This window comes from Labeo rohita, chromosome 20 (assembly GCF_022985175.1).
Source record: "Labeo rohita strain BAU-BD-2019 chromosome 20, IGBB_LRoh.1.0, whole genome shotgun sequence".
NCBI classification, from domain to species: Eukaryota; Metazoa; Chordata; class Actinopteri; order Cypriniformes; family Cyprinidae; genus Labeo; species Labeo rohita.
The window spans coordinates 8420502-8492590 of record NC_066888.1 but is presented as its reverse complement, the minus strand read 5'-3'; the positions used below and the strand labels follow the sequence as shown (position 1 = coordinate 8492590).

The following is a 72089-nucleotide window of genomic DNA, read 5'->3' as shown; positions in this document are numbered from 1 at the left end:
ACTGTCATTTTTATTACTGTAAACATTCTACAAAGTTCTACAAAATTCTACAAAGAATTTGTTTTATTGTTTTATGACAGCGGTGGCTATCACAAGTTACCACAGTTTCATTCTAGTAAAAACAGTAGCTGTAGTGGTACTTTCAGACCAACATTTGAGATGATGAAATAATGACATGTATTGCTCTATATTTGAGATGATATTGGCATATATGTTTCTTATAAGTCAGTATATAATTTTCACACACAGTATGGGTAGATGAAGATTTAAGTTGATAATATATATATAAAAAACCCATAGTAAAATCTGTATGTACATATGTACATACAATCATCATCAGTTTTTTTTTTTAAATATGCCATTGAATGTAACAACTACCTTTGTCAACAATATAGTAGACCATTTCGCTAGATGTAAACATACTGGTCCCGATACACTTCCTGTTTCTTTTTGTTTTTTACTTTACACAAACATCACAAAAAAATACAACCAACATAACATTTGACTGGATGAAAATGTTACATTAGCACCTTTAAGATGTATTTGTATATGTGAAATAAAAAATAAAAATAAAAAAACAAAAAAACAGAAAGCGCTTCTGGACCAGTGTTGTTTACATCCAGCGAAATGGTCTTTATATACATGCAACTTTTTTAAGACAACATATGTTTCATATTTTTACTTCAAATGATAAAATAATTTACTGAAATTTAATATATGCACATATATTACATTCACATATGGGAAGAGCCAGAGGTTGCAAGTTTATTTATTTAGATATTTTTTTTAAACCAACTAAAAAATAAAATATTATAAATAAAATATAACATCATCTTTTTATATTGCTACAAGATAAAATATAATTTAGAATTTTTTTTTATAAAGATAAACTTTATGTAGTTTATCTAATATATATATATATATAAGAAATATATACAATATATAAATACATATAAAAGATAAACTGCTGTTGTATTATGCATTCTGTATATGAAGTTTAGTTGCAAAAACAGATTTATTTATTTTCAGAATTTCTTTTTTTAAATTGTGCATTACAAGTAATATCAAACTACCGGTTTGATTAAGTAATAATAACTTAAATACAGGTAACTTAGAGAATTAAAGTTCATTGAAAGTATGTTTTTATTAAAAGGTTGCTTTATAGCAAAAGCAGATAACTTCAACTGTCGTTTTTTTGGCAAAAGCAAATAACTCCACATTTCATGTTTCAAAAACACTCGTTTTATTCTTGTAATCTCATCAGCTGCCAATTTAGATGCCTGACAAATGTTGTTGTTGTGATTATAGACATATATACATATAGTTGTGATCATAGACTGAACGGTTGTGAATGCACACAGTTTTCCATTACCATTGTAATGTGCTGCTTTAGCAAGGTTCCGTGAAAAAGTTTCAGCTTTTATTTTCCTTTTATGCCCTGAAGAAAATATCACAGGTTCAAGTTCGTCGAAATTATCCATACTCGATCACTTTTAGTCAGCTTTGACGAAATTCCTCTCAGGTAGCGCGTCTTTTCAAAGTGAATGGCAGCCTTGTCACCTGACCTGAAAACAGCGCGCTGATTTGCTAAAATGGAACTATTTTCTGTTCACAAACAAGAAGTAGGGATTGTCGCTTCTGCAGTAAAAGGTGAAATCACGATGCCTTTAAAGTAGACAATACCGGCTTTTTCGACAAAATGTGTTTAGGGTTCAGGTCACATTATAAGTGGAGAATAATGCACGGCACTCAATTCATTTTTTTTAATGGCGTTTATCTGTTTTTGAAAATAAACTCTTCATTTGTTTTATGAAGCACACTCTTGTAAATAAAAAGTACAATTTTAAAAAGACTGCTGATTGGAAGTAATATTTTAAAACAATAACCTAAGTTTGAGTGTAATTAATGTAATGTAATGAATGGAATGTTTTCAGACACTTAATATTAATCATACTGATATTAGGGATATTATTTGCGACCTGACTCTTACGAAAAAGAAGTTTATTCAAATGTGCTATTAGTATACTTCTTTTAAACTAAAAATAGGAAAGTCCACTTTCAGTCTACTTTTTATGTACTTCTCAGAAATGTGCTTTATGTGTTTTTTAAAAAAATACTTAAAATGACATTTAAGTATACTTGACTTATACTTAGAAAAAGCCTAAATATATTGTTCTCCGAGAATCCATGTTTTCATTGTTATATAGTAGGGGACACTATTACACATCTTATGTACATAATTCGCAAAACACAAGTGAAGAAGAAACCGAAACAACAGATGCTTCCACACGTTTGCAGTCATAAAACAACATCAAAACTGTAACGTTATGGAATAAAAAGTGTCCCATGAAGTAATAATGGGTAATAATGACTGTAAAGCTTTGGGGTGTTGACTGACTCCATTATTATCACTCTGAATCCATTTCATAGTCTTTATATAGCTTTTTGTTTAAAATGTTGTTTATTTATTTCTTTTGTTATTATTATTTATGAAATTTACCCACATTCAATTGTTCATAAAAAAAGAATTCACAAAGGTAAAATAAAATGTTTTTGTTTACAAGCAGAACCCTGTTCGTGCTTTTAATGTTTTGTATGTTCAAATAACAATATTAAAATATACAAATTAATACCTAATAGGGACATAGTTGTATACTTAAAGTATGATGTGAAGTTCACTTAAAGAAAACTTACGAGTATACTTGCAGTATAAAACTACTAAACTAGTAGTTTACTGAGACTATACTTCAAAGTGTACTAAAATGCTACAAGTATGGACATTCCATAGGCGTAATGGTTTTTATACTGTACAAACCGTATTTTCTATCGCCCTACACCTAAACCTAGCCTCACAGGAGACTGTGCACACTTTTACTTTCTCAAAAAAAGCTAATTCTGCATGATTTATAAGCCTGTTTCCTCATGGGGACCTAAAAAAATGTCCCGACAAGGTCAAAGTTTACTGGTATTACTATCCTTGTGGGGACATTTGGTCCCCATAACGTGATAAATACCAGGTACACACACACATACACAAAAAATGCAGTCATGAAAGTGTACACTTAAGTGGGGTTTTATTTCATTAATATTATATTACCTGCAAGTATATTTTTAAATATACTTTAAACATTTTAAGTACCCTACAAGTGCACAGTCAATACAATGAAGCACATTTCTTTTCACAAGCTGTACTCCTTGAAAGGTGCTATACAACTAAAGTTATTATTATTATCATCGTCGTCTCTATCTGTCAGCGTCCAGACGTGATGGTCTTCAGCCCACGCTGGGATTGAAATCACCATCCTGAGTGTAAACAGGAGTATCTGCCGTTAAACTGAAGCAGACAGCGATGTTGACCTAAGACGCAGGCTTTATTTTACAGACTCTCGGCTCTCACCTCAACTGGGTCATGTACTACTTTGATAATGTCCTCTGCTTACAATAAGATCATTCAGCTTACTGGGCTTTGACAAAAAACAGCTCTCTCTTTGGCTACTTCGAACGGTTTGATGTTTTCCTGTGTACAAGGGCACAGTTTACTACAACACAGGGACTTTCCACCCTACAACCCACTACAGACCCAGAGGGCTGAATGTAAGAATGATTCTCACACGCAGAAAGATCACTTCACAGTCCACTTTCACCTACATATAGGTGTGAAAACACACACACACATACAACATGTGAACGTAACACAGATGGCTGTTTCAGACACAGGTGGGAAATTCACACATACCACTTTTCTCCAAATGTAGTTTCAGTTCAAGTCCAATGCACTTTATGAATGATGGACAAAAGGCATGCATATTCATGGAGAGCAAATTATAAACTGGAAAATATTAAGGGTGTGGGCTGAACTTGTTAAAACAGTCCCAGCAGAAGCTCAGGAATGAGCTCTGAGGGTAGGAAACAAAAGCTTTGGGAAAAAGTGAGGTGTCAAGTTACTTTAAGGTATTTTGTTGTTGAATTATCATAACCTGTCTGTCAAAAGATGTAAGTAAGGACAAACAGACCATTGTGATGACTGAGATAATAAATGGAAACTCAAAGATGACTAGACTGATAAACTGCTAGAGAACAAATAAAAATGACAGGAGGTATAATAACTTTTATAATACTATAATAAGAAACACTTGTGAACAGTATGTGATATATACATGCATCCAGTGTTGTTATTGTTAACTAGCTGTTACAAATGATTATATTCAAAAATGAAAAAAGAAAAAAAGAAAACTTGAAAATTACCTAATTTAAAGATTAAAATTGAAATATAAACAAAAAGAACATAAGAAAATGACTAACACAATAGTATATCAGTTATATTAAAATAACACTGGATGCATCCGATCCAACATTTTATTCTCCCACGATGCAATGAACGTGAAATTAAAGGGAGTGCTGCACTGTAGTTTGACTGGTTCAGCAGAAAAGACAAAAAGAGGTGAAAAAACGGAACCGAAACTCACCTTAAAATACACAAGTGAGATGCAAACCATCCCAGCGAGAGCATAACACACATGCATATATACACTGATTCACTTTGTGTAACATTGTGTAAACAGAGATGAATGATAAACTCAAGGCACACATTCCTGACATGCATTCCCTCGACGAACACCCAGAGCGTGCACATACACACACAGACAAACCGCTCCTTCATTCATTCATTCATTCATTCTCCACCACCAGTACGCCGCTGCAGCTACAATAGACTGAGACAAACTGTTGCAAACAAAGACAACATACATACATACACACAGACACAGTTATGTGGAGATATGCAGTCTGCCTGAGTATGTGAGAATGGGCTATATTTTGGTCCTGCTGAAACTAAAGTCAAGCACACATGCATCATATGCAGACACACACACCCATATGGGTGTGAGATCAATCAAAAGATAAATCAGTCTTAAGTTGTCAACCGAATTCCACAGATATTTTCATATGGGAAACATGCAAAACCATCCCAGACAAAACCACCTTATAGACAAAAGCATACAAAAGTGACTATTTTATCCTGCAACTACTGAACAACGTCATCATGGTCTCATTCCTGGAAGATTTAAAATTCTGCAAAATTAGATACCATCAGTTTTGTGAATGACACACAAAATGTGTTTTATGATATTCCTATTGTTCATATTTTAGATATACTGAGACGTGGAAACACCATCTGGCAGCTATTTCTACAGAAACATTACACAAATACACTACCAGTCAAAAGTTTTGAACAGTAAGATTTTTCATGTTTGAAAGAAGTCTCTCCAAGCCTGCATTTATTTGATCCAAAGTAGAGCAAAAACAGTACAATTAAAAAAAATAAAAATTACTGTTTAAAATATCTAAATATATTTTAAAATGTAATTTATTCCTGTGATTTCAAAGCTGGATTTTTAGCATCATTACTCCAGTCACATGATCCTTCAGAAATCATTCTAATGTCCTAATTTGCTACTCAAAAATAAATAAATAAATTATTTTTTTAAATTATTAAATATATTATTATTATTATTATTATTATTATTATTATTATGTTGAAAACAGCTAGAGTAGAATTTTTTCAGGTTTCTTTGATGAATAGAAAGTTCAGAAAAACAGCATTTATCTGAAACAGAAATCTTTTGTAACATTATAAATGTCTTTATCATCACTTTTGATCAATAAAGCATCCTTGATAAATAAAAATTTTAATTTCTATAATACAGCTTTTGAATGGTATAGTGTATAATGTTACAAAAGCTTTTTATTTCAAATCTAAAATCTTCATCAAAGAATCAAAAGAATTTTAAATATTAATTAATAATAATAATAAATGTTTTTTTGAACAGCAAATCATCATATTTGAATGATTTCTGAAGGATCATGTGACACTGAAGACTGGAGTAATGATGCTGAAAATGTAGCTTTGATCACAGGAATAAATTACATATTAAAATATATTTAAATAGAAAGCAGTTATTTTAAATAGTAAAAATATTTCAAAATGTTACTGTTTTTACTGTACTTTGGATTAAATAAATGCAGGCTTGGTGCACAGAATAGACTTTTTTTTAAAAAAACATTAAAAACCTTACTGTTCAAAAACTTTTGACAGGTAGTGTATAATATTGGAGTGGTGTTTTTTTCAGTAAGGATGAATTAAAGAATTAAAAATTAAAGATAACAAAAACTTTTAAATGGTTATGAATATATATATATATATATATATATATATATATATATATATATATATATATATATATATATATATATATATATATATATATATTTCAGAAAAATGCTGTTCTTTTGATCTTTCTTTTCATCAAAAAAAAAAAATATATATTAAGCAGCACAACTGTTTTCAACACTGATAATAGTAATAAATTATTCCTAAGCAGCAAATTAGCATATTAGAATGATTTCTGAAACATTAAAACATATTCAAATACAAAACTATTATTTTTAATTGTAATATATTTTACTGTTTTTACTGTATTTTTGTTCAAATAAATGCATCCTTGCTGAATACGAAAGACTTCTTTCAAGAACATCTACAAATTTGCCAAAAAACTTCTGAATGGTAGTGTAAGTACAGTAATGCAGTTATAAATGTTGCTTCTTTAGCTCAAAAACTGTATTTTTCAAGTGGATTCAGTTGCCTATGCACATTTTAAAGTAAACAAAAACAAAAAAGTAATTGGTTTTATTAAATAAAATGAGGGAATTTCATTCCTTTAGCTGCCACAAGAAGTTCATCTCCTCTCCTATAATGTCTATGACAAGTCGAAAAGATACAAGATGAGATGAGACAAGAAAAAAAAAATGAGCAAGAGGTACAAGATTAAAAAAAAAAGTACTGCACTCAATCATGATGTTCTTTCAAACGGCAATAAAAACACAGATATTTGAAATATGTTCGCTATTTAGACTCAGAGTCTAAAACATCTAAACGCAACAATCAATCTGTTCTTTATTCGCAGAGACTGGCAGCTACACACAACTTATACACTTAAACACAGAAACCTTTCCAGTCTATCACCTGTCATTTCTAACCCTGCGGCCCGCCATCAAACACAGATTTATGAGCCCAGAGTTATGCAAACTAAGAGCGGGACTCTAGTCACTCAATGCAAAACTGCACAACAACAGCCCAAAGCAGGAAAAATCCAGCCGCTCTTCACTGAGAGATAGTTTGACTGTAAAAGATAAACCTGCTATGTCCCTTGTAAAAAAGAAGTCGCTTTAGCTGATTCAGCTGAGAAGATATAAAATGTCGTAAAATGTGTTAAACAGAGCTCTAAGTACAAACCTCTATGCTGAAAGCGTTATTGAATTACCTAAAATATATAACAGATGAACACACAAGGAGTATAAGAAGATGAATAAAAGATTTTCAAACTTTGCAGAAAATCTACGGAGCTTTAATGCCATGCGGGCCTCATCATGAGTTTGAATATTATATTCAATATTATATTTCCTTCCAGAAACAATAACTTTAATCAGCTGTACGGTATGTGAACCTTAAAAGCACACACACACAACAACAACACGGCAACTTCTATTTCCAGCTGTAGACAGGCTGGTTAATGCTGAGCCCGGCTGCATGGGGCCCAGAGCGGCATCAGAGCCGAGAGAGAGAAGAGATCACATCACTAATGCAGCACTTAATACAGTCTTAGAATAACACATATGTATCCACATGCCAAGCACAGCACCGAACACACAGCCTGTCTTCCAGCTGAATGGACACTCAAGCCTTTAATGCCCAAGGGTGATGCCAGGGGCCACTGCAGAGCCACACCTGTCCCTCTCTGCCCCTTATCTATTGTGTTCAGATTAACCCAGACAGACGGCAGACGGACAGTCGGAACATACTGTACATGCACATATACACAGTGCACCACTGTCTGTTTGAATTTTGACTGTTATAATGACCAACAGACAGTTGGGTTTAGTTTTTTAACAAATATTTTATGACACTTAAAGGAATGGTTCACACAAAAATAAAAATTCTGTCATTATTTACTCACCCTCATGTCTTTCCAAACTTGTAAGACTTTCGCTCATCTTCAGAAAACAAATTAAGATATTTCTAATGAAATCTGAGAGGTTTCTGACCCTGCATAAACATGATTCACATTAAAACTTACACAGAAGAAAATAAATTGTTCAGTAAAGTTGTTATTTTTGTTTTCTATGCACACAAAAGGTATTCTCGTAGCTTCATAAAATTAAGGTTGAACCACTAACGTTGCATAGACTATTTTAACAGTGTCCTTACTACCTTTCTGGGCCTTGAACGTGTCAGTTGTGTTGCAGCGTCAGAAAGCTCTCGGATTTCATCAAAAATATCTTAATTTGTGTTCTGAAGATGAACAAAGGTCTTACAGGTTTGGAACGGCATGAGGGTGAGTAATTAAAGGAGAAGTCCACTTCCAGAACAACAGTTTACAAATAATTTACTCACTCCTTTGTCATCAAAGATGTTCATGTCTTCAGTTGTAAAGAAATTATGTTTTTTGAGGAAAACATTTTTCTCCATATAATGGACTGCTATGGTGCCCAAATTTTGAATTTCCAAAATGCAGTTTAAATGCGGCTTCAAACGATCCCAAATGCAGTTGTAAATGATCCCAGCTGAAAAAGAAGGGTTTTATGTAGCGTAACGATCGGTTATTTTAATAATAAGAGTACAATTTATATACTTTTTAATGCCAAACGCTCGTCTTGTCTTACTCTGCTTGGACTGTTTTTTTCTGGTTCATGACAATTAGAGTATGTCAAAAAACTTCCATCTCATGTTCTCCCTCAACTTCAAAATCGTCCTATATCGCTGTTTTACCTTTTAAGGGTGTTTGATCTTCTTTGCATGTTCATTTTGCAAAGACTGGGTCGGTACTTCTGCAGCGTTGTAGGATGATTTTGAAATGATTTTTGAAGTTGAGGAAGAAAATACGATTGGAGTTTTTCAACAAACTGTCTTGAGCCAGAATACACAGAGTTCAGGGAGAGAAAGGCAAGATGAGCATTTGAGATTAAAAAGTATTTAAATTGTATTTTTTTTATGAAAATAACTGATTTTTACAACTGCATTTGGGATCGTTTGAAGCCACATTTAAACTGTATTATGGAACTTCAAAATTGGGGCACCATATCAGTCCATTATATGGAGAAAAAATGCTAAAATGTTTTCCTAAAAAAACTTAATTTCTTTATGACTGAAGAAAGAAAGACGTGAACATCTTGGATGACAAGTGGGTGAGTACATTATATGTGAATCTTTGTTTTAGAAGTGGACTTCTCCTTTAATGAAAGAATTGTCATTTTGGGCTGAACTATCCCTTTAAATATGGAAGTCTTAAAGGCACAGTAGCAACAACCTGAATAAATTTAAAGGGATAGTTCAACCAAAAATCATTCATTCACCTCATATCATTCTAAACCTGTATGACTATGGAACATACAAAAACATGTTCTGAAGACCTTTTTAACCTTTCTTTCCATACAATGAGCGTTGGTAAGCTCAAAGACAACACTGGATTGGACTGCACTGACTTTCACTGTATGGACAAAAAATAGCTGAACATAGAAAGTCAGGTTTGGAACATCGTGAGGGTGAAAAAATGATGAAATTATGCTAATGTTGAGATAAACTGTGCCTTTATTTTACCCAAAAATGAAAATTTCCCAAAAATGTACTCTTCCTCAGACCATCTGAGGTGTAGATTAGTTTGTTTCTTCATGTGTACAGATTTGGAGAAGTTTAGCACCACTTGCTCACTTGCAGTGAATGGGTGCTGTCAGAATGACAGTCCAAACAGCTGATAAAAACATTATAAGTATCCACAAATAATCCACATGAATCTAGTATATCAGTTAATGTCTTGTGAATTGAAAAGCTGTGTGTTTGTAATAAAAAAAATACATCATTAAGACATTTTTGAACTTAGAGCCATAGTGTCCAGACAAATAAGACAAAGTCCTCTTTCTATAATATTGCTTTTTCCAGTAAAAAAAAAAATAAATAAACAAACATCTGACTCAAGAGAGAAATATGCACAGATGAAACATTGAAACATTGTTTACAAGTGAAAACAATCCAAAACAGATATGGACTATCTGTCGGTGGAATTTGATCTGAGCAGACAACAGTCTTGAATGATGGATTTCTTACAAACATCCAGGTTTTCACTTTACAAGACATTCACTGGTGGACTGGAGACATCTGGATTACTTTATCAGTTGTTTGGACTCTCATTCTGATGGCACCCATTCACTACAGAGGATCCACTGGTGAGCAAGTGATGTGATGATAAATTTCTCCAAATTTTGATGAAGAAACTCATCTGCTGTACATGTTGAATGACCTGAGGGTGAGTGAATTTTTATTTTGTTGAATAGATGTTGATATGTAAAAGTAGCCAGTCATATGCTAACATGCTCATGGTTTTGACATTAGAATTATGCCAATTTCTAAAGTGGCCTGTTTCTGCACTCAGTTTCCATAAACGGAGGTGTTGATTGTGTAAATATGTCTACTCTAAATAGAACATATACCATATGGCAAGGGTGTGTATATGTATTTCTGTATATGTCTAAGCATAAAATAACTGACAGAAGTTACATAATGTCCAATGAGCCAGCCAACTGTGCAACACACAATAGATGGAATGCATCCAGATCAGGTCACCGCTGGGTTTCCAAGACACAATTAGCAGCACATAGCAACACTGATGAAGTCAAAATTCTATAAGAAATGAGTATGTGTTAAATGACACAGCTAGAAAGTTAGCCACTAAAAATGTTCATAATATGCACATCACAATAGTGCCTCAGTAGCAGTGAAATGCAGCGTTCTTTGAAAAACAAATGTTCTGTGTTGGTAAGAATGTCTCATTCTTCAAGGTGGAGTTGTTTATATGTTTCTATGACTATAAGCAATCTTTTCTAAGTCTGTTCTGTTTTGAATGAACAAGCCTTAAATACAATAATAGCCAGATAGTTGTTTCCAAAATAACAACTACAATATGTTCAAATGACAAGATTTTAACATTTTCTTAAGAAAATCATTGTAGGTGTTTCAGGTGTTTTTAAAATAGGTGTTGCTAATGTCTAATGGGCGATTACTTACTGAACTTAGTCCAAAGATTATTATTTCTCCAGTTATATCATCAAATATATTTTGAATGTAATCTGTTTGAATATACTTTAAACAGCTGAGTTGCTTAATATTTTTGTGGAAGCTTTAATACTTGTTATTTGATGAATAGAACGTGTGAAAGAACAGAGTTTATTAAAAAAAGTTATAAATGTCTTTTATTCTTTTTATTTTATTTTATTATTTTATGCTGTGGATACCATGGTAAACAAGATACAAAAATGTATAGGCCTATCGTTTTGTTTATCCCTGTTGCCTGCATACAGAAGGACAAAGCTGAGGATTGTTCTTCTGGGAAAGAGGTGAGAAGAGATCATTGTCCAAGACTGAGAAGTCTTTCAGTGTTTATAGGGATGTCCTCAGCCAGTATGTGTGTCTGTGCATTGAATAAAAGTGTGCTCCTCACCTCAACACTGTTTTCAAGTTCACTTCCAGGAGACAAAGACACTATTCTGCTGAGGAGAAGAAAAGAAGGGGGAGCGGAGGAAAGAGGGGCTGAAGAGAAAGACAGTGGAACTTTCCAAACCATTTCAGTTTGGAATTTTGTTAGAAGGTGCTACATAGCTCCAAATATTTGTTGTTTCAGTCAGCATGGCAACCAGTACACAGGCCAGCAGTTTGATAATGAGACTTAACATTGAAACTGCTGCCTCAGATTCTAACACGCATACACACAACGTGAGAGGCTTGATTGTGGGAGGTTTCAAGACTCCTCTTGCACTGTTTCTTTTTCTCTTGTTCTCTGCATCGCTCAGATTTCACCGATGACATGCTCCAATGACAAATGTTGATTGACAGCGTCTCTCAGGTGAAACCAGTGACCAGAAATGGTAAAGAGAACAGAACAAACATCCGTCACTCAATTATTAATCTCTCTCTCTTGGCCTCTGGCTCAGACACACACACACACACACACACACACACACACACACCCAGAAACACCCAACACTAAGCTGTATCTGAGCGTCTGTGCCTGGGAGTCTAAAGCCATTGAACCATATACATTTCAAGCTAATCATTTAAGGGTTAAAGGTAACGATATTGTTATGACTCAGCAAAAATGCAAAAGATTAACCACAATCTCAGACCAGAATATTACAAGGTAAAATTAAAGGTACAGGTCACTCATAAAATGAAAAGTCTGTCATCATTCACTCACCTTATTGTTGTTTCAAAAGCTGTGTGACTTTCTTCCTCCTGTAGAACAGAAAAATACATTTTGTAATGTCAGATGTTCATAAACGACCATAATAGATGTCTACGTGAATTATTCAATATACTCAATGCTTTTTAAAGTCATACAATATCTTTCCATGAATTGATAATTGATAATGTGATTATTATTATCTCAAAATATTGACACCTGGCCTAGTTAGTGCATGGGAGGTGCAGTGTTTATGAACTTTTTGTTCTGATCCATCAAACCTGGATGATTTGTTCAAAAATTTAACTGATACAATTCTCAAATGTATTTCACTGACTTACTGATTAAATTGCAGTGCACACTCACTGATGATATTACGTTCCTTTCTGCACATTTCAGGACACTAAAGCATCTGCCAAAGTTTTATTACATTGATTGTTGCACGTTACGGCAGTTTAGAAATGAAATGTACAGTTAGTGGTGCTAAAACATTAATGCTCCATTGCATGCAAAATAACATATTAACAAAACGTTAGATAAAAAACACATTATTTAGCTTGCTTTTACCAGTCTTTGAGCTATTCTACCATGACACATGCCATTGTGCACTACTATACCAGGTGCACTACCAAGCAAGTTTACCACATCAGAAAAGCCATACATATGATGCTTGTTATGTGACGTAAATGTCAAAATATATTAGTTTACAAACCATGCACTAAAAATGGTAAAAATTGTGAGGTCAAAACACAGTATTATACAAGGAACCATGTGAAAGTAAGTCTGTAGTAATAGATAATCTGACACTGTAATCATAATTGTGTAAAAAAAGAATAAAAGTAGTTGGTGTTTTACTGCCACTAGTGCCACTTCAGCTGGAAACTGTAGTGAACTGTATGCATAGGCACATTTTTAGAGCTTTGTAAAAATGCAGATGAAGCACATTTTTCATACAATAACTTTGCATGAAGAAAAGATACAATTTTACTATTATTCTCTCAAAATCTTGACACCTGCCCTAGTTCTAGTGCATAAGAAAATCAGTGTTTATGAACTATTTGTTCTATTTGATCCACAAAACCTGTATTATTTATTTTAAAATTAAACTGATTCTCGAATTTAATTCACTGACTTACTGATTAAATTGCAGTGCACACTGATGGTATTATGTTCCTTTTTGCATGTTTCAGGACACTTTTAAAGAATCTGCCAACGTTGTATTACACTGATTCTTGTATGACAATTAAAAAATGAATTGTCTGGTGAGTGTTGCTAAAAGGTTAATACACTACTGCGTTCTAAAATATCATGCCACCCACACTAAACCCTAAACCTAACAATAATGTTAACAAAACCAAATGTTAGGTTAAACACAGACACACACACTTTTGCTGAAGCAACCACATAATTTTAGCTTGTTTTTACCAGTCTTTGAGTTATTTACCATAACTCATACCAGCATGCACTGCACTACCAAGCAAGTTTACCACTTTAGAAAAGGCATACATATGGTGCTTGTTATGTGCCGTAAATGTCAAAATATATCAGTTTACAAACCATGCACTGTGGTCAAAACACAGTATTATACAAGGAACCATGTGAAAATAAGTCTGTATTAATAGATAATCTGCTCCATAATCCCATAATCATAATTTGTGTGAAAAGGAATAAAAGTAGTTGGTGTTTTACTGCCACTAGTGCCATTTCAGCTGGAAACTGTAGTGAATTGTATACTTAGGTAGACTTTTTGGGCTTTGTAAAAATGTAGATGGAAGCATATATTTCATATAATATCTTAGCATGAAGAACAGATACAACTGTATTGTTATTATTTTTAAAATCTGGACACCTGTCCTAGTTCTAGCATATGAGAGCAGCAGTGTTTATGGACTATTTGTTCTGTTTGAGCCACCTGAATGATTTCTTTAAAAATGAAACTGATACAATTCTCAAATTTAATTCACTGGCTTACTCATTACATTGCAGTGTTCACTGGTGGTATTAAATTCCTTTTTGCACATTTCAGGATATTTTTTAAAAATCTGCAAAGTGTTACTACACTGGTTGTTGCACATGTTATGGCAGTTTTAAAATGAAATGTCTGGTTAGTGGTGCTAAAACACCACTGCTCTGTTGCGGTCTAAAATAATGTAATGCCCACACTAAACCCTACGCTTAACAATAATGCTAACAAAAGCAAACATTAGATACATGTGCTGAAGCAACCACATAATTTTAGCTTGCTTTTACCAGTTTTTTAGTTTTTTTACCATGACTCGTGACTTTACCAGGTGCGCTACCGAGCAAGTTTACCACGCCAGAAAAGCCATTCGTATGAAGCTGGTTATGTGATGTAAATGTTAAAATATATATGTTTAGAAACCATGCACTGTGATAAAAATATTTTGAGGTCATAACACAATATTATACAAGGAACAATGTGAAAGTAAGTCTGTATTAATAGATAATCTGCCCTGTAATCATAATTTTACATAATAGTGCCATTTCATCTTGAAACTGTATTGAATTATAAGCGCAGGTGCATTTTTAGAGCTTTGTAAAAATGTAGATGGAGACACATTTTTCCAATGTTGCAATTATCAGTATATAAAGACAAGTTTTACTTAACAATATTTTCACAATGCTTTTAAGTCTTTTTTTTTTAAGCTTGAAAGCTTCATTCCTTATTACAGTACTTTCATGGAAAAGAGGAACCGGTGTATTATTCACAATTTTTCCTAAGTAGAAAGACTAAAATCATACATAAATAGTCTAAATATATCTAGCACATGCTTAATTTTACAGAACGAGGAATATGGGAAAAACAAAGCGAAAGAAAATATATAGGTTGTAGAGGTTGAGAGAACAAAAAAGGAGAAATCTGGGAGGTTCTTCTGTTGCTATGCGTGTATGTGTTTATGTATGTTAGAAACAGATACAGTGTAACAGGCATGAAATCTGATCACAGATCAATACTCAGCTCTGCTCCACAGGGACCAGATAACATCAGATAGTGGCTTGTGGGGTGGAGAGGGGGGCGCCTTAATGCACTTGGCTTGGTACATTGCAGGAGGTGCCCACAAATGCTCATCCAAGTTCTTAAAAGCACGTTTTGTGCTTTGGGGGATGGCCAAAATGCTGCAGAGGTCTACTTCTGACATTTAAAAAAAGAGTCTCAAATAAAAGCAAATGAAAACTGAGAGAGAAAACAAAAAATTTAAATAAATGTGAAAATGCCAAGTTAAAGCTTGGCTCCATATGCAACGTAGCTCAGGTCACTTCACCCATCATCTATAGCAGATGACGGACCAAACGTTGCGCACAAAGCCATTTGGGCTAATTACGTCATTAATTATTCATCAGTACTTGACCAGATCGAAGGCAAAGCAGAGCTGTACACATTAGACAGAAGAAAGGCATGATTAGCTGTAATCATTGAATGGTTAGTGTCACAGTAAGATATGATGGTGGTCTTTTGTACCAGCCCTCTAAACCAAAATCAATTACATAAATGGGCACACAGCAATAAGTGAGTCACGGGATTCGTTAAATGGCCAAAAGAGTGTGTGTGTGTGTACAGTATGTATGTGTGTGTTATGGATATGGTGGATGCTTGTGTTATCTGATCACTCAAATATGTGAAAAGAAACAGAATAATACTTGCAAAATAGTGAGTGACACTTTTAAAAAATAGGAAGACACTGTGATCTTTTGTTTTTCTGACACCAAAACTAAGTGAAACTAAACAAATTTCCCTTTCTAGTAAAACCGCAAACTGAGAATGAGTCTCACTACAGTTTTTGCCATTTGGATTCTGATGACTAAAAGATGATATTTCCCATAAGGGACCATCCGCAAGCTAACGCCATTGTGTCCTTGAGGAAGGCACTTAAAACTAGGCTGTTTCAGAGGAACTGTAACCGTTTTAACTTACCTTGTCATTTTGGATGAAACTGCCTCTCAAAGTACTATAAAGTAACATTACAATGTAGTTTCGTTTGAAAGTAGCTTATATATGTCCATAAGAATTTGCAAGAAAGTACGAGCACTTTGAATCCCTTTAATGAATTAGTTGATCTTCAAGATCACAAAACACATGACTGAATAATTTGAATAATGAGACCGACCCAATTGAAACACCTAAAACCAACTTGACTGACTTTAAGTCAGTGGTGCGATTCTTATTTTTATTATCCCAAATATTTTTGGTCAAAATAGAGTACATATTTCAACGATGTTCAAATTTAAACAAACTGATTACCAAATCGCAGTGTGAATGGAAAGTGGACTGAAACTAAAGTGGACTTGATAGCAATCTAAAGGCCCAAGATATACTAGTATGATATACTAGTATGATAACTGATATAAAGTCATTTCGAACAAAATCAGGCCAAAACAAAGTTCGAAACAGCTCACCAAAGTGAACTTTCTGGTGGAGTGCATTTTGGCTCCCAAACACATTTGAGCTACCATTGGTCCGTGAGATTTATTTATTTTTGTTTTTTTTTGGTTCATTATTTCCAAGGTAAAGTGTAAAAGCGAAGACAACTGAGTTAATCGCTTTTGGTGTGCTGATGGTTTTCACATTTTGTTTTTAATGCAGACCTAAGTCGGCTTGACTTCCCAGTTCGGTTTGTTTGATGTGAAAGCTGGTTGACGACTGTGGTTGTGGATCCTTGGTCTGCAAGAAAATGAGACTGATAATGATAGAAAAGCAGTGGTGGTGTGCGGTGGTGTTCTGAAATAAGGAGGCGAAGTCCTTGATGTTTTCTTTTTTCTTTTCTTTTCTTTTAAATCAAATGTAAGTTCATGCCCCAGTCATATTTTCTTGGTTAAGTAACATTACTTACACTATCAGAAAAAGAAAAAAGAAAAGGGAAAAAACATTATATTGTATATTTTTACATTAATGATGTAATGATTCAAAGGGCTCTATCAATCCCAGCCAAGGAAGAAAGGTCTTATCTAGCATAACAATCAGATATTTTTTTAAAAAAAAATTACAATTTATATAGGTTTTAAAGTGCCCCTATTATGCGTTTTCAAATATGATCTTTCATGTAGTGTGTCATGTAGCTGTATTTGAACATAAACTATCTGCAAAGTTGTAAAGCCGACAGTGCACCATACATAAAGTTATTGTCTATCAAAAAAAAGAGTCGACTCACATTTGCCTAAACGAGTCGTCAGGATTTCAAATCTTTGTCTGTTACGGCCACACGTCACGAAGTAACAGATTTGCATAATGTCCACCCACGTTCTACGTCGCAAACAACTTGCCCAAGGATTGTAGAAAGATTGTATTGTTGTTCAAACAAACCTTTGCCGCTGCGCTCTGAAGGGCTGCACTTAACCCAGCGGCCAGCGCAGCGCTTTCTGCGTTCAGTGTGAAAGCCGCTTAATGCATCATACAATGTTGAAGTTTACAACATAGAGGTGTGCCCAGTTCGCTTACATAAGCAAATTGCAAGCACTTTCCACGGTAGCCCGTGCTAACTTGTCGATCAGCCACTTCAACCGTTTCATCGTCAGACTCTGGCTGGAATTGTTATGGTAAAATCGATGCCATCTTTTCTATGTATTGACAAGTATCCAGGCCTGTCAATTAGTTATGGCAATGGGCGTTTCGTTTTCCGACACGCTGTACGCGGTAGACCAATCATAAAGGACTGCGCCATCTGACCAATCACAGCAGTGAGGGCTCACGGAAAGGAGGGGTTTAGAGAGACTGATTCTTCGAACTGCTTCGCACGAGTCGTTTAGGAATCATTTAAAAATGGGGTAAAATTAAATCTATTTTTGGAGAAAACTGAAGTGTTTTTTGACCTTGCATACATGTAAACCTGTTTTGGGAGTCTGTTAAAACAATATTAGCAACCTTTAAAATGGCATAATAGGGGCACTTTAACCTTAAATGCTCATCTTGTCTAGTTCTGCATTGTGCATGCATAGTCTGTGCATCTCCGGGTCAAGACAGTTAGGTTATGTCGAAAAACACCCATTTCATTTTCTCCTTTAACTTTTTTTTTTTTTTTGTAAAGGGCATTTGACCTTCTTTGGAAGTTCATTTTTAAACACTGGGTTGGTACTTCTGCAGTGATGTAGAAGTTGAGGGAGAAAATGAAATGGGAGTTTTTTGACATACCCTAACTGTCATAAATAGGAATAAACAGTTCCGCAGAGCTAGACCAAGACAAGCGTTTGCGGTTAAAAAGTATATAAATTGTGTTTTTTTTTTTCCATTCCGCTAGATAAGTCCCTTCTTCCTTGGCTGGGATCGTTTAGAGCCCTTTGAAGCTGCATTTAATCTGCATTTTGCAAGTTCAAACTCAGAGGCACGATAGAAGTCCACTATATGGAGAGAAATGCTAAAATGTTTTCTTCAAAAAAACTATTTCTTTACGACTCAAGAAAGAAAGATATGAACATCTTGGATGATAAGGGGGTAAGTGCATTACCTGTAAATTTTTGTTCTGGAAGAGAACTTCTCCTTTAAACAATATATTTTATTTGTGAACTTATGTTTAGCTATTCTTTTTAATAGTTCATTTTACACTATTCTTGAATTTTTCTGATAATCAGTCATCAAAGCTCGATATATATTGGTCACAGACACAGAGATTTACTTTAAATTTCACTGCTGATAACTCATTAAAAACTCCCACAGATGTTTTCATGCCATTTTAAGTCTTTAAAAAAAGTTGTTTACTTTTTTAAATTAATCTTCTCATTAACGCCATTATATTGATTATTCAGACTGATTCGCAGACACAGAACGTTTACATGAACCAATCACAGCTGATCATAACCAGTCATATCCAATCATATTGTAATCACATGAATTTCCCTCGTTTATTCTCAATTTCCCTCCAACAAACTCACGGCGCGCTTTAAGATTTGTGTTAAAACTGTGAAAAAAAAAAATGTGCTCAAGGGAGGCGAGAAAGATGCGGACTCCCACTGTAAGGTAAGTTTACTCGGTGTTGCCGTTGGACAAACAAGTGATTTATACCTTTTAAAATGTAATATTGGCAATGTTTTATTTTTGTACTACTAATTTTTTTCTCATCCAGTATTTTGAGGAGGCACTGCCTCCCTTGCCTCCTCAGAGGGAACTCCCCTGGAAAGCAATCTGGACTTAATACAGCTTATAATTGATACGAAAGCAAATGAACTCCAGTTTGGTTCCCAGTTCATGTGAAAACAATCAAGCTGCATTTCTTCCAGTTCACATTACTTGCATATTTTCACAAACGCTGTTCTGTGCATGTCAAGTTTTGGTAGCAAAACCAAAGGGACAAACACATGAGTAAAAACATGAAGTGAACGTCGCTTCCCATTTCTGGCGTTTTCCCCTCTTGAGTCATTACTTAGCAACAGCGGTAAACAGCTGCCGCTAATGCTCACGGTGAAACTCAAATGCAACATGATTCAGAGCCAAATACATACAATGTGAAAAGAAACCTAAGGGGGACAGCAAGAGAAAAGGTGTAGAATTGAACTTATGTAAACTGACAAAAAAGTGGTTTCTTGAGTGTGAAAACATCCTAATAAACAACGACCCTATTTTTAGTCTGCTGGTTTCTGGAAAATTCTTCCAAGTGGTTCTGAAAGTCTCTTCAAACGTCCGTCTCGGCTGCTCACCGGACCGAAGACGTGCTTGTCCTCTTCGCTCTCAAACCACAGAGAGATATAACTGAAACTCTCTCCTTAGGTCATGCACTTACCCTGTAAATGTTCGAGCAAAAACCACAGAAACTGAGAGACACACTTACAGAGACGCACAGGCGTGCGCGAGAGAGATTTTCGCTCTGAGTTGGGGGTCTGTCGAAGGTGCCTGCCACCATACGGGGTTAAATGGTGTGGAACAGGTTTGGCGCAGGGCGACACATTGTTGGGCACCTGTGCAAACAGCACAGCCCATCTAAGCTCAGTGACTCGCTGCTGCCTAATAGCTATCGATCATTCTCCTCCACCAGATGCACACACACACCTCTGTTCGAGGCTCTGACACAGGCTGGCAGTTAAAAAATCAAACAGGCCTTCTGAATTATACAGGCAGGAGGGGGGACGCCAGTCTGTCAGATGTCAGATTTAGGCCCAAATGAGCGCCTGGATTTCTGCTGGACTTTTCCAGAGCTGTGGGCCTCTAGTCCAAAGAGAAGGAGGTAATGGGACTGGGGGAAGAGGAGGAGGAGGAGGTCAGGTTGAGAGAACATTCACCTGTAAGCAGACAAACTGGACGGGGGCCAGTCGCAGAGGTCGTCAGATTCGGATTTGAGCGTTTGGCAGCCTCACAAAGCTCCACATTGTGGCCAAAAGAACCTGTTGTGTGTGTGCGCGCATTTTAAATAGAGCTGTTGAAGTTTAACATGCTGCAAACATAAGGGTGTGGTGGATTTCACGTAAATACTAGTGGACACATTCGGTTTCATGAACGAAATTAGCGAGACATATAACAGAGCAACTTACAGACATGTACACTCGGACATTACCCACTCCGGAGTAAAACTATATGGGCAAAAAAAGATGAAATCTAAAGATTAGTCCTCTAATGCAAACAGAGATTTACACTATTCTGGCAGTAACTGACAGGTATACGGGCCACCAAGTATTTTCTGTATTTTTCCTAGCAAAAATATGTAGATTAAAAAAAAAAAAAATTGAATGTTCAAAGGTTTGACATCAGTAAGCTTTTTAAAAATATTTTAAAATGGGACTAAGAACTGTTCACCAAGACTACATTTATTTGATTAAAAATACAGCAAAAACAGTAATACTCTGAAATATTATTGCAATTTTAAATAACACTTTTCCATTTTAATATATTTTAAGATTTATTTATTACAGTAATGGCAAAGCTGAATTTTCAGCATCATTACCCCAGTCTTCATTGTCAAATGATCCTTCAGAAATCATTCCGATATACTGATTTGCTGATAAAATAAAATAAAATAAAATAAAATAAAATTTGTTCATTCAGTATTTTTTTCCTAGCAAAAATACCTAGATAAAACATAAATGTACATGTTCAAAGGTTTGGCATCAGTAAGATTGATTGATTTAGAAGAAGACTGATTTATTTAAAGTCTCTCACTAAGAACTGGTCACCAAGACTACATTTATTTGATTAAAAATACATCAAAAACAGTAATACTGTGAAATATTATTGCAATTTTAAATAACACTTATAATCCTACAGAAATTATTCTAATATGCTGATTTGCTGCTCAAATAAATAAATAAATAAATAAATAAAGCCCATTCTGTATTTTTCTTTCCTAGCAAAAATACCTAGATAAAACATAAATGTGCATTTTCAAAGGTTTGGCATCAGTAAGATTTATTTGTTTATTTATTTATTTATTTATTTAGCATTTTTTTAAAGTCTCTCACTAAAAACTGATGACCAAGACTACATTTATTTGATTAAAACAACAAAAAAAAACAAAAAAAAAAAAAAGAAAAAAGAAAACAGTAACACTGTGAAATACTGTTGCAATTTTAAATAACACTTTTCTATTTTAATATATTTTAAGGTTTTATTTATTACTGTAATGGCAAAGCTGTATTTTCAGCATCATTATTCTTTAGTGTCTTTAGTGTCATATGATCCTTCAAAAATCATTCTAATATGCTGATTTTCTGCTTAAAAACAAACAAACAAACAAATCATTATTATCAATGTACACAATAGCTGAAATAGATTTTTTTTTTTGTATCAGCTTGTGGATGGTCCCTTATGGGACATACCATCTTTTGTTTTGACTGTCACTTTTGATCACTTTAATGCATCTTTGCTAAATACTTATTTTTTAAGTATTATTTTTATTTTAAACCTGTATGACTTTCTTTCACAACAGACGTTTGGTGAAAACATATATTTTGAAAAAGTTTCAACTGTCTTTGTCAAAATAATAAAAGTGAGTGTGGTCCAAAACAATGTACAAATCAGATTTTGTGTTTCAAACAGGTTTGAAACACTGCTGAATTTTTACTAGGCCTAAGCCTTTAACTCAAAATATATTGTTCAGTCCTATTGTCTTGCAGTAGTTTTGCTTCTTAACTAAATGAATCTAATTTTAGGATATTTTATTATTTTTTCCTGCAGGAAAACAACAAAAACACTGATTAAAAACAGTTTGTTGCCGTGTTTGACAGGCATGACAGTGACGGCTCTATTACCCTGAGGTCTTAATTGCCTCTCCACATTTCCTTGAGATCCTGATGTCATAAAACATTTCCCAGCATAAGTTACAGCTCAGTGAAGACGTCGCTGAACTGAAACAATCAACGAGAAACAGAACTCCACAGCGAAAACTTGAGCCTCGATTAATCAAGCTGTTTTAACGACAATTAATTGACAGCACTAATAAACTCACTCCCGCTCACCTCCTCCACGCCTCCGGGGAGACTTCAGGGAATCACAGCCTACTTTATAGCTTTATTAATTAAAAAAGCCTGCTGAGATAACTCTCAACGTGTCATCAAACAGAGATGAACGGCAGCTCGCAGACGTTTCGCGCCGGCGTTTTCTCGACCTGATGGAGAAGGGCGCATGCTGATGGATGAAAAGTCCTGCTGTCAGACAATATTGATAATGTAACACCACTGTCTGTGGCTATAAAGAGACATGAAGGTGACAAGCTGTAGCGCATCCATCCCGGCAATCCGCACTCACGCCAATGGCCAAATGATTTGACATAATATTTCAACCTTTTATGTCTCACAATGAATCAGAGATAAAAGGCTGAGCTGACGTTTAAATCTGCTTTTTACAATATCTTACAGACGTTGAGAATTATAAGTAGAAGTCCCAAGAATCCATTTCAAGATCTAAAATATGATCGGGAACACATGTCCGTGTTTAAAACACTTCATATGTCAGATCGTATTTTAACCGGTGAAGAGAAGTCTGCGGGGTCTATAAACCATGAAAAGAAATGTACTCAGCTCACTCGATTTTCATTTTAGTGCGACAGGAAAAAAAGTCACAGTAAAATAACTCACAGAGCAGTAAGGCGCAATCCACTGAGGTAATGCTGACCTTTAGATGTGGCGATTCTGTTCCAGATCTTTCTAAAATGGCACCGCCATTAACGCGCTATAATTGGTCTGTTTTAAAAGGGTCGGGCGACTTGGAGCAGGACCGCTTGTAAGTTATGCTTCAAGGGTATCATCAAACACTGATATAAAACAAACAACATATACGCAGAGAATTAAAAGGTACTTTGGCAGAATGGCTGACAACCTGAGCGCAATCAGTGGCCAAATAACAGTTCAAATGTGAATACTATTATACTAGTCTTTATGTTGTTTATGTTAATGAAACGGGTTTGGCATAACCAAGGTTTTTCCAGCATCATAATCAGTTCAGGGTCATGGCTAATGGTCAGCACAAAGGTTTGTTTTAAATGGGTGGAGGTGGCACACGTCACTTTGTGCGACTGGGAACATTTGTCGCACGTAGCATAAACAATGGAAGTGCTTTGACAAATTTAATGAGGGTGAATTGAGGTGCTAATTTCAGCCGCAGGGTATGCTTAATTCAGTTATTTGAACCCTCTTACTCAAACGAGTCAATCAGTTTGTCACTTTCTGCTACTCAGTTAACACGTATAGCTGTCTAGGTTTGTGTGTTACATGAGGTTGGTTACAGCTCTGAGTAAAGCACTGACGCTCTAAAAACAAGTAAAAGAAATGGCAGTGGGAACTAATTTTGAACAGTCAAAATGCCAGTGAAGGGACGAAATTGTAAATTAGAATATCTACTGCTGCTGAGACCCTGAACCACAAAACCAGTCATAAGTAGCACGGGTATATTTGTAGCAATAGCTAAAAATACACTGCATGGGTCAAAATTATAGATTTTTCTTTGATGTCAATTAGGGTTGTGCCGACAGACCATAATATTGTGAATCGACAATAGTCAGAGACATGGCCTATTACTGATGCCTTTGACGATAGCAAGACGATTATTATTATCCAAAAATAGACTAGGTGCCTAACTTTAGCGATGCAGTGCAGAGAGCCGCTTCTGGGGAGTTCCAGGGCACCTCCATCGTGGAGCATTTAAATTTCTAGGGGGTGCACAGATCACATTGAGTGGGAGAGGGTGTTTCTGGTGTAAAATCTGCGATCTGTGATTGCGTGCAGTTGCTGATGTTTGCGAAAGCGTGCAGTCGCTTTCTTATGCGCGCTGTTTTTTCGGTTTCACTTTCACTTTCTAAATCGATCATGTTCAGCAAGGATGGAAAAGGGGGGCACAATAACTCGTTTTGGGGGGCACGGCTTGGGGGGTAAGAGATTTATTTATCATACAGTGATGTAACTGTACTGTATTCACTCATGGTACCGAGGGTGTTTTTAAAGTGCATATACTGCTAGACTAGGCTAGTCTGTGATAATGTTCTTCGATAATGTAAATGTTCTCGATTTCTGTAGCTGTTTTTTAAATAACTAAGGAAATGTAAGCAGTAACTTACAATGTTTCTATTAAATTGTTGTGGTGTTAAACACAAATAAAGTCATATTAATGACAAGGCTTTTAGCCTTATGCTGGTGTTGGTTCACTGTCCAGCAATGAAACTAAGTAATTAAATAAATTAGCATGATAATATTGTGTATTGGCTATCTCACAGGCTGACGATAGGACGATATGAAAATTGAGCATACCGACCAACACTGATGCCAAAAATCATTAGGATATTAAGTAAAGATCATGTTCCATGAAGATATTTTGTAAGTTTCCTACCATAAATATAGCAAAACTTATTTTTTGATTAGTAATATGCATTGCTAAGAACTTAATTTAGACAAATTTTTTTGCACCCTCAGATTCCAGATTTTCACATAGCTGTATCTCAGCCAACATGGGAAATGTCAACATCAGATGCCCATTTTCCACAAGTTTGTATGTTTCTTTAGGTTCTTCATGAAATGTCTGCAAAATACATTGGTTAAAATTCCTCAATGATCATGTAAAACAACACCCTTTTTACCTTGTCAATAGAAAGCCGTTTTGGTGCATGTCTCTTTAAATAATTTTTGAATTTTTAATTTAAATAATGAGCTACGGCTCACCCCGCCTATTTTTATGCTCAACTCCTTTTTAATGGGTAAATGAAATTGTATTAATCAAAAAAGCATGTCTACTTAATTAAAATCATTAAACTAATACAATTTCACATCAATGTATTAAAAGTTTAACAAAAATGACATGTTTAGGGCCCTTTGAAATGTTTTATTGTTTCTCACCATATGTTTTTATTGTTTTCAAATTCTGTTTTAACATGTCAAATTATTTGGATGCATCCTTAAATTACCCCCTTAATTTCCTTAACTTTATTTTTTGACAAACAAAGGTGATTTGCTATTAAAATGAAAACATGGAAGAAATGTTGTGTGATTATACCCTAAAAAAAATAATGTTTGTTTCATTTTAGTAGTAGTAGGCTATGTAATTTCTACTGAACAATAGTAAAAAAATTCTAGCACAATGTCTTTAAGATAAACCAGACTTTTGATTTTGATGGGTCGTCGTGACTACCTTTACAGTTCTGTGTGTATATGATACGATGCTAGTTTTACACAAATGGAACGGTCAAGTGCTTATAAAGTGACTCTCATCTCAGAGCAGTTCTGGAGAAGTTGTGCATGTATTTATGTCCTCATTTAGTGAGACGACGCACCCTAAAGTCACCACGAGTGTCACGCGCGGTTCAGTATGTGCGTAGTAAACAAAACCGTGCATATGCGCCTTTCATTAACACGGAGACACACAGAACATGCAGGATTCATATTTAATATTCATATTGGTGTTTTGCAGCTTAATATCTACAGATACTGGTTTGTTTTAAGTGTAATGACCTATTTTTCATCCAAACTTTGACAAATTCCATGACGTTCCACGTTATTCAGTAAATTCCATTTTTATGACAGGATTCGTCCACATTTTGTGCATCGTGGAAATCATAGGGCCCTATTAATTCGCATCAAAAAAAAACATCTATGTGGTGGGTAGTGTACAATTGACTGAGAGTGGAAATATGCTAATACAGGACAGTCTGTCAGTGGGCGGGGCCTGAGCAATATGATGCAATACTGCTCAGAAAATTAATTGAGAGTGTTTAGGTTTTTAAGGGTTTAAAAAAAAAGATGGATTTGAATCATTGTAGAGTGGTTGTGTCCATACACAGCTAAGACACATTTATAATCAAACACCATGTAACAGTGAAGTGATCATCTGCTTCACTTCACACATAACCCTCAAGTCATTAAATATATATACTGTGAAATTGCGACGGTGCTTGAATTGCACCTACGTAATTAACAGCATTTATGTTTAGGCCTAGCATTTACACAGGAAACATTCAGAACAGTAAAATCATTTAGTATGTGGGCAAATGCAAACTCATACATTGGCAGACTGGCTAACTTCAAGCATTAAGGAAGTGTAAACATAAACATAGTGATGCCCTGTCACTTGTTGATAGAGACGTGCTGAGGAGAGCAGAGAGAGTTGGATTGGCACGTCCTCTCGCACTCAAAGGAGCGTTCTGTGACATGCTGAGAAACAGCTGTCGGATCTCCTTCATAACAGTGCCTTTAATTATGTCTGACCTACAGAGAACAGAAGAAACCCGCCAAGACCTCAAGACCTCACTTTCCCCAATAACACCAGCCGACAATTTTATAAATCAAGGGAACAAGCTGGAATGGCAAATGAATATTAAGATGAAACTTGGTACAATGTTTTCACAACTGCTTTCCTGTTTTTATTTTTCAGTTGTTGATAAAAGCTATGAAGAAAACATACCGTCCACAAGGACGCAGCTGGTTGAGAAAACAACCCATAAAGGAACCAGCTTTTTTTTCCCTCCGTCAACAGCTGAAACAACAGCAGTTCTTGGAGGGAAAGCCTTTGTGTTATTGGTAATCATTTTGACACCCGGCCAAGCAAAAGAAACTGAGCCATGCGTCATATAGTCCCAACCTCTCAACCTACACACCAGCGGCCCTTTCCCTCAGCACAAGACCATGAGCCCACAAAGACTCGAGAGAATTGACTAAAAAGAGTCATTGTGCAGTCAAAGATGATGTGTCTTTTTTAAAACCAGACATTTCTTAAAGGAAGAAATGCAAGATAGCAAATATGCCTAATAAATATAACCATATTTCTGCAGTTGACTAATTATATAAAGAATTTTTTTTTCTATTTCAAGTTCTCTGAATTGTTATGTTTAAAAATATGTAAGTGATGCATAATGCATAATATATGCATTCATTTGTATGTTTCTAGAGCAGAAATCTCAACTTTGGATAAAGTCAGGTTCAAAATTCTTCTTTTATTTTGTTGACATATTAAACGTTTTTACAGAGGGGAAATTGGGTATTTATTTTTGTCACTCCATACATAAGAAAATATCACCAACAGCCTGAAAAATAAAATAAAATAAAATAAAATAAAATAAAATAAAATAAAATAAAATAATAATAAAATAAAATTCTTATCTTGCAACTTTGACATAACAATAAAAAAATAAAACAAAAATAAAAATAAAACTGATCTCATAATTTACTTACCATTAAACCATCCTGTATATGACTTTCTTCTTTCAGACGAATACAGTTTGAGCTATATTAATAAATTGTCCTGGCTCTTACAAGCTTTATAATGGCAGTGCATGGCTGTTGAGATTTTTTGAAGCAAAATAAGTTCATCCATTCATCATAAAAAGTGCTCCACGTGGCTCAGGGGGTTAAAAAAGGCCTACTGAAAAATGCCTTCTGTGTAAGAAAAATATTGATATTTACAACTTTATAAACCGTAATCTCTAGCTTCTGCTAACTGTCGAATGCATGTTCACAAGAGAGTGGCGTTCCAGCGGATGTCGTAGAACGTAGGCAGTTCCAGTGCTAATGTGCTAGTCTTCTGAGAATAACGTTTTGTTTACAGCAGAGGAAAATCAGTCTCCTCTTAACATTTTTTGTTACAAATCCTTATTTTGTACTTCTTCTTCATAACCAGTGTTTTGTTTTGCACTCTCCTCTGTGCTTCCGTGTTCATCTCCATGTTTGCTTTACATCCTACGTAATCTGCTGGAACGCCACTCTCTAAGCACGAGTATGACAGTTGGCAGAAGCTAGAGATTGTGGTTTATAGTTTTAAATATGGATATTTTTCTTACACAAATGCATTGATTTACTCCAGAGGGCCTTATTCACCCCCGGGAGCCATGTGGAGTACTTTTTATGATGGATGAATGCACTTTATTGGACTTTAAAATCTCAACACCCATTCACTGCCATTATAAAGCTTGGGAGAGCCAGAGACTTTTTTTTTTGTATAACTATGGTTGTATTCATCTGAAAGAAGAAAACCATATACACCTAGAATGGCTTGAGGGTGAATAAATCAAGGGGTAATTTTCATTTTTGGATGATCTGTCCCTTTAAGTATGGAAGCTTCTTTCTGCAATGGAATGTTTAAAAAAAAGTAAGTGTGAATTGTTATCTCACTATTGAAAGTCTGAAAAAAACAACTGTAAACGTCAAATTCAGAGAAAAAAAGTCAGAAATGCAAGATTGAAACTTTGAATTCTGACTTTTTTTCCAACGCAAGTTTATCTCACAATTCTGACTTTCTTCTCAGAATTCTCAGTTTACATATTGCAGTTCTGTTTTTCAACCTCTTCCCATTCTGAGTTTATATCTTACAATTCAGACCTTTTTTTTTTATCAGAATTTCGAGTTTTTATCTTGCAACTTTCTCAGAATTGCAAGAAAAAGAAATAAAAAGACAGAACTGTGAGATAAAAACTCACAATTTATTTTTTACCCCGTGGCAGAAAAGGGCCTCCATAGCTTAAGTGATTACAACCACATTGTGCACATATGAGGGGTCCTGGATAACTAGGGCTTCCAAACAATGAGTTACAGACAAGTGTGTGTGTTATTGAGCAAAAAAAAAAAAAAAAGAGTTGGGGGTTGGTGGCGTGTCCGCGCTGTGCGACAAAAAACGCTCAGGAAGTTCACTCCTCTCACGTGGGCACTGGGTTTTTCTGGAAAGAACAAACCAACACAATGGAGTTCCACTGAATCTGTTTTCAAGGCAACGGATTTCCTGCCCTGTAGTTGTAGTAAGGATAGCCATACAGAGATTGTATATGAGCATGAGTGTATGCGCAAACAGATAATGAAATTGATACAAGGTTAGTGGTGAATGAATAAAAAGACAAACACGACATTCTGTCTTATCAGAGTTTTAGCCTGAGCAGAACAGTCTCTCTTGTTAGGAACAAGAACACAGGATGGCGTAGGTGGCAAAAAGAAGAGGAGAGAGGGGAAGAGAGTCCATATTCTGCACAAACACAATGGCACGGGTCACACCCCCACTTGTGTCGGCTTAATTCAGCTGGGCTGCACAGAAGAATATAAACAAGAAGAGAAAAACATCAGAATTACAGTACAGTGTGTGTTTCTTGAGTATGAAGGTCAATGACAAATAAGAGTGTCCATGATAAAGAAAAGGAAAGCCTACACTTCATATTCAGGTGGGTTTCAAAAGTTTTAGGGAGAAAAAAAAACATGAGTCGAAGAAAAATTCTAAATTCAGGGAAAAATAAAAAATAATAATAATAATAATAATAATAATAATAATAATAATAATAATAATTTCCTTGTTTGTCCTGAACCGTTAAACTGCCTGTTCTTCAGAAAAATCCTTTAGGTTCCACAAATTCTTTAGTTTTTTAGCATTTTTGTGTATTTGAACACTTTCCAACAATGATTGTATGATTTTGGGATCCGTCTTTTCACACTGAGGACAACTGAGGAACTCATATGTAACTATTACTGAAATTTCAAATGCTCACTGATGCTCCAGAAGGAAATGCAATGCATTAAGAGTCAGGGGTTGAAAACGTTTTGAATCTGAGTAAATATTTTTGAGTAAATTTACTCTTATTTTGTCTTCTGGGAAACGTAAGTGTATCTTTAGTAGCTTCTGAAGGCCAGTACTAAATAAAATGCAGAAAAATGCACACATTTTTATTCTGTTCGAAAGTTTTCACCCTCTGGCTCTTAATGTGTTGTGTTTTTCCTTCTGGAGCATCAGTGAGTGTTTGAACCTTCTGTAATAGTTGCATATGAGTCCCTCAGTTGTCCTCAGTGTGAAAAGATGGATCTCAATATCATACAGTCATTGTTAGGAAGGGTTCAAATACACAAAAATGCTGAAAAACCAAAGAATTTGTAGGACCTGAAGAATTTCAAAGAACAGCAGGTAGTTTAACGTGACATGACAAACAAGGGACTCGCGAACAACTATTGCTAAACAAAACACAGCTGTGGATCATTCAGGTAACAACATAGTATTAAGAATCAAGTGTATGTAAACTTAAACTTAAATGTTAACTATTATTATAACTATATGTAAATGTCTTTAAAGTGAAATATCTTCAGGTCAGCACTAAATAAAAAATAAAACATGCATTTTGTACAATCCCTCTTATTTTGGTAAAATAATTACCATTTTGCAGATTCTGCAAGGTGTATGTAAACTTTTGTCCTTAACTGTATATGAATTGCATTTTAATTCATTTCTGAATGATTAATACAAAAAACAACATCTATTCAATGACCCATGCAGCTGTAGTGTACATTACCAAAAATACATGAACGAACTGATTTTTTGGAATGAAAGTTGGACTAGGCACAGTGTAAATACAGAGTTTAGGACTCAGACAAGCTCGGCGAACCACAAAAACCTGGACATCAGAAAATAACAACCAAACCGCATCCCCCTCTTCCGCACATGGCAAAAGGAGATGTTATCATACACCACATTAGCTCAGCTAGTGTCTCATACTGCTGCCAACTATGTGGTGGGCACAACGACGGCTAGAGTGGGTCTGCATGAGTGTTTTGTCAGCCCCTGGTGAAGAAGTACAATAAATACCCCAAACACATCAATCCCAAGATTTCCAACCACTGTCCACCATATGTCCGCCTGCAGAATAATAAATTATAGTTTTCGTAAAGACTGTGCTACACTCAACATAAGCACTAAAAAATGTGTTTAGAGGATACATCACACGTCATACGTCATCAATGGGTAGTCAAGATGAAATACTTTTAGGAAGTGCTAATGTATATTAGTTTGAAATTTCATAAATGTAGTTAAAATGCTGAATTTAAATCTTTATATTGAAATATAAAGCTTATGGATAAATAAAATTTTGTGAACAGTGGTCCGTCTTTTCGTGCAAGGCATTATTGTCTGCGATTTTACGCATTAAGTAATAACACTGAACATGGAGGCAATGTTCGGCTTTATCTCCCTCTCCACCTGCTCCAGTTTGTTGCTTTTTTTTTTTTTTTCCAAGGAAATGGTTATGAATGAAAAGCCATACGCCTTTATAATCAGCTTGCTTTATCAATCTTTCATTCACTGTAATTCAAAATTAGAGGAGTTTATGAATAGATGAATGAGAAGGTATATCAATATTTTAGTTGATTTAAAGTCACAGTCATGAACAAACATGCATCTCAAAACATCTCTGCCTTTGTCCCGATGGAATGTGTTATGAAACGAAGAAAAAAAAACTGAATGAGAGTGAGGTAAGATTAAGACAAAAACTAGCAAGGAGAGGCTCAGCAAAGCAACACGAGATGAAAAATGGCTTTCCGAAACTGGTTTAGATAATCAGTCTCTTATCAGCTACTAACTTGGAAATATATAGAGCCATAAAAAGACAAAACTCACTATGCATTTTGTGAAAATTGAGTTTCCAGGTCTCTTGTGATTTGTTATGTGACAGACAGGTTTGGCTCAAATTTGCTCAGATTCAGAGAAATGGAGTGTGAAAACTGGTATCCAATCAATAACAAACTCAATTAAAAAAATTAAGCCATTTTCTCTGTTCCAGTGTTGGCGTACTAACTGTTTTTTGCCTTTGTAGGCCTTTGTATGTGCAATATTTATAGTAGAGAAATAAGAAATCATCAAGTGAGGAGTTTTACATTTTCTGAAAAAAAAAATATATATATATATATATATTTTAGTATCATTGCTTTTATAGCTTTTTGCTAATATCTTGAATTAGATTTTGAGTTGTAAATATTTCTGTTATTTTAAATTTTATATTTATTTCTGTATTTCTGCTATTTTAATTGTACAGTTTTAGTAATTGTTTAGTCATTTTATTACTTTTTTTAAATGTCTACACTACCAGTCAAAAGTTTTTGAACAGTAAGATTTTTAATGTTTTTTGTAATGATTTAGTCTAAAAATAACTAAAACTAAATAAACTAAATTTTAATAATAACTATATAGTCAACAGTCTTTGAACAGTAAGATTTTTAAAGTTTTTTTTAAAGAAGGCTCTTCACCAAGGCTACATTTATATGACCCAAAGTACAGCAAAACAGTAACATTTTAAATATTGTAAAATAACTGTTTTCTGTTTGTATACATTTTAAAAATGTACTTATTAAATATGAATATATATATTAAAAATGTATGTACTGACTTCAAAGCTGAATTTATGAAGGATCCTATGACTCTGAACACTGGAGTAATGATGCTAAAAATTTAGCTTTGATCAGAGGAATAAATTACATTTTAAAATATATTCAGGTAAGAAAACCTCTTTTTTTTAATTGTAAAAATATTTCACAATTTTACTGCCATTGCTGTACTTTGGATCAAATAAATGCAGGCCTGGTAAGCAGAAGAGACTTCTTAAAAAACATTAAAAATCTTACTGTTCAAAAACTTTTGACTGGTAGTTAATATAGTTATTATTAAATTGTAATTGTTTAATTAGTTTTAGTTATTTTAGTACAGTTATTTTAGTAAAAATGAGAAAGATTGCTTTCTAGCTACTACACTGTAAAAAACTATTTGTTGAGTCAACTTAAAACAATTCGTAACCTGGTTGCCTTAAAATTTCAGTCAACTCAGTCAAAAGTTCAGTCAACTCAAAAAATGTTTATTCAACTTGAAATGTTAAATTATACTAAATCACAACTTAGATATTTGAGTTGAATCAACTTAAAATTTTAAGGCAGATGGGCTACTTACCCATCTGTTAAGTTTAGCAAACACAAATATCTAAGTTGTTACTTAGTACAAATTAACGTTTCAAGTTGACTAAACTTATTTTAGTTGACTGAACTTAAAATTTTAAGGCAGCAGCGTAACAAATTATTTTAAACTGACTCAAATTTTTTTTTTTTTTTTTACAGTGTAACTGCAATAAAATACATTTTATTTGTTTTTATATTTTTAGCAATTTATAAGCAATTTATTACTACAGCAATTTTTTTACAAACTTTTTTTTTTTTTTTTTTTTTTTTTTTAAGATTTGTTTGATAATAATAACCCTGGGTTGAGGTTGAAAAAATGTCACAGAAGACCAAAATCGCAGGTCCATCCCAAAAGCTATGCCATTTTATCATGGGTAAAAATCTTAAAAGTAATAACACATTTCTACTCAACAAGCTGCAAACTTTAAAGCACCATTTATGTCGGTAGCACAAGCCGTTTAGAACAAACCCCTGACCCTAATCATGAGCAATAATAAGGCAGACATCCTTAAAAATTAGGTTATTGCTGAGCCATGATCCATAAAGGAGCCTATTCCCTTCCACAAAAAAACCCTACAGCCCCCACAGGCTTACCTGTCCAGTGTGCTCTTTAAGTCTGTCCAGCTAGCGCCAGTACTCTGATTTACTCTGACTCTAAAGCAGGAGACGCCATTAAGATGGCTGTGGACTCCTAACAATGGGTTGGATATGACAGGATTACTCTATGACCTTTGCCCAGCCCTCCATTAGGACCCTAGTGATTTCTGACCATGGGCTCGAGGGCAATGAACTACAGAACACTAATTACAGGCACATAGTGACAGGCCTGGGACCACAATGGGCTTTTATGAGGGACCGGACAGACTGGCATTAAAACAGAGCAGGGCAGAGGACATGACCGGGCAGCTGTTCCTCAAGCTCCAATCGGCTCAGATATAACATGATTCACAAACTCAAATGCACAGCGGCTCTGATGCTAAAACGGTTCTTTTATATACAATAACTGTTATTTTATCATATCATTTTACCTGAATATTCTCTTGAAGCAACTGCTAAGAAGAAAACAGTCTGTTTTTGTCTTGGCAAGTTGATAATTCAAAGTGAGGAAATATCAGACTGAATGGTGCTACTGACCAATTACAATGGAGTATTTCATAACACCATGTAATATTAAATACCAAGAGGCATGTATATTGAAAACAGCATAGGGCCTAAGACAGATCCTTGCAGAATGCCATATTTTACTGGCGTTAACTAAGATGATTCCCCATTTAAATAAACAAACTGGTAAAGGTCGGACAGGTAGAATCCAAACCATCTTAAAACCTGCCCTTACATACCCAAATAGTTTTGTACTCGATCTATAAGTATGTAATAATCTATAGTAGCTATGGTGAGAGTCACCATATCCATATATCGGATACAAGTTGGCATTTATATCATGATGCATCATTTCAGACATATTTGCATTGGTAAAAACTGATTAAATATACATATAACTATTTTTCGTTTTGGTAAATTGGTGGCTAATTGGTTCATACAAATTGCTTAGATTGAATATACATGGACAATAATTAGTAAATATCAGACCACTGAATGGTGTGACTGACCAATTACAATCAAGTATTCCACAGCTCCACGTAATAATAATTATCAGCATACATATCTTGGTAACACTTTACAACAAGGTTTTATTTGTTAACATTAGTTGAGAAGTTTCATCTTGTCTTATTGACATATATAATTGAGTACCATCAACATAACAATGGAAACTAATCCTGTATTTTTTTTTTTTTTTTTTTTGAAATATTACCAAGGGGCAACATGTATATTGAAAATAGCAGAGGCCTCAGACAGATCCTTGTGGCACTCCATACTAGAGATGCACGATATTGGATTTTTGCCGATATCCGATATGCCGATATTTTTTTCATCTCATTTTGGCCGATACCGATACCGATACCGATATATATCATTTTATTAAAGTTAGTTTTTAACAATAACTTATTCGTTAGGATTAAATAAATAGTAATGAACGGTTTACATTCAATCCCTTCTTTTTCATCAGTAGACTAGCATTATTTATGATCTGAATTTTGTAAATTAAGTTCACTTTTGCTATGTTATAAGCCGAACTTCGGATGCTTTCACTTTCGAATTCGCAATCTGAATATGACATTTCAAAACGAAAACAGAAAAGTAGAACTAAACTGGGTGACTGTGAGGGTGCTTTGCGGGACATGAACAGGACATAATTCATTGCTACAATTTCTTAATTTGTTCCTATGATTTATTAATTTATTAATTTGTAAAATGAGGGAACGAATTAATATGTAGTATTAACGAATTGTTAATTTATTTCCACGAAATATTTTATTTCCCACCCGCAATTTATCACAGTAAGAGATACGAAAACATGGATTAAAAGTGAATGACAAGAAAATAAACCTAAGAAATTAAAGGGTGAGACGGTGAGGATTTGGGAAAATAAAAATATTAAGTTATGTCGCAATTCGTGACCAACTGGCAAAACAGTACACTTTTTTTTTTTTGCACAAGAATACCAACATGTTTACCTTCTCTGGTTTAACAAGCGGTCTTTTACCCTACTCGAAAACCAAATCCTCCGTCCGCCATCGTTTCCAGAATAGTCGCGTTCTTTTTGCCGTCACCGCCTGGCTCGTGCTGACACTACAAATACAAACCAGGCTCTACACCCGAAGCGCTCACAACGAAAACTACTCTTCGCGTGATCAGTGAAATCCTGAATATGCCACGGCTTTGTAACTCTGTAACCCGCGCGCTGTATGGAGCAGTGCGACCACGTCAAATTTTAACTTGCACATTTAAAAAAAAAAAAAAAAAAACATGTGACAGTTTTGATCAGTCTAGAGCCCTGCAATACAAAGGCATTCAACATGGAAAGAAAGTAATAGAAATGTAGTCACTAAGTCATGTTTAATTATAATTTCTAATTATTTTATATGGTGCACTGTGCTCTGACAGGGCTGCGGGACACGAACATAATTATTTCCTACAACTTGTTAATTCGTTCCTACGTTTTATTAATTTATTAATTTGTAAAATAAGGGAACGAATTAAAAAGTCTTATTAACGAATTCTTAATTTATTGCCACGAAATCTTTTATTTCCCACACGCAGTTTACCCGCATAAATGATACGACAACATGGATTAAAAGTAAATGACAAGAAAACAAACCTGCGAAATTAAAGGGTGAGACGGTGATGATTTGTGAAAAGAAACTATAAATATTATTAAGTTTGTGGCAATGTGACCAACCGGGAAAACAGGACACACAGCCGCTTATGGCTTTAAATGTATTGGCTCGAACGGCATGAATCCAAAAGTATGGTCGCTACTAACATTTGCCTGCTAACCAATTATTTAACTTATAAAGAATGCTTTATACCTCACTTGTGTCATATTCACGAAAAATGTTTCATATGAGCAACAGTGTGTTTTGCCGTTGCGCCGCCGAAGAAAGAGAATTTTACTTTTTATTTTAAATGCAGATCATGTCATGTGCAAACACAGCCATTGGGTTTCAAAATACAACAAAGAGCACCATAAAACCATTTAAAATGTGCATTTAGCGATCTAGTGACTGGATATGAAACAGGCAACAGTAAATTATCCCAAATGGAACAACGGCGCGTTTTCTCCTATAGCCTCTGCTGCCACTGCACGTGCTATTGCTATGCATCATTCTGTATGTGTATTCTCAGTTTAAATGCATCCATCCAAAACAGTGAATCTACTCCTCATTCAGTCAAAACTTTGCTTCAAGAATGAGCCACACTGCTGACATGATCTAATCCCTAGCACACCCTTAGCACATGTGAGTTAACATATTCATCTTATCGGCAAAACATATCGGCATAATTTTTCATATCGGGCCGATGCCGATATTTACATTTGAAGTCATTATCGGCCGATTCCGATATCAGTCCGATAATATCGTGCATCCCTACTCCATACTTTACTGGTGTTAAATGAGATTGAATAAACAAGGTGGTAACAGTTGGACTGGTAGGATTTAAACCATCAAGTAAAACTAGTAATGAGATGCAGCCTTGGTCTGATTTGTAAATGACTTTTGACTTATTGACTTATTGTAAAGCATTAACAATGTCTTTTGTATAATGAACAATATATTTCTAAGTAAAAAGTACATTTAAAAAATGAAGACAATGGAGTAATATACATATCAAATGAAGAATTTCAGGTGTGCAAATAAGGAATTATATCAAGAATGCACTAAGCATGTAATTACAATAAACACTGCTCCTTTTGGATTTACTTCCTTATTAGGTGTGACCAAGAACAGAATGTAACTGGATGTTATATATGGACGAAAGTTCCAGTAAAACAAAATGTTCCCATTCTACTAATGGTAATGGAAAACACAGCTGATTTAGAAAGTGAAGCAAACACACCCTTTAACAAAACTAAAATTGTTTTAACCTGATTAACAACACAGCAAATTACAGCATGTATGTTTGTATGAATCCAGTGCTATGTGTTCAGTTTTCACAAATTCAGCATATGGCGGAGGGCAATTACTACAGCAACGTCTCAGAGGCGGGTGACTGGGCCATATTTACACAAGACCCTCCTCATAGACGGACGGACCACTGCTGAGACGACTGGGCAGCCAGAGGCTAAGTTACTGCAAATAACGACAGGCTGCATGTCAAAGAAAACACACCATGCACAGCCCATGGATATCTGATATTAACCTAACAGCTATATTAAAGATTATAGTATATACACTGATGTATAAATAACTGCTTTTTCCATGGGTGCAAGGGTAACGCTGAAGTACAAGGCTCTACCTGGGTGGCTCAGACACTGAAAGATATAAGTAGTAATGACATAAACAATAAGATTCTTGTATATACATAAAAACGTATATAAAAATAAAGAAAATTTATATTGGAGTTACTGTCATCCACTATAGATGTAACAGCACTACAGAACAGCTTATGTGAGGTAAAGCAGGTGATTGTGACGAACTGTCACTTTAAGCCGAACGTACAGTCTGGAAGACACTGCACATGTGAGGCTTAAAAAGGAAATGTACACCTGGATATCATAACACACCTAACACGTAACAAAGTACACCAGTAAGAAAGGTGACGTGAATACAAAGAAAGCTAAAAAAGGAAAGAAGCAAGTAGAAAGGAACTGGTTTCACAAGCAAGCTGCCATTTTCTCCATTTGGTCTGGGTTGTGCTGCCCAAACAAGTTTCTGTCTAGTACAAAAACAAATATGACTTCTCTCTGTTGTAACTTTGGACATCCCCTGCTGCCTGCATTGGTGATGTAGATGTGTGGTGTTCAGAAAGAGGATGCAGGATGCTTCAATCTGGTCATGACCTTTAATTTACAATAAAACCCTCATCTGACCTTTGTGCACTTGAACTATGAATGATAAAAGATTTTTAAAAATCCAATAGAAATTCCAGTAAACCTGACAGTAAATATTGCATAATCCATCCAAAAGCCACATCTCAATCATTACACTGTCCATGAATGTTATTTTGTATCATTCTTTTAGACTCACGAAAGCTGAAGTACTAATTGAGACCAAATTGTAATAAAAAATATAAAAATTGTTCTCTTTCTTCAATTTGAAATATTAACCATATGGTTCATTCATATGTTTTGTAATTCTTCTGTTTGTTTATTATAGTAGTAGTAATCAGATCATCATCATCATAATGATGCATATTGTTATGTAGCCTATACTAATGTTATTTGTATATCTTAGATTTGTTCTAAACACACTGTGGGCAATTCACTAAACTAAAGAATTACATTCTAACTAAATTGATTATTGTTTAATTTGAACAGAAATAATATCAGATTAAATGAACATCAACACTGATTCAACATTGAACGTCGTATATTTGGACAAAATAAATACAGTTTGTGTTAAAATACAGAGAACAATTATAGTCTGTTTATTAAAGTTCATAATTTGTATCGAGTGACACTTAATGTCATGTTTACGTGCTCGGGCACTTGATCTGTCGCAACAAAGTGAAACGTGTCAGAGACCATCGACAAGTCCTGGTGGTTACTGAAAACGATCTTGTGCTTGTTTTATCCATGTACTATCGCTCACACTGCTTTTGTTGTTCGTGTTTTTCCTACATAAAATGTCATAATCAGACTTGCTTTACGTAATATTGTTTACAGCAACAATTATAGCTACAAACAAACCGAAAAAGCTCATTCACAACATTAACTGTAAATAAAAGTGTAATTACATCTTTGCATACGTCTAAAAGTCATGAAAACCAAGTGAAAATATGCCAAAGTGAAACAAATCTTTCTTTAATGTCACTTAGCTATTGTCACGTTGAATTCGATTAGTTTGCGGTTGTGGTTTGAACAGAGTGACGTTTCACACGGGTGTATGTACTTTTGAGAGGATCTCTAGGGACTGTCACGGAGACGGCCGATGGACCTTGTGGCACGCTGTCACTCCACAATAAGACACGCCCCTTTTCAAAACCATTGGCTGACGGAGCAAATGCACTTTGCCGTAAAACACTAGACTATTGCCCTGTTTCTTCGCGCCACGGAGTGTATGTTAACCTGTTTAAACTCCCATTTGTATCAAAACTCGTCCGGTCATCCTGAGAGTTTACAACACGTTATTACGGGACGCGCGGCTGTGTCTTGTGAAACTCACGAGTGAAATTGCCCAACTCTCAAACGCACGCACTCCCTCTGCCTGCTGCCTCTTCTTCCCAAACAAACGCCGTCACGTCTATTAAACTGAAAGTTTGAGTTGTAAAAGTAGCACGTTTTACAGAACTCAGCTTCTTTGTATCCCGCCACTGCCACGGTCTAAAACAGCTAAGCGGGTAACCAGATATTCAAAAACAATACGTAATCCCACAATGCACCGCTTCTTCGACTTACAGCATTACCTCATCCCATCAGCCACCGCGAGAAGAAGAATCTTCTGGGTGGTCGTCTAGGCAACGCGCCTTATCTGAAGTTGGAAACGCCCAGTAAATCGCCTCCAGCCAATAAGAGACTGCGCGCATGACATCATTGCTATTTTTAGTGGGGCAGCGGTAGCAGATAAGGTTTGCCTCCACGCTGGAGAAGCTCAGAGTATACAGATCTCGCCACAGTGAAACATCTAGGCAACACCACTTGAGCTAAAATAAACAAGAAAAACTTTTCGGCTCAGCGCTGTTTGTCCACTGGCATCCTTGAGCTGAACGGAGGTGGGAGAGCGCTCGGTCCGCGAGAAGCAGCAGAGTTCGGGACGCTGGGCGATAACTTTTACGCAGTAAGTTTCTCGCGGGACGGGGAGTTTACGAACTTTGCGAGCCCTCTCGCTTTTGTCTCTGAGAGCGCGGCGCTTGTTTCTGAAAGCGGACAGTGCTTTAGCCGCTTGCGTTTGTGAAAGGCAACTTTTGAACTAAAAAGTTTCGTTTTCTCTTCTATGTCTACCAAGATGGAAACTACTTTCTACGATGACTCTCTAAACAGCGCTTTCTCTCAGCATGACAGCGCTACTTTTGGATACAACCACAAGGCACTGAAACACAACATGACGCTGAATCTGACCGACCCAGCCGGCAACCTGAAGCCGCACCTGCGGGCCAAAGCCAGCGACATCCTCACCTCCCCCGACGTGGGACTGCTCAAACTGGCTTCGCCGGAGTTGGAGCGGCTCATCATCCAGTCCAGCAACGGCCTGATCACTACGACGCCGACTCCGACCCAGTTTCTGTGTCCCAAGAACGTGACGGACGAGCAGGAGGGCTTCGCGGAGGGCTTCGTGAGGGCACTGGCCGAGCTGCACCACCAGCACATGCCCAACGTCACCTCGGCTCCCCAGACGACTATTAACAACAGCATGGCACCCGTGTCCTCCATGGCAGGTGGCGCGGTGTACAGTTCGTCCATGCGCTCCGACCCGCCCGTGTACGCGGACCTGAACACTTTCAACCCCGCCATCAGCACCGCGAACCCCGCGATGAACTACACGAGCGCCCCGCCGCAGCACACCGTGAACACGCAGCTGCCCGTCCAGCACCCGAGGCTTCAGGCGCTGAAAGAGGAGCCCCAGACGGTGCCCGAGATGCCCGGCGAGACCCCGCCTCTCTCCCCCATCGACATGGAGAGCCAGGAGCGGATTAAAGCCGAGCGAAAGCGCATGAGGAACCGAATCGCCGCGTCCAAATGCCGGAAGAGGAAACTGGAGCGGATCTCCCGGCTGGAGGATAAAGTCAAGACCCTGAAGTCCCAGAACTCCGAGCTGGCGTCCACCGCCAACATGCTACGCGAGCAAGTGGCCCAGCTCAAGCAGAAAGTCATGAACCACGTCAACAGCGGCTGCCAGCTTATGTTGACGCAACAGCTGCAGACGTTCTGAAAAGAACCGAAGGACATTTGAGTTCACTTAAATAGACGCAAGAGACAAACTTCAGGGGCTACATGTCTGCGAGCCGGCACGACTGCTGGCATTAGCCCGCTGGGACCGGGACCGTCCGGCCGGCCCTGTGCCGTAAAAGGATGTTCTGACTGGACTTTTTGGGGAGTGCAAAACTTCACGAACTCGGTCCGACAGCGACAGAGGGCATGAGACTCACTCTGTTACACGTTTTACTTTCTGACGAGAAAAAGAGACTTATCCTTGTTCACTTCGACCAGGTTGTGCATGGACCTATACCCTTCAACGGAGCACTCAGTATTATAGGAGTAAAGCAGGGGACATGACTACCGTACAATAGGGATATAAATTGTCTGGCTCACCAAGCAGGAAGTTGTGTCCGCTTAAACTTTTGATAAAAGCTGCCTGACTTCTGAGTTACATATTGTATCTTTTTTTGTTCTTAAACTGAATGGAATTGACTTTTTCTTTGAGTTAGTCCAACTTCAGCAGTTTCTTTTTTCTGAAAAAGTTCATTAATGAGGTTTCACTCATTGTTATTTGTAAATAAGATCAACCAGGAGTACTTAAGTTTACCATTTGTAAGTAAAGTACAATATAATTTTTTATGTTTGTTTTCTGAGCACCTCAGAAACTAATCAATATTTATGAACTGTAATAAAGTATGTGAAACGAAAAACTGTCTCTGTTGTCTTAATGGAGCTCGGATGTGTGTGTGTGTGTGAGTTCACCAGGACAAACTTGTAGTAACATGTTTTGGGAGAGACTGCTTGTTTGGCAAAATCCACGTACTGGATTGAATATACAAGCAGAGAGGGGATGTAAAAAGAAGAAAAAAACAACAATAACTAAACCCATAACACTCATTCAATAGTAGCCTAATAAATATGACAGTATGTATTCTAAATCAGTTTGAAATGTTAAGTCCAGTCTTTTTAAATATAATTACAGCGACTTAAATTATAAAAATATTCCAACAGAAAAATCACTCACTTAACTTTAAGGTCTAATAACACTGCAATTAACAAATCATCATTATACAATGTAGTAGTAAATTGTTAAAACAAAGTATGCAATCCCTTAATCAGGGGCTCATCACTGTGTCAACTGAAAAATATAAAGCTCTCTATGGGTTCGTGCATATTTGCCTACAAAGGTGTTCAGTAAACGTGATTTTCAGCAGCAATCCTCTTTGCACCAGCAGAGGGAGCCGTCGGCTTGCTTTCGGTCAATCTGGAGCAGCCACTTGGATAGATGACGAGTTTCTATTGTGATTTCAGTTTCTTGGATTCTGCTCAGAGTAGTTAAGGGGATTTTCAGAGACTGAGAACTTCTGCTTGACTAAATGCTCAAAACAAACAATCTTCTTTCAACTGAACACAATACAGAGGGTGAAATATTTCAGCGTTTATGTTCCCACTTTTACCTAAAATATCTAAAAAAAGGAAGTATATTACATTAATGACTGTAATATACATGCATAAAACGATCATAATCTCTCTGTTAGACGAATACATAATAAATGTTTTTCAAATCGCACCTATGATCACAAACCTCTATCATCCGTTTGCTTATTTGTCACCATACACAAAAGAGGCAAGTGCAACTCTAATTTCACATTCAGGTCACCAACACAGATTAATATTTAGCATCTTTGAGATCCTCTTATTTCACTGCCCAAACTTGGCAAACGATGACATCATACCGGAAAACCGGCACCTACCTATCCATATTAGGCAAACGCGCGGTCGGAAGACCTACGTCATCTGAACTAGTGGGTGTGTATTACGGGAAGAGGAACTCCTCGCCTCAGACTAATCTCCATAAGACTGACAGGCAGACCTTTAGTGCACTTTTAGTTTTGGGAACGAGGGATTGATCATTGACCCGGCGCATTATCAAAAAACAATAACGCAAAGTAAAGCAAGGACATTACTAGAATGCAGAACATATGAGAAAAATGACCGAAAAGAGACCTGCTTTGTACTATTTACAGTACAAACATGTTAAACAATGTCATGTCGTAATGCACATATTGGTTTAACAAACCTAAAGCTATATTAAAGACAGTAGATGTTCTCTTTTAAGATGTCAACATCATAATGAGTTTTAATGAGTTAATGAGTTTTAATTTGACATTAATACGTTCAATATGACAAGGATTCATTTTTGTCCTTGAACAATATTTGAAGTGTCATTTAAACTATCATTTATAGCATTAATAACACTTCAAAATATGCCATTTTCTGCATAAATAGCACATAATTGGCATGTTAAATGCAACTGGCTAATTGAAAATGAATAGTAATTTCTATTAAATGCAATTAGCTGAACTTTGGAGTGTTTTTTTTTTTGTCCCGTATAAGCATGACTAAGTAAATATATTTGTAGTTAAATACTTGTAATGATGACGTTGTAATTTAGTGCATTTAAAATATATTTATTAAATATAGTATCAGCTAGCACACTTCAATTAAAAGTATAATCAAGTGCTTTTGTATTTTAGAAAACACATTAAAATAAGTGCACTTTGTTAAAGTCACAAAAATTATTAAAAAAAAAAATATTTTAAAAGTGTACTTTAGGTACACTTTCGTGGCCTTTTATTTAATAAATCATAAAGTGTAAAGTATATTATAATTGCATATTAAACAGTTAAGCTCACTTCTTTTTTTCACAAGTGGTAATATCTGAAAAACTGTGCAGGCATTGTTCTAACACTATAAACTCAAATACAAAAGACAGTGTCATGGTTACAGTATCCATGTAGTATAAGTTTCTTATAATATTAGATGAGGCAGGACATCTAAACAGAGAAACTGACTATTCATTTGCAGCAGGTGCATTTTATCAAAAAATGTTTCAGTTACCAGAACAGATCACCAGTGTGCGTTCTATTGCTTTGTGGTTTTAAATATTAATCATTTCTGTCAGGAAGTTACAAATTCTAATGCTGATTTTTACTTTTGTTTACATCTTGTTGCTAAGAGACAGTTTGTTCTTAGTGATAAAGACGTAGAGAAAGAAGTTCTTTCAGAAACAGCTCTGCTTTGTCATGCTTTTGTTTAGTTTTCAGAAGCTCACTGCTTTTCTTCAGAGGCTGACATGGGTTCAACCAGCTTTACCAATCCGTACGCGATCGAAGTAATCCGGACGAAGAAAAACGAGCTGGTGAGTGGCATTTTGAATACAGAAGATTTGCTGGATCTTCTCATTTCAAATGGCGTTCTCCAACCCGACAGCCGAGCGCTGATGTCCAGCATCTCTGTGCGAGAAGAAAAGAACTCCAGGATGCTAAACATCTTAATCTCAAGAGGAGAGCGCGCCTGCCGTATCTTCTTCTACCCTTGTCTGAAACGAGTGGAACCTGACCTTTACCAGCACATGAGAATGTATGTAGGTGGGGTTAACGATGGCATTAAAGATGCTCGGAGACAGCTGATAGGATATCTGCTGGAGAAGGACAAACAAGGTCTTGTCAAATACTTAAAATCCAACAAGGAACTCACTCCTGAAAAAATCCAACCAAAGCCTATAACGAATAAGGCTACAACTTCAACAGAACAAATCCACAAATCTGAAAATGAACATGATGCTATTCTCAAAGCCATATCCTCAGGTGATCTATATCTTCTCCAAGAGCTTCTCAGAGGTTTGGATGTCAATACTGCTGGCTCGTCCACTGATACTCTGCTACATCTTGCTGCTGAACATGGTAAGGAGGCAATTGTGTATTTTCTGCTCAGACAAAGGGCGAAACTGAACTTGAAGGACAGTGAGGGGTGTACAGCCCTGCACAGAGCTGCAGAACGAGGCCATACTGCTGTTGCTCTGGCCCTTGCGAAGGCTGGTGCGGACATTCATGCTACCGATCTTAAGTCAAAGACTCCTTTGCATCTGGCTGCTCAAAATGGACATGAGAGTACAGTCAAAGCTCTTGTGCATGAAGAGAAAAAAAGCTTCAAGAATCAAACAACAGTTTTGCACATGGCAGCTATTGAGGATGACGCGACACTGGCAGAGGTTCTTCTGCGTAACGGCGCTTTAGTAGATACAAGAGATGGTCAAAGGAAGACGGCTCTCTATCATGCCGTTCGGCATGGAAATGAGAAAACCGCTGCCGTGCTGTTGAAGGCCGGGGCCCAGGTGGACTCTGTGATCGTGGATGCTGCTTTTGAGCTGAACAGGAAGTCTCTGTTGTCTCTGTTTTTGCCGTATGTTCACAAGTCCATGTCTCAGAATGAGATCACCTCTGCTCTTTTTAAAGCAGTACAGAGGAACTTGGACGAGGTCGTGGCTGCGCTTATTAATCATGGTGCGGATGTTAACTGTTGTAATGAGCTTGGATATACACCTATGCTTCTTGCCGCAGAGCTGGGAAATGCTGAAGCCTTCAAAGTGCTGGTGTCAAAAAAAGCAAAGCTGGATGAGAGACTGCCAAACCAGATTTCTGGTCTTCATCTGGCTATCCAAAGTGGGAGTATGCAAATTGCACAGGTGAATTACTTTTTTTTTAAAAGTGCATTTTAAATAAATAAATGTTTTATCATATCTAAAATAATAATTTATCATCCACTGGTTGTTCACAACTAGTAACCAATTATATATATATATATATATATATATATATTCATATTAATGAAATAATTTAATGCAATATTTAGTTAGTTTTTTATTATTTTGATAAATTTGATATAGATACTGTTTTTTTAAATGTATATATATTTTTAATATTTAACACAGTTTCAATTATGATAACTTTTTTTCATTTTATTAATTGTTTAATGAATTATGATCTTTATTTTATTTAATACAATTATTTTATTATATTTTTTAGTGTTTTTAGTTTTTGATTTTAATAAATTTGATTATTATTATTATTATTATTATTATTTATAAAAAAGAACAGTATTTTTAGGGCTATGAGAGTTCATTTTTTATTATTGAAATAATTTAATGCAATAGTTAGTTAGTTAGGTAGTTAGTTTTTGATTTTGATAAATTAGATATAGATACTGATTTGATTTTTTTTTAATGTATATATATATATATATATATATATATATATATATTGCATTTTAATATTTACTATTTCATTTTGCTTTCTGGTAATTATGGTAATCTGGTAATTATATCATTATTTTATTATTTTAAATAATTTTATTATCATTAGTTATAAAAAAAAAAGTATTTTTAAGCCTGCCAGAGTTAACTATATATCAATTAAATAAATTAATGCAACATTTAGTTAGTTTTAGAGGAAAAATAGATCATACAATGTACACAATATATATAATTATCATTATTTAATATTATTATTAATATTTATAAAAAAAAAATGTATGGCTGCCAGAGTTAACTTTATATTGATTAAATAATTTAATGCAAAAGTTAGTTAGTTAGTTAGTTAAATAAAAGTAATAAGTATATATATATTTCATACTGATAATTTATGTTTATACATCTATTATTACTTAGCAGGTGAAAATATGCAGCAACATTTTCCAGATAATTGTTGTTTATAATATCACATATATAAATATTTTTTTATAAATTCACAGATTTTTAAGGTGTTTTATTTATGAATTTATACAGCTCCCTTTATAGTTTGGGTCCTTTAGCAGGGGAGTATGTAAACATTATCTATATGGGAAAAATACATGCAGGATTTATGGGTGATGAAAGCTTATGCCACCATATTTTTTGTCATCACCCTGCATCAAAAAACTTGAAATAGAGAATGAGACGAATGATGACCCTTTTGGACAGTAAACCTACATGTTATGAGATATTTTAATAAGAAATCTGAAATCTTCTGTCCTACCCCAGATATTGTTGGACAAGGGCATAGACCCCAACATCAGCGGCCCTAAAGATCAGACCCCTCTCCATCTAAGTGCATTACATAACCAGCCAGCATTAATGGCACTGTTGTTGCGTGTGGGGGCTCAGATTAACTCAGTCACCCAGGATGGGTTCACAGCCCTCCACCTCGCCTGCCAGAGCGGCCACACTGAAGCAGTCGCCCAAATGCTGGAGGGCAAGGCTGACATCCATCTCAAAGACAAACAGGGAAGAACAGCCCTGCACTGGGCGGCAACCCAGGGTCAAGTGGGCGTCATACGGTTACTGCTCACTGCTGGGAGCGACGCCAATGCCACTGAAAAAGAGAAGAAGACCCCACTGCACCTGGCTGCAATGGAGGGACACACTAAGGCAGTTTCAGCGCTGCTGGCCGGTAAAGCAAAAGCCGGAGCGAAGGACATGGATGGCTGCTCTCCTCTCCATTACGCTGCTCGAAACGGGAAGGAGCGAGCAGCTGGCGTTCTTCTTGCATCTGGTAAGAGCAAGATTGTGGATGATAAGAACGTGTGGAGGAGGACTCCTCTGCATTTAGCTGCAGAACATGGTCATGAGCTGCTGGTGGGCATTTTACTGCAGAATGGTGCCAAGATCAACTCTCTGGATAACAATAAAGATACACCGCTGCACTGCGCTTGCCGGGACGGGCATGTTGGAACTGTACAGAGACTAATAAACTGGACAAATGGAGAACGAGCGAAACTACAGGCAACTAATAATGTGAATAAAACAGCTCTTCAGGTGGCAGAGGCAGCGGACACACCGGCTCACCAGAACATAAGCACCCTGCTAAAGAAGAAGATGTTCCTTGTGAAATAAAACTAAACATACAATAGCATCTTAAATATGTTTATAGCAACGTCTACGTTTCTGCATCATTAGACTAATTTTACAAACACTACGTTTGAAGTACAACAGAAACTGTCTTAATTAGGATAATGTACAATATAACGTAACACTTTACTGTAGTAATGTAAAAGTAATAGTAATTGTAGTAATGTAAATAATAGATACTTATCATTGATCTAATAAAGCAATTCATAGTTTCGTCTCCAGGTGTCACTCAAACACAGCATTTAGGAACTTCGTATATTAACAGCATCTAAAATACATCGGGAATTTAGTTTCTGAGATTAGATAAACATACAAAATAGTAGAAAAACGGATGTAGCGTTAAATATGGGTTATCGGCGCTAGCTAGCTAGTCACTTTTTGCTCTAAAACTCAGTGTATATTGCTTTATAGAAGAAACATTTCTTTGACACAAGTCTTGCCTACAAAAACTACTTAAGATTAATCCATTCATGCCTAGAAATGTAAGTTTTGAGGACAGAATTCATTAAAGTATTCTACTTTAAGATGGTTTCGTTGAAACCCAAAAACGCCAGTTTGAGAGAAAACGCACGTTTGCGTAATCGTATGTTTGACTTAAAACGGTTAACTTAACTTTAAAATAGTTACTTAAACGGTTGTTGTGGCAACTAAACATTATAAAACTGATATAAACGTAATATTTTTACACATATGGGGTTAAAAGATTGACGTAGGTTGAAATACCGTGTCATGTGACCGTCTGTCCACCCGTGTCACGTGACCGCGTGTTGACGGAAATGCTTCAGGAATGGCGAGAAACGAAGAGAAACAGCTTGGAAAATTGAATCGGCTGTGGCTCCAAAAAGAGAGAGAGGGTATGAGACGCATTTACGCCAGGTTAATTGGCCTTAACGTGAAACGACGTAAAATGCAATCGCTATATCTGTGTAAGCCACAGTTTTCTCCCATTGTTTTGCACGTGGTCAGTTTGCATAATGCATGTGTGTTCTGTTTCCAGAGGGTCGCTTACAAGATGTTCACGTGTCAAGGCCAAAGCTTGTAAGAAATCTCTTTCGTTGCCATACATCTTTTGGCATTTCAATGAGCCCGCTTGCCATAAATGACAACGTTGTAACCTTTTGACACGCAGGCGACGTTAAACTCGGTGGCAGCAGTGAAAAAGTGGATGCCGAGCATCAAGAAGGAGATAGAGTACTATCTACAGGTACTGATCATACCGTCAACACGGAAAAGTAGGAAAATACTACCATCTGTTGGCGAATACACTAAATCGGACAAAACTACACTTTGAAAAGCACAAAAATAGATGCCTTATAAATGTTTGGGATCAGAAAGACTTTTAATGTTTTTTTTTTTTTTTTAAATAAGTCTCTTATGCTCATAAAAGTTGCATTTATTTGATGAAAAATACAGATAAAATAGTATTATGTTATGAAATATTATTGCTGTTTAACATGATGGTTTACTATTTTTATATACTTTAAAACACAATTTATGCCTGTGATGCAAAGCTGAATTTTCAGCTTTGTTACTTCAGTCTTCAGTGTCATATGATCATTCATAACTCGTTGTAATATACTGGTTTATTAATAATATTAGAAACCATTTTTGCTGCTTTTTTTTTTTTTTTTTTTTTTGGAAACTGTGATACCTTTTTCAGGATTCTTTGATGGAAAAAAAGAACAGCATTTATTAAAAAAAAAAAAAAAGTAATAATATACGCTACTGGTCAAATGTTTGGGGTCAGTATTTTTATTTATTTATTTTTTTAAAGAAATTAATACATTTATTCAGCAAGGATGTGTTTCGTTAATAAAAAGTGATGGTAAAGAATCACAGGTTCCAAACAAAATATTAAGCAACATAGCTGTTTCCAACTTTGATAATAAATCAGCATATTGTTAATATGATTTCTGAAGAATGACACTGAAGACTGGAGTAATGATGAAAATTCAGATTTGCATCACATAAATAAATTTTACAGTATATTAAAATAGAAAGTTTTTTTTTTTTATTGTAATAATATATCACAATATTACTGTTTTTTTTCTGTATCCATGATAAGCAAAAGAACCATTGTCCTCATTATGTACTTTATTTAAATTAAATGAAGTCTAGCTTTATTGCAGAGGTAGCATTACAACTTCCAACCACTGTAACATAACGTACATTACATTAAATAATAACATGCATTCATATTTACTAATTAAATCATAATTCCTAATCATTTTTAATACAAAACAACTATGAGAGTCGTATATGCTTGTCTCCCACCTTGGTCAGGTGGGTATGTTGGCTGGTTTTGAAGGGTTTGGGGCCCTTTTTAGTTGGTCAGGCTGAGAAACCAAGCTAAGACTTGATCAGATTCAGATTCAGATTCAGGCATATTGTATGTGTGACCTATGATGGCCAGATAAGAGGGTAAGTCCTGGCATGGCAATAAGCTTTGCAGTTAAACCAGCAGGATGCCATCATCTGGGTCATGCTAGAAGACATAAACTACAGCATATATCTGTACTGTGTCAATTGTACTAGATGAAACTTGTGAGTAAATATGAACAAAACAACCTCAGTTCTTGATACTGATCTTTGGTCACGAATCTCACATATTTGGGTAAAAGAAGACTTTTATCTATGTATTGATTGCTGATGATAGTTGCAAATAGTTACATCTTTGCATCTGTATTTTGCAGCAGTCGCAGTTATCTCACTACCCAGAGAGGAAGATAGATGAGTTCCGTCGACATATTGAGGAACTAGAGGTCGAATACAAACGCTACCTAAAGAAACTACGCTCCCTGGACCCTACCTGCAAACACAAGCCTTGGGAACCTCGAGCATATGCCAAAAGGAGGCAGGATCCAGACAGCAATCAAAACACCTGTCAGTTTATGGAATTATAGCACCAGTCTTTGTTTCACAGTGCTGACATTGCCGGTTTAAAGGAATAGTTTACCCCAAAAAATAAAAATTTGTCAAAAAATTACTCACCCTTAGGCCATCTGAAATGTACGAGAGTTTTTTTCTTCGACAAATTTGGAGAAATTTTGCACTTGCTCACCAATGCAACCTCTGCAGTGAATGGGTGCTGTCAGAATGAGAGTCCAAACAGCTGATAAAAACATCACAAGTAATCCACATGACGCTTAACATCTTGTGAAGTGTAAAGCAGTGTAAGAAACAAATCCATCACGTTTTAACTTTAAACTGTTGCTTCTGTCTAAAATATGAGTCTGTAATGCATAATAACACTTCTTTTAGTGGACAAGTCCATTTCCAGTTGTCCTCTCACATCAAAATCCACCAACATGTTCGTTTAGAGCTGATTTAGATTGTTTTCGCTAATAAACAGTGCTTGATCTTTGCATATTTCTCTCCTGATTCAGACGAGAGCACTTCCTTTTTGCTGGAGAAAGAAATGTTATGGATAGAGGGCTTGTTTGAAATTAAAAATGTTAATTGATGGACTGGAGTCATGTGGATTAATGTTTTTAATGAACCGTTTGGACTCTCATTCTGACGGCACCCATTCACTGCAGAGGATCCGTTGGTGAGCAAGTGGTGTAATGCTAAATTTCCCCAAATCTGATGTGATAAAGAAACCAACTCATTTACACCATGGATGGCCTGAGGTTGAATAAATCAGCAAATTTTTATTTTTGGGTGGAGTATTCCTTTAAAAGAAACGTCATGGCCTACATTTGTCACAACAGTGTGATGTCATTACATATGCAGATTGTGTACGCAGGCATATTTAAGCAGCTGTGGATCGTATAAATCATGTAAACATCAGAATTAATGTAGACCTTAATACAGCTAAAATATAAACCTAAATATGAAAAATGATGATGCGTATAAATGTAGTCATCCTGTTTTTCTTTTTCTTAGCTAAAAAACTGCGCCTCCACAGCCCAAGCGGCCCCAGCAGCCCCAGCAGAGAACAAGAGGATGTTAATGAGAACACCAACCGAGAGGAAGCAGGAAACCACACATCTCACACTAATATTCGAGAGCTACCCACCCCATTAGCTCGTGCTACCACCCAAGCTTTCGACCCTCCAAACCAGGACCTCCCTCTATGCTTCGATCAGTCCCGACTCGCTGTGGCGGTGGCCAGTTCACGTGTGGCTCTTGCCGGCCAGCAGCAGGACACCGGTACACTGACACGAGTGCTGCTCACTGGCCTGCCCAACCTCCACAGCCTTCCGCTAGCACAGACCACAGCAAAAGAATCAACACGTAAGCAATCCAGTGCTGAAACAGGCCAGAATAAAACTGAACATTTATTGGGACTCGGCTGCTATTCGTCATCCTCAGATGAGGAGATATAACGCAAGTGAAATTCAGTTTGTTAAATGATAAAATATCATTATGATTAGGTGATTATTTTGTGTTTTCTGTGAAATACACGTTTATGCACATTTAAAGGGATAGTTCACCCAAAAATTAAAATCGTCATTTACTTACGACAGCGTTTTAGTGGCAAGAAAAAAAAGCTAAAAAAATAAATAAATAAAAAAAAAGGCGAAATATTCTGAGCATAAAGTCAAAATTCTAAAAATAAAATCAAAATGTTTCGAGAATACAGTAAAAATTATTAAAATAAAGTAGAAGTGTTTCGAGAATAGTGTCAAAATACTTTGAGAATTAAATCAAAATTACGAGAATTAATTTGAAGCAATTACGAGATTAAAGTTAAAATATTCTGTTGCACATAAATAGTAAATATTATTTTTGGTCATTTACTGTATTATACCGTGAATAAAACATCTTGTGAACAGTCACTTACACACCTTAAGAAGAGACAACAATATAACTTATATTAATGAGCTGGAGTCCACTTAAATCTTTAGAATGTTTCATTGTTGTTTTTAATTAAATACATGTGAGGAATGAAAGATTGGATGCCACAGACGTTTTTGTGGAGTAGGTGGTGGAATCTTCACAAAGAAAACAGTTTCATTACTGATTCACATGAATACAGCGATGTGTCGTACCACATTAAACGTGAAAAACACATTATTGTAAGACACATTGTATTTTGCTATAAAACTGACAGATTTTGAAAGCTGAGACTTTGTTTTATTTTAAAAGTACCAAAAGCACAAAGCTTATTGCTGTTACTGGGTGGCTGGTGCACTAAAAATAGGCCTAATGAATGCAGGCGAAGTCATGAAATATTAAGCATACTGTCCCTGCCAATATAACATATGGTATGATTTCTGTTAATAACGCCACATGTATTATGGCGTTATATAAATAAAAATAAATTCTGGTGGCCTCTCAACTTCACCCGGTGCTCCCAGTCTGGGCCATTTGTATGCACAGGCTATACTCTCAAAATATTACAACTTTAATTGCTGTGATTTAATTCTTGTAATTTTGAATTTATTCTCAAATCATTTCAACTTTATTCTCGAAACAATTTGACTTTATTTTCATAATTTCGACTTTATTCTTGAAACATTTTGACTTCATCCTCATAATTTTGACTTTATTCTCATAATTTCGACTTTATTCTCGAAACATTTCAACTTTATTCTCAGAATTTCGCCTTTATTCTCGAAACATTTCGACTTTAATCTCAAAACATTCTTACTTTATTCTCATAATTTTGACTTCATTCTCGAAACATTTAGACTTTATTCTCAAAATATTCTGACTTTATTCTGAAAACATTCTGATTTTATTCTCATAACTTTGATTTTATTCTTGAAACATTTAGACTTTATTCTCATAATTTCGACTTTAATTCTTGAAACATTTCAACTTTATGCTCATAATTTTGACTATTCTCGAAACATTTCAACTTTATTCTTGAAACATTTCGGCTTTATTCTCAAAACATTTTGACTATTCTCGAAACATTTCGACTTTATTCTCATAATTTTGACTTTTTCTTGAAACATTTCAACTTAAAAGTCTAAATGTTTTAAGAATAAAGTTGAAATGTTTCGAGAATATTCTCGTAATTTCAACATTATTTTCAAAACATTACAACTTTAATCTCATAATTTTAGATTAAAAAAAATGTAGGCACTAAAACGCTGTCGTATTTATTCACCCTCATGTCGTTCCAAACCCATAAGACTTGGGATAATCTTTGAAAACACCAATGAGGATATTTTTATTAAATCTGAAAGATTTCTGTCTCTCCTTTGAAAGTCCAGGTAACTAAAGCCGGAATCAACCGGCTTAATTTAAGTAGTTTTACTGATGAACAGATTTAATTTGCACACACAAGAACCACTGAGGTTTGTTTTAGCATGTGACACACAAAAGTCTGTTTATTATATGGGATTTGCAATATGTAGGTGCTGTATATGCAAATAAAAGACTAAATTAACTTCAGACAACCTTGATTAAACTGCTCAATTGATACGGATTAATTTTTTTCGACGCCTTTATAACCTTTGAAGGGAACCCTTTAAAGGGTATTAAGACTTGTATGGGTTAATATAATGTAAATGATGTCTCGTACAAAAATATATAGCCTAAATTAGCCATCATACTTTTCTGACTGTATTTACATTTGCTTGAGCAACTTACAAATCTAGAAGTCAAATGCATTGAATGATACATTGTTTATATTTATTACGTGAATATGTTTATGAACGATAGTATTACTGTACTGTGATAAAAGTGGATCACAATGCTAAAAAAGCATTTTTAGTAACAACATTTGAATTTGAAATCAAAGTAATGGATGTTGTGTTTGTGTTAAATGGCTTCAGATTAACAGCGGGCTGCAAACGCGTCCTGTGTAAAAGTACAATGAGCCCGTGCTGCTTCTGCACCGCATATGTAAAGTGCATGGACTGCATACGCACTGCAAACAGAGTATGTGTGAAACAGGCGTTGGTCGCAGTATCAAATACAAGCCAGTCTCTCTTTGATTCATTGTTAGTAGAACACACACTCTCGCTAACGCCGAGAACCGCCATGACCTTTATGACTTTCTGGGGTTATGCCATTGAGGTGGCATAACCCCAGGTATGTGTCGCCACATTCTCGGAAGAATAAAGAAGGGAAAAGATAATCTTCTGAAATGAAGCAGCAATATCTTCTGAGGTAAAACTTATTAAGACCAAGTCTAGGGACAAGCTAGCCATCACACTGCTCTGACCTTATCAGCCCATATGTATCCTATTATTTAATTTGCTCTTGTCGCTTATGACAAACAGTTAATCTTGATGATCTTGTCTTCTGAAAAGTTTATTTTATTGGCATACGTCAGAAACAGCAGATCTCCTTAAAAACTGGCTGTTGTTCTTACTACATTGCATTGTTATAATTCGTAAAAGTTTTACCCTTCAACAGGCGAATGACACTGTTACATATACTCGCCAACGCCACATTTGGCACGTGGTGAGTGTTAATTTCAGGCCCTGGATGTAGGTCTTCACTGCTTTTACTAGCAATAAGAAGAGGAGAAATGAATGGGAAGATGCCTGTGGATGAATAAAACTTTTCTAAAGACCTTCGTCTTTGTTCTGCATCTTTTGCTATACTTTAGCCCTGATCCCTTTGCGGTTTTTAGCAGACCACAGCTACTGAAAGAGCTTACAAATGGCAGAGACAAGAAACGCTAGATGCCATCCTGGCAGGAGGTAAACATGGCGATGCTTGTCATGATGCTACAGCCACTGAAGGAGTTTCTCAGTGCGGATTTCACTTGATATCCGGGAGCGTTTAGACTCCTTGTGGGGAACAGATGGTACAGCATTTGGTTTAAGCCTACATTTATGTCCATCACCACCTGTAAGCTTTTTCAGTGGCTGTGGCATCATATAAGTATTTTATTTTCAGAGTTGTATAGTAGCCAGTAGCTCACGTCATCACACTAACAGTGCCCCCCATAATCCAAAATATGTATAAAACGATGTGATTTTTTTATATAACGTAAATCTTTCATGGAATTTCTACTACATATTTAAGTAAGAGACATAATTTATGTTATATTAAGCCATACAAGTTTCACTACCCGGAGTTCGCTTTAAAGGAGAAGTCCACTTCCAAAACAAAGATTCACATATAATGTACTCACCCCCTTGTCATCCAAGATGTTCATGTCTCTCTTTCTTCAGTCGTAAAGAAATTATGTTTTTTGAGGAAAACATTTCAACATTTTTCTCCATATGATGGACTGATACGGTGCCCCGATTTTACAAAATGCAGTTGAAATGCGGCTTCAAACGATCCCAGCTGAGGAAGAAGGGTCTTATCTAGTGTAACAATCGGTTATTTTAAAAATAATGCAATTTCTATACTTTTTAATGCCAAACGCTCGTCTCGTCTTACTCTGCCTGGACAGTTTTTTTCCGGTTCATGACAGTTAGGGTCTCATCTCATGTTCTCCCTCAACTTCAAAATCGTCCTATATCACTGTTTTACCTTTTTTGTTAAGGGTGTTTGATCTTCTTTGCATGTTCACTTTGCAAAGACTGGGTCGGTACTTCTGCAGCGTTGTAGGATGATTATGAAATGATTTTTGAAGTTGAGGGAGAAAATACGATTGGACCCTAACTGTCTTTAGCCAGAATACACAGAGTTCAAGCAGAGCAAGGCAAGACGTGCGTTTGAGATTAAAAAGTATGTGAATTGTATTTTTTAAAATGAAAATAACCGATCGTTTCACTAGATAAGACCCTTCTTCCTCGACTGGGATAGATTACAACTGCATTTGGGATCGTTTGAAGCTGCATTTAAACTGCATTTTGGAAGTTTAAACTCGGGGCACCATCAGTCCATTATATGGGGAAAAATCCTGAAATGTTTTCCTAAAAAAGCATAATTTCTTTACGACTGTAGAATGAAAGACATGAACATCTTGGATGACAAGGGGGTGAGTACATTATAAGTAAATCTTTGTTTTGGACATGGACTTCTCCTTTAAGCCTTGGCTACCCAGTCTTTCAATGGAGAAACAGAAACCTCTTAGGTTTCATTACAAATATCTGTGTTTCAAAGATGAACCTATGGGTTTGGAACGATGAGTAACATGACAGAAAAGTGATGAGTTTTCATTTTTGGGCAAACTGTCTCTTTAAGATTGAACATTTGATATTCATAATATCATATCTGTTGCATGAAAGTGAAACTTGAAAGCTTTAAATTACCTGTGTTTGAGAGTTTATGCTATTTGTCTGAACCTAGTTTATTCCAGGTATGAATGTGTTAAGCAGTGTTAAAAAGAAAACGGAAATGGTTGAGGTGTGGTTAGAGTAGAATTCTGAATGGGATATTAGTGACTGCTTGTCAAAAACAAAATATGAAGTGTTTACTGTTGCATAGCTTTATCTAAGAAGTACATCTTCAGTATCTATAAAGTTTCAATTTCAGCCACAAAGGTTTTTTTTACAGGTTGATGCCACATTTTAAGTGACACAACAAACATTCAGTTCACATTTTATTCACTTCACTTGATTTACTTGACAAAATCAGTCATGTACTGGTGCTTTAAGGAAAACAGAAAACAAAACACTGATCTGAAAACCCGTTAATGTAACGGTTCCAATTTTTTTAAATCACTAAAGCACTAAGAAGTCAATTCGAGAATCATCTTTGATCTCTGAAAAAAATGCACAGAACCATTTATGTAAAAGAACTGTGATACAAACCCCAAAGTTTCAGATTGACATGAGTTTATATAATGCGCACACCGCAACAGGTCTTATTAAAATGACTGAGACTTTTTAAAGTTCAGTATGTGCAAAAATGCTGAGTCAGAGAGAGATAGAAAGATGTCTGTGTTCACCAAAAAAAGCCATAATTTTTCCTACAGTTTGGTAACAGAACTGAGGCTTTGTGCTGCACCCACGGTTCGACCCCAAAACCCCTCGTACATCAGTGAGAACTGCTTAGCAAGCGACACTTCTGGGAAACTGAGCAAGAGCAGACTGCTGTTACCAAGCAGCAGCGGTGATGTCTTACTCATTCAGAGTGTCTTTGTGTGACTTCTAACACCATTGGCTACATTTGCTTACACGGCACACAGGGTTTCCCATACCTGTGAGATGAATTAAAGAAACTGATGCAAGCTGATGCAACTATGGCACACGTCAGTCGTCAAACAAGCAAATATTTCCCCTGCGGAATTTACAACAAAAAATCATTGGCTTTTTTCATTCATGACATTGAAATGCCTTGGAAAAGGCTTTGCTTGCGGCATACATTTTGAATTTACCACAATGCTGCAATGACTGGTCATGACACGTGTATTTAAATATATATTTCAACAGTTTAAACATTCTTATTATATCTGACAATTAAATAGATTAATTATATTTGCTTTTAAAACTCAATCACACTTTATTTCACAGTCCTGTTCCACATGTACATGTATGTACTTATTATAGTAATTACAAAAACAGGGTAAAAACCATGTAGTTAACTTGTAATACTTGTAAATGCATATATTAAGCTCAACCTATAATATTATAACTTAATGTAACTAAATATGAATAAATCTAAACCATATAGCATTTGGTATTAATAATACTATATATATATATATATATATATATATATATATATATATTTTTTTTTTTTTTTTTTTTTTTTTGCTTTGTGGGATTTGTTGTTAAAAACATGTCCATATAATTATTATATATTTTTATTTACAAAATTATTATTTATCATTATTTTATTTTATTTTATTTTATTTTTTTTTTTTATTTGATTTTATTTTATTTTTTATTACACCAACTTAAACTTGAAGTTTTCAAGTAATTTTTTAGGTCAGATATAAAATGTAATATTTTTATATACAAATTTTATTATAATATAACAATTCAAAATGTTTCACCCAATAACTACATGCATTTGTTTAAAGCAGACCTCAAACCTCAACTTTTATGGGAAATACTTTAATTACTGGCTTTTGCAGCATCATGTGTGCAATATGATCACAATATTCCATTTGATGATTTTTTGCGGCATCTCCACTCAAATGGCTGATTAAATCAGAACTTGATCCACTTTTGCTTTTGCTCATGACGGTAATGCAAGTTTCCGCCGTTGGGGAGTTTACACTGCAGCAGCTGAAACTCCTCAGATGCAAATAGACGATGATACAGTACATATCCGAGGACTTAAAACAGTGGGAAAAGGGAGCACTTTGGGAAAAAAGGAGCACAAAAGGTACATGTTGTGCAATTTATTACAGTGCTAATGCGTTAGCGTTCTTCATGATGCATGAAAGTAGACACATGAGATTGAGGCCAAGCTACTGACGAAAATGGTTGATTTTTCCAGGAAGGCCTAGTGTTGATGACATGCAAAAGGGTATGCAGCAGGTTGAGGGGGTTAAGGTGATGGCTTTTCCTGCCTCGCTTGGTTTTAACCACATTATTCACCTCACTGTCATAGCCCTAAGCTCTCTCATGCAGACCCCTGAGATTGCATGCTGCAAGATCGAAAGCACACGCACATACTCATATGCGCAGACAGACCGTTTCATGTGGCAGCTCCTGTTCTTTTAGTGGTATGTGAGATTGGGTTTACTGAAACTCATTTTCCGCTGCATCACTGTTTACAAACACTCGAGCAAAAGTTTTTAATGGTTAGATAGCATGTGAGATGGAACAATTTTATTTGATACTTCTAGATGCATATTATTATTAATAAGTAAATAATTTAGGGACATTTTCAGTTCAGTTTTATTACTACAGAGCCTCTAATGGGGAGTTTACACGGAACTGTTTTCGACAAAAAACAGAAAACCTTTTTGTGATTTACACAACAAAGCCATTTTGGAAAACGAAAATGCAAACTTTTGAAAACGTGTTGCCAAGTGCAAGTTTTAGCGCTACCAATTATGTAACGAATGGTGACCTCATGTACATGTACATGTGTTGAGTCTATAGGTTTGTGCATAGGTGGGTAGTGTTTCTTTACAAAGTGTCATTGCCAACTACTGGTCTGACATACATAATACAGCGCTTTTAGGTGTTTTCGTGTATTTGTGTGAAAAAATACTTTCGCACAACAGAGAACACAACTTTCGCAAGTAAACACAAAAGCATTAAAATATAAACTGCATAAAAATGCAATTTTTGCAAATCAAGTTTCCTAGGAGATCGCAAAACTTTTGTAAGCAACCGCAAATATAATTTTGCAAATAGTGATAGATGCTATACTTTTTTTTAGCAATATGCTATTTACATTAAGTGCAAATAGCGATAGATTATGTTTACGCTATGTAAAAACTGCAGCATTTTATTTGCAGTACTATTAGTTACATGCTGTCTATACTACGTGCAATTAGTGGCAAATGTTTGCACCTTAGTATTGTCAACGTGAACTCATGATAATTCGTATGTATTTTATGTAAAATGTGATTCTACAAAACATACAATACTGATGTATTTACAGCATCTATACATACAATACTGACGTATCTTTAGCATTGAAGGGGTGCCATTATGCTTTTTCACTTTTTGAACTTCAGTCAATGTGTGGTGTGTATCTTCGGGCATAAAAAACATCTAAATTTACCAATCTGAAAGTCCACTCCAAAACGAGATATTTCGTTTTTAAAAAATCATAAGCATTGACTAGAGTGGCCCCTACAGAGCGCTGCAGATGTGTGCAGTACAGGGGGTCGAAACACATGCCGAAACCGCAATCTACTCTAGTTGCCGCGTCGGAGCTGTAACGCGCCGCAGACGTATGCAGTGTGTGGTAAGAGATTTATTCATCACACAGTGTAGATAGCTTCGCTTATAACGCAAGTGTTTTTTAAAATGCATAAACTTGTGCTAGAATAGGCTAGGCTGATCAGTGATGATGTTTTTTGATAACGTTAGGCTGCTTTTAGCCTAATGCTGTAGCTGGTTTCAGGCAATGAAACTAAGTATGTAAATAATTAAATACATTAACATGATAATATCATGTATTGGCGACCTCGCAGACTGATGATAGGACCCAAAACAACGTAGCGTATTATTTACTCACCCTCCATGCATCCTAGGTGTATATGACTGCCTTCTTTCAGACGAATGCAATCGGAGTTAAATTAAAATTTATCCTGGCACTCCCAAGCTTTAGAATGGCATAGACGGGTGTTTCTACGGTGGTCGAGAGAGCTCAACATGCTGCAACTTAAGAAAACACATGCAAATAGAAAAAACGACAACAAATTAAGAAAACATCATCAGTTTGACAACACAGGCGCTGCAAATCCTCGCAACGCAAACACAAATACGGAAATGCGCTGCAAATTCTCACAACACAACCAAACACACAAACGCGCTGCAAATAGCACGGAACACAATGGAAATGTTTCAGGGGGACCTCAAAAAGTGACGAACCCAGCTGGGACCTGATTATTTGTTCAGTGGCTTTTGGTCAGAGTAGAGGTGTTGTCGGTGAACTAAAAGGTGAGTTTTTTGTTTATTTTAACATCCTGATCATACAATTCCTTGATCTTTTGGATATTATTAGACTAATCTGACGAATTACACACTTAACTGTGAAACGTTATTAACTGCAAATAAATATATAAATAAGTAAATATATGCAAATAAATATAATGTTCAAAGTTCACGAAAAAATTCTGCAGTGCTTCATTAATGATTAAAATCAGGTCAGAATTCAGGTCCCAGCTGGGTTCGTCACTTTTTGAGGTCCCCTTGAAACATTTCCGTTGTGGTCCGTGCTATTTGCAGCGCGTTTTTGTGTTTGGTTGTGTTGTGAGAAATTGCAGCGCCTGTGTTGTCAAACTGATGAAGATGTTTTCTTAATTTGTTGTCGTTTTTTTCTGTTTGCATGCGTTTTTTGAAGTTGCAGCGCGTTGAGCTCTCTCGGCCACCGTATGTTTCTCCTCATCTCCTCTCAAATCAAAACAAGTCCAATAATATGCATTTACACGGCTCCGGGTGGTTAATAAAGGCTTCCTGTAGCGAATCAGTGTGTTTTTGTAAGCAAAATATCGATATTTAAAACATAAGAATTACTTTAATCTAGCTTGCGCTAAAAGTTGTACACGGAGCTTCTCTGACAAGGGGTGTGGCCCGGAACTAATTGAGCCTTATGTGCCAGCCTGGGAGAAATGTATTGTAATAATGTCAGTTATGTTAAAAATAATGTGTTTTTCGAACTACCAAGCATGAAAGCATGTTCTAGTACACCCCCAAAACAAAATCAAGACTTTGTAAAAGAGCATAATAAGACCCCTTTAAAGGCACAATATGTAAGTTTTCACCACTAGAGGGTGCATATTCAAAACAAACAATGAAACAAAGGCATAGATTAATAACTGTGATTGAGTGTGGAATTATGGGAGTTGTTGTCTTCATCCTCACAGCCAATGCAATCTGACGGGACTCAGGTAGAAATCATGTCCATGTATGAGCTAATGTATTAAAGTTTTATTAACGTCATTGTAGTATGAAGCAGGGTGGGGCTGAAAAGCCATGGAAATGAAATGAGGACATTGGAGCGATTGCTAATGAAGGACGAGAGCGAGCCACGGCTTGAAAGCAGTGGAGATTTTATTATGTCACAGTCAACTGTTTTGCTCCTTCCGGTCATATGTATGTAGGAAAAATCAGTGCTGTTTTATCATACTAGATAGATTTGAGTGTGTTAAAAGTTCTGTTATAATGCTACTCTGTGCATTCATTACCTGTCTAATAAAATGCATAACATATTAAAGTGTCTTTGGGACGAAGCAAAATATCTAACACTGTTCTAGTAGTTTTTTTATATTTTAATCAAATATCTTACATATTGTGTATTCTCTAAAACAGACACATACTGCTATAGGAAATGACTTCTTTCATTAATTCTTAGACAAACCTTTCTGTGAACAAACACACATATTCTCAGGTCATTATGTATATTATTACTGTTCTGGTATATTGTCTTTTGTACTGTATACTGTTTTATACATGTGTTATGATAGATCACTAGTTAGTATACCACATATACAATGTTTGCTCTCTTTTAATTTGTATTTTGATGATTTAAAAGATGGTGTATAGTATATGTTGATATATATGCAACATATTAGTGTTTTAGGAATCTTTAATAGTTTTGCATCAACACCCAATCGAATTACATATGTAGAGCCCTATGAAATCTGTTTTATTTTTTTTTCCAAATTCCGTTTTTTCCGTTTAAATTTTTCTGGATTCCGTTCTTTCCCGTTTTATTTTTTCTCAACTCCTTTTTAATGGTTAAATTCAATTTTATTAATCAAAGAGCATGTTTAATTAATTAAAAACATGAAACTTATACAATTTCACATCAATTTAATGAAGGTTTAACAAAAACGACATGTTTAGGGCCCTATGAAATGTTTTATGCTGAAATATTTTTTTCTCACCATATGTTTTATTGTTTGCAAATTCTGTCTTTTAGCATGTCTAATTATTTAAATGCATACTTAATGTATTCAAATTTATTCTTAAAATAGCCTTTTTTTACCCTCAAAAATTCTGTGTTGTGTATTTAAAATGTTCTGGTTATCAAATGAAGGCATAAAACATTAATTTCATTTATCTTTTAATTATTGAAAATTAAGCAAACTTTTTTTTTTTTTTTGGCAAACAAAGGGGGATTTACTATTAAAATTAAAACATGGAAGAAATGTTTTGTAATTACACCCTAAAAAATAATGTTTGTTTCATTTTAGTAGTAGTAATAATAGTAGTAATATATATATCTTCAAGTTATACCAGACTTTCATTTTGACGGGTTGCCGTGACTATCTTTACATTTCTGAGTGTATATGATATGACGCTAGTTTTCCTAAAATGGAACGGTCAAATGCTCATGAAGTGACTCTCAGCAGATATTGTTCATGTATTTATATCCTCAAGTAGTGAGACGACAGATGCTGAAATCACCGCAAGCTTCACACGCGCCTTAGTGTGTGTAGTAAACAAAACTGCTCGTCTGCTCCATTCATTAAAACAGAGACACACAGAACATGCAGGAATCACATTTAAATGGTATTTTTGCGGCGTAATATTTACAGATACTAGTCCATATTGTGGTTTGATTTTAGAGTAATGACCTACTTTTGATTAATTCATTCAAACTTTGACAAATTCCGGGACATTCTGCATTATTCAGTAAATTCCGTTTTTATGACTGGATTCCACGATTCCGTCCACTATTGAAAGTCACTGTTGGCTCTGTGACCTCCCAGAGATGTGAGCTCAATAGGAGATAAGCTCTCACATCAGTGACCGACTTCAGTCAGTCTGCGAGGATGAGCTGGAACTCTCTTGGGCCCCTAAGCGTTGTGCCAGGCCTTGTCTTTCCATTCACCAAAGACCTCCGGATTTTAGATGGGTCTCTCTCCTAGCTCTTGGTTCTTCTTCACTTTCCACCTGGGAAGAAACTCCCAGTCACCACAGAGTCAGATTAACATCTTTGGCGTTCATCACTCTTCAAACCCGAAAGAGCGTGATCACATTTCCAAAACCACCACTGCTCTAAAACATCAAGATTTTCACCCGAGACTACATTCAGATGCTTGTTCAGTGACCAAGGCAATGCAAGTATTGTACCAATTGTATTGTATAAGCAGAGTGTTTGCTTGTTGTGCACCTATAGGCGCATATTACTAAGGTGCCACGGTAAATGCCACAACTGTTTTCAGTAATGCACCAACAACGCACCTGACACACACCTCTTTTTCAGACCAGCACGCCCAAGGGTGAACAGATGGGAGCAATTGCATTTGCTATTTAATCAGTGTGGCGCTGGACATGAAACTGAATCGGGCTGAAACTAGCAGAAAAAAAAAACTTGGGTTGCACCTGGCGTCACGTTGCGCAGAGTGTATGATAGGGCCATTACTGTAAATAGACACTCTGAATAATTTTTTACTCTTATTTCATATTTTTTCCATCACCATGTCTCCTCAGGGATTCCATAAAAGAATACAAAACATTTCCGAACAAACACAAGATTTTTTTGGGAGAACGCAAAGCTACTTGTGGGAGAATGCAAATTTTATCAGCTGAGTATTATATTATTTCAATCTATAGTTCTTGTGAACGCAAAACTTTTGCACAAGAATGTAAGTTTTGCAAGCCAATGCCAAGTTTTTTGGGAAAACACAAAATTATTGAAGGTTAAGTATTTTAAGTAATTTTATTTCAGTCCAAAAGTAACAAAAACTTGCAAGTTAAAATTAAATTAATGTTAAAAAATGTTCTCTAGTCACTATTTCTATTAAGTTCAACGTTTAATATCTAATAAAAAAATTATAATAAATAGTCCTGCAATCTAACAAATGAATTGTTAAGTGGACAAGTGCTAAATAACAAATGGATATTGCTTTGCATAACAAAAGCAGGCTTAGCAAAGTGTGTAAAAATAGTTCAAGAGTACATCATGTCACACCGTCAGATGGAGTGGTGGGTTTGACACAGTAGGTCATGTCACAATCAAAGAAACCCATTTGAGAACTTGCTTTAAAGTTTCTATTCTCAGTCAGCCTTTGTACATTATGGGATGGCTGACAGGATGCTGGTGGTCTTTAAAAAGACATGCATCCTTCTGAAGAACTCCTTCTAGGTCACAGGCAATCCTTCGCCTCATATGCAGATGACATGCCACACTGACCTACGGAAGAGCCTGAAACTTACAGTAAAGCAAGTTAGTTTAGATTTCTTTTTAATGCGTTGACCAACAGACAGACAGAGTGCATTTTTCATGCATTCAGTCACACAGCCATCTGTCTGTCTGTTGGTCAATGCATTAAAACAAATCAGAACTAACTTGCTTTAGTTTTTGGCCAAAGTTCAAAGCTAAGCATAGGCACAATTCACTTCAAAATTACAATTATTCATTATTTAATTTCTTCTGTGGAACAAAAGATTAGTTTTGAAGATTCTTCACACAGGTCATTTTCATAAAATATCAAAGTTTGTTAGGGCTGGTTAGGCTTCAAATATTAAAAAGCACCATAAATGTAGTCCATATAACTTGATTTGTGAGTTATAAAGTTTTTAATTATTTTGTGAAAAAGACCAAAATTCACTTTTTTTTTTTGGTTACACAGGAAATAAAAACTGAATTTGAAATAAAATTAGGGTTTATGTAAATGTAAATGACAAAACTTGTCATTTTGAGCTAAATGCTTTCTCTAAGAAGTAAATCTTAAATCGTATTTATTCATATGCTACAGTTACTAATAACTGTGAAAGCAGTTATAGTCTGCAAGTGCACAGACGACTCAAGACGAATGGTTTCCTGTCCATGATGTCACTATTATACCCCTTTCAGATATGACTTTATGCACATCGGTTCGCCACAAATGCATTCAAATGCTGATGCATCGACCAAAAAATTCATATTAATCCATGCTATACTCTTACATCCAGGTGCATGAGAAAATGAAAGAAAAGATCAGAGACAAAAAAAAATGAGTGAGATAGACAGATCTTGTGTGTGTGTGTGTGTGTGTGTGTATACATGTATGCGTATGTGAGTGTGGGTGGGAAGTCTAAACCACACTGCAGGACCTTTTTAAAAACTGATGTTCAGCAACAACCCTCTCAAGACATACTCTCTCATAGCTCACACCTTCACACACTCTTCTGAGCTCTGCAGACATGAGCAGTAACTTTGGCCACCCGTCTCAGCCAGTGTTCATGGTGGATTCTGGCAGAGGTCAACCTAGACAACATCAGTACTACCACCAGCAGATGCCCAGACACACAGAGCCACGACTGGTGCCCTGCTGGACGTTCCCCCCTGCACAAGCTGAGATGAGGAAAAGGGACTCGGGGAGAATGAATGCTGGGATGGCCTGGGTACTGACACTGTTACTCCTGCTGGTTTTTGCAGCCCTGGGAGTAGGAGCCTATCAGATCCTAATGTTACAGACTGAAGTGCAACGGCTGTCACAGGTAAGAGCTACTTAGCAGTGTATTATAATGTGTGTGTATATATTAAAATGTATTTAAAATGACCCAAAATAATGTTATTTGATGACAAAATATCAAATAAGGTATATACATCTATAACTATATATCTATATGTCTGATAAAGTGACATTTTATTTCAAGAAAGATAGCAAAAGTGAAATATTTTACAAAAAACTAACAAAAACAACAGATATTAATACTGTACACTCTTAAAAATCAAGGTTCCAATAGGGGTATTTTTGCAGTGATGCCACAGAAGAACCATTTTTTGGTTCCACAAAGAACCTTTCAGTGAACAGTTCCTAAAAGAACCATTTTGAAGAACATCTTAAAAATCTAAAGAACCTTTTCTGTGTTTGAAAAGTTCCATGGATGTTCAAGGTTCTTCACAAAACCACTGATGCCAATGAAGAAGCTTTATTTTTTAAAAGTGTATTAAGTATTTTTACACTTTCTGATTACCAGATGTTACTGGATCATGTTCATACTTAATGCCATGAACTAGAGAGGAAATTAGTTCTGAAAATGATGCTATTTTAATTTAATTGTGTGGAATTAAAATCCATTTTTAGGTGTTCAAATGCTTTGCAGTATACTGACTCGCATATATATTGACACATCACAATTTGTAAAAGATTTGAAGGCTTGATAATTAGTCATAAACTACCTGGAAAGCAGCCAAGAGCTTTCTTATTTGTTTATGTAATCTGAATCTCTTTGATGTGCATGGGAGTATAATTTTTCAGTTTCCATTCCATCGTGTTACACGAGACTGAGTAGGGTAGAATTACAAGTGAGAAAAAAACTTGTGGTCACTGGTCACAAGGCTACAGGAAATCCTCCACTTCATCTGTAGAGATGTCTAACACCATACTCTCTTTTTCACAAATAATAGTCAATTCACTTTAGACATATCTATGTTTGCAAAATGACCTGTGTGTATCTTTTACACTGTATCTGAACAATTTATGAGCCTTTTTTCTACTCTCAGTGGCAGGAAAAGCCCGCACAAATGCAGAGCAACGCTCCACTGAAACAAGTTGGTGAGTTGTGTGAACAAGTTACCCATTATCAGCTTCTTCCTGTGCTAAAACCTAGTTAATGTGATGACCTGATTACTTGCTTTCTCATTCGACAGGCCTGAATCCTGCTGAGCTGAACAGGAACACACAAAAATCTGCTGCACACTTGATAGGTAAGATTTGCTTCAGAAGGCACTTATTCATTTTCTTGCTACAAAATGGTATCTTATCAGCATATTTTGTTCAGGTCGTCCCGACCAGAGCACATCATCTGGAACTCTGAAGTGGGAAGCAAAACTCGGCGAGGCCTTCACAGAAGGCGTCAAGTACATCAACGGCAGCCTTCAGGTCAACGAGACCGGTTTGTACTTTGTATACTCCCGGGTGGAGATTCTTTCACCGAAGTGCAACCCCAAAGACTATTACACTCACAAAGTGGGTCTGAAGAGAAACAGCCGTGACCGGACAATCATGGAAGATCACCGAGAGGGCTTATGTGTGGTGGGGAGCAATCAACCGTGGATGACCGGCAGTCAGCTAGGCTCGCTTCAGCATCTCAGGGAGTCCGACTGGCTGTTCGTCAGTGTCTCACACCCCCATCTGCTCAGCAAAAATTACCACAGCAACTATTTTGGCCTCTTCAAGATCCACTGATCATGGAGGAAAGTTAGGTGATGCTTAGGAAGGGCATGATTGTGAGTTCAAATGAAGAGCTCAGCAGTCACCTGACTACCCTGAGATCCTCAGAGCTTCATTGCAATGCAGTCTGTCTGCTTGGCATTGTCAAATCACATTTGACTTTGAATGTATCAGTTGCCTGTGGCTATTCAGTTCTTTTGGAAAGTCTTGCAGAAGACTTTCAGATTGAACGAACACTAATATGCTTCTGTATCAGGAGAAAGTAGATTAAATACAAATATTTATTTTCTTTAAAGTCTAATTGTAAATGATCAATGGTCATATTGACTAAGTAATATATAAATAATGGTTAATGTGGTCAATAAAACTTTGAATTGTAAAACCTATTCTTGATTTCAAAAGTGATTCGAGGGAGGATGTCTCACATACTTGAGTGTCTCGAGGTGTTTCCATAGCCACTAATATTTGCATGTGATAGTGGGTTGGTTGTCTCTGGAACGTATGCTAATCTTCTGGTAGAATATTTCCAGAGCTATTTATTTCATGTTCCTTCATTACACAATAACAGTGCTCCTTTACACAATAACAGTGCTAATGTAGAACAGAGAAGAGCTCAAAGATGAATGTGACTCAACTGAGCTTGTAGTCAGCTGTTTTAAATATCCTCTATGGACCACAAGACAACTTTTTGCAAGGTTGCGGGTTCATTCCTCGTCATTTCTGCAAAGACCCTCAGGTTGGCTTTACTGCAGTGTTTGCTGAACCACACATGAAGATTTAGGGGTTTTATGCAAGCAGTACACTTTGTACTTCTATTCTCATGCTTCCTTCCTGTGTTTAGGTATAGCGTCTACAGGGGTCAAACAGCTTTGGTGGGAAATGAAAACAAAATATGTTTTCGATCACTCATTCAATTACTCACAAACTATAACACAAAAAAACACAAAAATCTCAGTGTCGGCAATATATTATTTTGAGCCACTCAAATAGACACTATGTGAGTAGAAAACCTCTTGTCTTGAAGCTTATGCTTTAGCTGTTTTAAGATTTTTGTTGTGTTGAGGCTCTAATGAAACTGTGTGTTATGCAGTATGGTGTGTGTTATCGTCTCGTCAATCTATTACACCTCAATATTCCACTTACTATGAGGGTGAGTGGAAACAATGCCTACTCTTTCAGCACCTCCAACTCTTTTGGACATGGGTAAGCATGCACACACACACACACACACACACACACACACACACACACACACACACACACACACACACACACACACACACACACACATCGCATATACCCCACAGGAAGTGACCACTGGAGAGTCATCACCCACAATTCATCCACTTTCTCAAACTCTGCTTCAACCTAACAACAACTAATAGCACAAAAATTAATATTTCACAATCTGGAATTACAGTCAATGAGATCCATTCCTACTCTCAGACAGATTTTTGATTTCAGTATCTTTAAAATCAAATATGTGACCCTGGACCACAAAACCAGTCATAAGGGTCAATTTTTCCAAATTGAGATTTATACATCATCTGAAAGCTGTATAAATATGCTGATTAAATAAGCATTGATTTATGGTTGATATATGCTATGATATAACAATATTTGGCTGAGATACAACTATTTGAATATCTAGAATCTGAGGGTGCAAAACATTTTAAATATTGAGAAAATCACCTTTAAAGTTGTTCAAATAAAGTTCTTAACATTCCATATTACTAATCAAAAATTAAGTACAGTAGGAATTTTACAAAAGATCTTCATGGAACATGATCTTTATGTAATAACCTAATGATTTTTGGCATAAAACAAAAATCAATCATTTTGACCAATAGTATGTATTTTTGGCTATTGCTACAAATATACCCCAGTGACTTAAGACTGGTTTTGTGGTCCAGGGTCACATATATGTTGTTAAACTATGCATACATGCTTTCATTTCTCATATGGTCAGTTCCAACCTACAGAAAATGTTTTGTACTGTTCTGTAAAGTTTTGAAAGAAGTCTCTTATGCTCACTAATGCATTTGTTTGAACAAAATAGAGTAAATAACACTGTGAAACAGTGCCATTTAAAATAACCTTTATCTATTGTAATATTAGTAGTAGTATTATTTTGCATTAATACAGTCCTTGAGTCTGCAAGAGTAACTGTAGGTGATACATAAATTAGCTCAGGTTTCACAATGAATCACTACTGCTCGGTGTCCCGGCATCACGATTATAAACAGCAAAAAATGACTTCACTAATGACCTTGTGGGCTTGAGTTTCTCAGTTTAACCTGGAACAACCCTTCTACTTTCCACAGTGACCAACAAAGGTGCAAAATAGATGTCAGACTAAATGACTTGTAAATATATGAAGCCACTGATTTTCCACATGTGACTTCAAACATGCACTTTTTCTAGGACATTTACTTTCAAACGATCTTATCAATCCTGACCCCAAAGAACTGCTGATTTGGCCTAGTAATACAGCCACAGCTATCAGGGCTTTTACATGCCTCTGCTCATGCTATTGCCATTTTATCAAAGGTTTAGCAAAAAGGCAGCCATTTTACAGACACAAATGCATGCTAAATTTTCTTGGGCGGAACAATGCTAAGAGACTTTGTTGGTTAAAACAAGGTTATGGAAAGTTTTTATGGAAAGTAATGCGTTACATTACTTAAATGATACCTATAATGATAAAAAAATCCATGCAGTGGTTTTTAATTAATCTGTAAAAATAATATTCCCTTTTCAAATCGAGCCATTCTCAGATGCCTGTCGTTGTGGTTTCACACCAACAGAGGCCGCTCCCACATGAGCGTTTTACCCCGGATCAGCCGTCACAGTCTGTCCTCTTTGTTTTGATGCCGGAGCAGGGATGTAAGTTAGTCGAGAATATCTCAGATTGAGCGAATGTTGTGTTGCTGGATGTAATAATGAACATAGTGGTCGCATTTACTCCTGACATCTGAGCCACCTAAGATGCAGTAGATTACATTTGTTTGTGAA

At 35.9% G+C, this 72089-nt stretch overlaps 4 protein-coding genes across 4 annotated transcripts; all 4 read left to right on the top strand.

Annotated features, from left to right (window-relative positions):
- Positions 1–40503: 40503 nt before the first annotated feature.
- jun (Jun proto-oncogene, AP-1 transcription factor subunit) lies at positions 40504–42503 on the top strand. Its single transcript, XM_051138845.1, has 2 exons — positions 40504–40714; positions 40883–42503. Exon 2 carries the CDS (start codon positions 40883–40885, stop codon positions 41804–41806), a length of 924 nt encoding a protein of 307 aa, XP_050994802.1. The 5' UTR covers positions 40504–40714; the 3' UTR covers positions 41807–42503.
- A 2182-nt stretch (positions 42504–44685) lies between these two features.
- On the top strand, positions 44686–48576 carry caiap (CARD- and ANK-containing Inflammasome Adaptor Protein). The gene is made up of 2 exons (XM_051139427.1): positions 44686–46321; positions 47654–48576. Exons 1-2 carry the CDS (start codon positions 44930–44932, stop codon positions 48503–48505), a joined length of 2244 nt encoding a protein of 747 aa, XP_050995384.1. The 5' UTR covers positions 44686–44929; the 3' UTR covers positions 48506–48576.
- Positions 48577–49255: 679 nt separating this feature from the next.
- Positions 49256–56106, top strand: si:dkey-86e18.1 (uncharacterized protein LOC557342 homolog). Its single transcript, XM_051139428.1, has 5 exons — positions 49256–49374; positions 49518–49558; positions 49650–49724; positions 51214–51403; positions 52409–56106. Exons 1-5 carry the CDS (start codon positions 49308–49310, stop codon positions 52849–52851), a joined length of 816 nt encoding a protein of 271 aa, XP_050995385.1. The 5' UTR covers positions 49256–49307; the 3' UTR covers positions 52852–56106.
- Positions 56107–67057: 10951 nt separating this feature from the next.
- Positions 67058–69427, top strand: faslg (Fas ligand (TNF superfamily, member 6)). The gene is made up of 4 exons (XM_051139090.1): positions 67058–67395; positions 68405–68456; positions 68552–68608; positions 68683–69427. Exons 1-4 carry the CDS (start codon positions 67099–67101, stop codon positions 69087–69089), a joined length of 813 nt encoding a protein of 270 aa, XP_050995047.1. The 5' UTR covers positions 67058–67098; the 3' UTR covers positions 69090–69427.
- The last annotated feature ends 2662 nt before the right edge of the window (positions 69428–72089 follow it).

Bases quoted from the DNA above. Each gene is read 5' to 3' on its own strand.
- jun (XM_051138845.1), top strand. From the start codon at position 40,883: ATGGAAACTACTTTCTACGATGACTCTCTAAACAGCGCTTTCTCTCAG.
- si:dkey-86e18.1 (XM_051139428.1), top strand. From the start codon at position 49,308: ATGGCGAGAAACGAAGAGAAACAGCTTGGAAAATTGAATCGGCTGTGG. The intron at 49,559-49,649 runs GTAAGAAATCTC...TTTGACACGCAG, and splicing joins ACGTGTCAAGGCCAAAGCTT to GCGACGTTAAACTCGGTGGC. The intron at 49,725-51,213 runs GTACTGATCATA...TGTATTTTGCAG, and splicing joins AGATAGAGTACTATCTACAG to CAGTCGCAGTTATCTCACTA.
- faslg (XM_051139090.1), top strand. From the start codon at position 67,099: ATGAGCAGTAACTTTGGCCACCCGTCTCAGCCAGTGTTCATGGTGGAT. The intron at 67,396-68,404 runs GTAAGAGCTACT...TTCTACTCTCAG, and splicing joins AAGTGCAACGGCTGTCACAG to TGGCAGGAAAAGCCCGCACA. The intron at 68,609-68,682 runs GTAAGATTTGCT...TATTTTGTTCAG, and splicing joins ATCTGCTGCACACTTGATAG to GTCGTCCCGACCAGAGCACA.
- caiap (XM_051139427.1), top strand. From the start codon at position 44,930: ATGGGTTCAACCAGCTTTACCAATCCGTACGCGATCGAAGTAATCCGG. The intron at 46,322-47,653 runs GTGAATTACTTT...GTCCTACCCCAG, and splicing joins GGAGTATGCAAATTGCACAG to ATATTGTTGGACAAGGGCAT.